Raw genomic sequence first — 72,089 nt, forward strand, 5'->3', positions numbered from 1 at the left:
GCTATCCTGAGACGCCGCATGTACGAAAGAGGGTGAGCGGTGGTGATGAGGCCATACAAATGAGCAACGAGATCAGGACGACTGGGCACGAAGAGCGGGAGAAGCAGCTAAAGGGTGATTTCGTCTTCAATACCAAGTTATGACTTATGAAACGGTAAATAAATCCAGGACTTTTTTAACCAAACAATTCCATCTTAGCATCCGAATGTGAAGATTGCTTCCGAGAAGAACTCAAGAGTCAGGATGGCTGGGAGAAGATTGAAAACATGTGAGGGTACATTAACCAATAATACATGCACACAAACAACTGTGTACAATGCACTTACGATGTATTTAATTTAATTTAGAGAGCTTGGTGGGGATAAGTGACCTTCCAAATTTGTAACATTGATCACCCCAATTAACAGTTCAATGTATTGCAATTCTTATATTTCAAGGTTGAACTATATAGCAGGTTGAGCCTTATTAGTTATTGCAGTCTATAATTAGTAACTATTCTAGAACATTCTGACAGGTTAACTATGTGTATAATTGTTTTTGTGTCAGTCTTCCATTAAACATAAACTTTGAACAGGTTATGGACAGGTTATGGGCCCAGTCAACGCGAGGACTGTAGGAGACAAGACTCAGAAGTAAAAAAAGAACTAAGTCTTCAGGCAATTGCAGAACTAGATCTAGCTACACGTTTGAGTAGCTACACGTTTGAGGGTAGCTACACGTTTGAGAAAGTCTAGTATGGAAAAATTGGATAACTTGGAAGTTTCAGATGAACTATGGAGAAATGCTGCAGCGGTACGGACTAATTTTCAGCAAAAGACGCTTTTTCTTTTTCGTCATGGCAGTCCAAGGACAGCACTCAATTTAGGAATAGCAGTACTTCAGAATGGAAATGAGGAAATGACTACACACCTTGAAAGAACTTACCGACAGATTGATGCGCCAGGTGGTTACGCTCTTAGACCCAAACCATATGCTACCGTTGTCACAGCTCACAGTTGGAGAGACTAACTCCTAACTCTACAACAGTTGATACTTCATGAGGAGAGAGACACAAAACGAAGCGACAAATACCAGCAGAGGAGACTTGGAGCTGCAACCACGCCTGACAAGAGCTCAGGACTGTCCAAATTAAAATGACGTGGAATTTTGTTATAATGATATTCATGCGTGCGACGTCATCGCTTTGGAATGTTTATCACGTGCGTGGGTGGCAAATGTCTGTAATTACTAGGAGGGCGGAGCTTGGGTCACATGACACTGTATTAAAGTTGACCGTAGCCTGAAAGCATTTGTTGTAGGCTACCTGCCTTAACCCTTTCCCGGCTTTAGCCGTCATATGACGCGAGCTATGCGCAGTACCAGCACATGCGCATTGGGCTGCTCTTTCACGTGGTATCTACGCTTCATGCAGTACTGTCGAAAGAAAAGTGACCGTTTGCTACAAGATCTTCGTAGTACAACCTTAGCGAGGTTCTAGGGCAGCTAGACAGTGCCTTGTTGAGTAAGAGGACAGTGACTGGGATCATACCAAGAGAGGAAACTACTTTTCAGAGGTCAAGCTATAAATATAGAGCCTGAAGAACCGGAGGAAGAAGCATGAACCAAAGTCCTGGAGCTTGTAAGTAACTATGGAGTATCATAATGTAGTCTTCAGTATGGTATGCTTAGTCTAGTTAGTACACAAGTGGACATCATGAGCCACCATTGAACTTGTAAACCTGTGTGTAGGTGAAGAAAACGTTTCCCGATATGACCTCGCAGACTGCTGATTGAACCATGTCACCGTGAGAACATTGAGAACACTTCAATATTCATAATTGTGAAATGTGTAAAAAAAATTGTTAATTATTGGGGGTGGTCAGTTGCTAGGTAACGATGATGATGTCATGGTACCCCCAGGATATGGGGTACCTGTAGGAAATAGTTGCAAGTGATTACAATGCATGGTTCATGAGATATGTATTTTTAAAGAATTTATTCTGTATTTTGTTTTTTTAATTAAAGCCGGGAAGGGTTAAACTAAGACTTGCCTTAACCGTCACGGGCCACAATCGGGCCACAATCGTGGCCCGCAATAGTGAATTTTTTTGCGAAATTCTAATTCTGCGATACTTAGGAAGAAGTAGCTCGAACTATGCACATCCCTGTATAGAGGAAGAGCTGTAGAATCACGTGCAATTTAGTCTAGAATTTTCCAAGCCACGTTGCTATGTTAAAATTTCATTAGCATCTTAGATGTGCCGATATGCTTGAACAGCTTGAGGACAGCAATGGCGATGTCTCCTCTGGTGATGACAGTGCTTATGAAGGAGAGGGGATAGTAGGATACCTCCCAAAGGCTACCAGCTTTATGCACGCTGATGAACTGTCTGGGACTGAGGACATGCATGACATGGACCTAGACGCTAGAGCTATGGACCAGGACGGTGAAAGACCAGGAGAGGGCTCACTGTGTGTCTCTGGCAAGTAGTAGCTAGAATATCAGTAGTAAGTATAGTATAGCTAAAATAGAATTAGCAGTAATATAGAATTAGCAGTAATGAACAGTCTTTATGTGAGCTTGTAAATTTCATAGATCGTTCACCGATATAGTAGATATAGTAATACATGTACGTAACATGTACTTCAAATTGATATATCTTAGCACTGTTACATTCATATGATGTGAAAATTCATATGATGTGAAAATCAAGCTTAGTCAAGCTTGGGATTTTATCTCACCGCTGGCCGAGCATAATAACCGTGGTGGTTGTTATGGCAACACATGTTGCACCATTTTATTCCTTGTTGTATGGGCATTCTAATGGTATATGGTTCTAGGCATTTTATTGCTCTGGAAACCCGATAGAGAATTTACAGACCTCATTGTTAATTAAGAATCCGACGGTTAAAGGAAGACTATTAGATAGTCTCTGGGTAGCCATCCAAAATGAAGCTCAATTTCCAAAAAACTAATTAGCTTAATTCAATTATGCTAATTAGTCCCATAAAATGGTGATGACGTCATGGCAGTTTTGTAAGAAGAACTACAAATGCGGACATGAAGAAGCTAAGATCAAGCTTCAAGCTGCTTCAAAAACAAGGCTAGATGAACATCTCATAGCTAATCAAGCTGGGGAAGAGTAAGAGTTACTGCATTCTTGAGATACACCAGAGCTAAAGAAGCCAGCATAGCTAAGGCAGTTTTGCACATATCCAGCTAGAAACATACTCCTAACCAAGTACCACCGCATTTGTTGCTAAAGATATTGGAGAATAGTTCCAGCAGCTAGCTAAGCAAGTACCTAGGACACATGACTTCACTTGCAATGAAAAACATTATGAATCTCATTAACACATTAACACATTAACACTACATCATCTACATTAAATGTTGGCAATGAATAAAATTAATGTTATCAGTGCCTGACCCAGGCCTTAAGTACCCAGACCTGCTGCGCAACTTGCAACTCAAGAAGCTACATCTGTGAATCTGGAGAAGTAATCTGTTTGAAGACAACCAAGGAACAATTGCTATGGTAAAGATCGCACCAAACATATTGATATCAAGTACCACTATGTGCGAGAAATCCAAGTGACTTATTGCCCAACTGTTAACCAAGTCATTCGTCTTTGGGAATTTTGGAACCTTTCATTAATGGGAGTGTTGTTAATGGGAGTGTTGAGGAGTGTTGAACATATAATTTTGATTATGACTTATTTATATTTAGTATAACTATTCTAAAACATTCTGACAGGTTCTTATTTAACCATGTGTAGTGTATAATTGTTTTTGTCCATTAAACATAAACTTTGAACAATTCTGACACCTTGCATTCCGCAAGTATTGATTGCGATTGATTGCGAGCCAGATGCAAAGACAAAAGAGAAGAAAGTGAAGCAGTAAGCACTGTATGTAGTCTGTATGTACATTATCCATAGTAAATGTATGGTTTACATTGATCATCAGAGCTCCATGTACTAACTGGATATCTTGAGCTAGGAAGTAGTCATGGTTGCTTGAGAGTGAGAGTGATCAGAGTGTAGGGGGAGTCAGAGTGTAGAGGGAGCATTGAAATATGCAGTAGCTGTTTAATGTAGTGTGAAAACAAGGATTCAAAAGTAACTTGTTTTGCGGGGGAGCTACTGGTTAACAATAAATTGTACATCATGTTTAGTTCTACATGTTGCTTAATGATCGTTTATCGTTTTGGAATTATCGTTTTTATCATTTTTTTCCCAGGGGTACTCAGAAAATCAGAAAATCTGCCAAGACCCTTTTGTATCCTTTTGTATGCCAACAGCAGAGGGGATACACCATTGCCCGCGAATTGTGTGTGTTATGAGGCAGTCTAACTGGCAGTCTGCCCCGTTTACATGACGATTCAATCCGGATGAATTGTGTGTGTTATGAGGCAGTCTAACACTAGAGCCCCGTTTACACGACGGACACGACGATTCAATCCGGATCAAATCCGGATTGAATCCGGGTCAGTTCTTGTCCAAACGAGCAAATTGTATCCGGGTTAGTGCGCATGTGTGTAAACGATAGGCGTGCCAGTAAAGCGAGTTGAAACGCCCCTAGTGCTAAAAAGAACAAGACTTGCACAAGATAAAGAACCTGAGACGGCTTGATCGTCGTTTGCGATGACTTTGGCGGTGCCCTGGATGCTTTTCGAAGGTAGTATGTAAGTAATATAAAAGATGCCTTAGGCCATAGGATACAAGTATTGCCTAGGAAGTATGGCGAGGATGATGGAGTTTGTTGCAATTGTCGGCTTTTTAAGAGTTTGTAGAAGGAGTGCTGAAAGGAGAGAGAAGCTTAGGAGAATGGAAAGGAAGCAACAGTTGTTGGATTTCAGGAGGAGGAAAGAAAATCTGAACGTACTGTTTTTGCTGTTTTTGTGCAGTGTAAATCTTGGTGCTACAGCAAGACTGATATGGGAGAAACCTCGAAGCTGTGACTGGTGGGATAGGGTAGTTCTCTCTGCATTTACTGCATAAGATTGGATAACAAACTTTCGAATGTCAAAGGTCACATTTGACTACCTGTGTGACAAGTTGTCGTCAAGTATCGCCAGGATAGACACTGTCATGAGAAGGCAATGACACTTTGGTTTCTGGCGACTGGTGCTGACTATCGGACTGTTGGGCATTTGTTTGGGGTCGTCTGTATGTCTGATCAGTAAGGAGGTTTGTGCTAAGATAGTTTCTGTTTTGTTGCCCCAATATGTAAAGTTTCACACTGGCTCAGCTCTCTCTGTTGTTGTCGGAACCAACTCGGGTTTCCACAATGCGTCGGAGCAGTGGATGGTAGTCACATACCGATTGTGTCCCATGTTTGCCCTGCCGATTATTATAACCGAAAGGGTTGGCATTCTATTGTTTTACAGGGAACGGTGGATTTTCGAGTGTTTATCGATTTGTATGTTGGTTGGCCTGGTCGTGTACACGACGCCCGAGTCTTTTCAAACTCAAGTTTGTGCAGTAAGGGACAAAGTAAGACCAACAAACCAGTAACGCTCGGTGGTACTGATGTTCCACTTGTGAGACTTATTGACAATGGTCGCCTGACTTCCCAGCAGAGGAAATTTAACTATAGGCTGAGCAAGGCACGTGTGATGGTCGAGCACGCATATGGGAGGCTGAAAGGCTGAAAGGTCGATGGAGATGCTTATGGAGATGCTTAATGAAAAGATTAGATGAATGTGGATGATGCGTCAGAGTTGATTGTGTTGCATAACATATGTGAAGTGAAGGGAGAGTTTTTTTAATGACAATTGGACTGATGGTGTCGAAGAGGTTGATAGTACAAACAGCTCATCTTCTAATACATTACAGCCGTCTAATGACTCTATTTCTATTCGAAACGCCTTCATGCAACATTTTAGATTTTAGTCAACAGTGATGTAGTTGTATAACAGTAAGTGGTTGTAAGATACATAATAACACACTCAGGCTGGTTAAGGCCGTTTCACAAATACAGGCCATAAATGAGGGTGCATTGCAGTCTATTGTGTAATGGTTTCATTGTGTACCTTTTTATTCGGGATTCATATTAGATACGTAAAATGGATCAGGATGATAACACCGTTGCCATGGTTACGGCCTTGTTGTGTACATTAACTTGCTATTTACTTGGCGCTGTCTCCAATAATCAATTTCATGGTTCAATCTCTTAGTATCAAAACAAAGCTCTTACTACAGTACAATAGAAACCAAATGGATATTTAGGGCTGCTATCACATTTTTTGTACAATAAGCATACAAAAGCATTTTTTTAAAGCTATAATCAGAGCTAAAATGAGCTCACACCAAATATCCACTTTGTTTCTCACTAAAAGCTTTCTTTTGATACCAATATTGCTTTCTACAACTTGGTATTGGAGGCAGCATTTTCAAAACAATTGTTAAGGCAAGTCATACTTGGTCACAGTTAACGCACATACCAAGATAGTAACCATGGTAGTAATGTTATCAGATAAAAGGTATTCCTGTTCACAATACATTTTGTGAAAAATAATGTGTAATTGACAAAATTTTTTACAAAAAATGGTAGTTCTTTATAGTGCACTTTTTCTTCAATTTCAAGAAAAAACGGCCTTAACCTACCTGAGCAGGAAGTAAATACCACAGCTAATAAGGATACAGGATAATAGTCATTATAGTCCTTGGCCCTGAGTATGGTGGTGGTGGTCTAAGATGGTGGTGGTCTAAGATACATAATAACACAATAACACAGTAAGTAAATACCACAGCTAATATCGATACAGCTAATCAGGATAATAGTCATTAATAGTCCTGCCTTGGCCGGTGGCGATGGTGGTGGTGGTGGTCTAAACATGTTTGCCACCATCCTCATATCATATTCCCTCTCCTCCATTTCTTGTTCTTTTTCCCACCTTTCGTCTCCGTGTTTCGCAAATCTTGCCTCCTGGTACTTTAAAAACTTGTCCATGGTTCGCTTTTGAAGCCTTCTCCGTCTTCGTCTTCCTCTGTAGTTGTGGCATTAATTTTAAGTTTTTATCAGTGTTTAATTATTTTACCTGTTTCATCTGCAGGGGGTCTGATTCTGAAGTCACCTGCAGAGAGGGGGCTCCATCAACGGCATTGTGAGCCTCAAGTTCATCTGCATCTGGGAAACAAACGAGTTTACCACTTGTCAGAATTATTGCATCCTGGCTGCCTAGCAGCGAGGGTGGAACTGTTGCTGGCCGATGACCCAGGATGGCATCGAGTTGGTGGTAGAATTTGCAACTCTTTCTACCCTTCCTGTTTCTTTGTTATTGTCTTTAATTTCTCTATATATCCTTTTCAAACATATATCCTTTTCAAACTTTTAATCTTATTTCTACATTCTCGTGTGTGTCCTTCTTTTAATTTTTGTGATATTTCAGTGAAAACAACCTTGGCCCCATCCAATTCCTCTTGAATATCACTCTCTCCCCAGACAGCAATGAGAGCTCTCACCTCTACATCACTCCATGCAGTGCCACGGGACTTTTGTATCATAACAGAAGCCATTGACATACTATCACTTGAACCACAAAAATTCTAACTAGCTTTTGATCCAGTGCAGCTGTTTACACGGCGCCTAACCCGGATTGTATCCGGGTCGAAACCACATCCTGATGTGGTTTCGCTAATCCAGATTAGAACCCGGATTAGGCCGTTTACACGAACACGGATTACTTTTATGAACCCGGAATAAAGGCAAACGGGGCTTTAGACTGTGCTGAGTTCCTAGATTTAATTTTATTGTAAATGCATGCCTGTTGAGAATTATTTGCAAAGAGAAAGTCATTCGGAGCAACTACAGTAGCTAAGTAGTTGATCAGCATCTGCAGCTTTTCCCCCAATCTCCTCCCATTAAATTAACTTCCTGTGAATTTCCGGTGCGACATGCATGGGACGCGTGAAATCCCTGTGTTTCCAATCCCTCTCCTCTACTTGTGCCTTCTGTGTGTTTGAAGCTCCAGACAATGTCACGAACCTCAAGATTGCTCTGCAGATGGGACAGTCTTCACAACAAGTACTTATGAGTAAAAGCATAAAATAATAAAATAATAAATTACTAAGGGTGTTCTTTAGTGGCGCTGCAAACATATAGCAATGTTATAGCAATGTAAAAATAATTGAATAGGTCGCTTATGGTGTGTCTTATGGTGTGCTTTAATTAAAACAAAATAAATACATATTTTTCTTTAAAAATCAGAACCATATCTTAAGAACCATATCTTAAGAACCATACTATTTCCTACAGGTACAAGGCCATAAGCATCGATATTCTCACTGTCTAGCAGGTTATACACTACGAAGTCATAATCAAACAGTCATTCGACGGTACTGCACAAAGTGTACCTCGAAGCAAAATGTTGAAAATACCACGTGAAAGAGCAGCTCAATGCGCATGTGCTGGTACCTACAGCGTGCTCCAACACAGTGTGCACAGTTGAAAAATCTCGGTCCGCTGGACGACATATGTCCGAGAAAAGGTTAATCGCAGCTGCGTGCCAAAGTTCAAACAGGTCAATGTTCATCGATATAACTGTTTGTGATGATTACATAACATAATATTCAAATACTAAATATAGAACATTGCATTTCCCTTGTACTTCGGATGATAAATAAAATAAGAAATCATACGATGCTTAAGAATAACAAAAGATGATAATTATAACAACAAAATTATAACAACAAAATAATTGACATAACAATAGAATATAAAATCAAAGAAAACTCACAAAACCAAGTCTAATGATTAACAGCTTTTAAGTTCCAAGGTATACAAATTGTCTATACAAATTGTCCATATCTTTGTGGTACACTCACCGTTCGTGACGATAGTCTCAATGTAACTGGAACTTCATCTTCACCTTCAGCAGACGGAGGTGTTGTGTCTGGCTCCTTGCTAGCACGAACCATTTTTCCCTCTGAATCAAGTAAAGTTTACACCCACCCAATAATTGGCAATGCAGCTTAGGGATTTTCTACCGCCCTTTCTTATTGATGGAAGATGAGTGCCACCAGCTGGACACGCACACGCACACGCACACGCACACACACACACAAACCTAAAGACGTCTTGACAGGTTGTTGCCTAAAGACGACACATCTTGACAACCAAGGCTCGCACAAGTACACACGCACACACACACGCACACCCACACCCACACCCCCACACCCACACAAACGTACATATACAAGCCCCCCTGCCTAAAGACGAAACATCTTGACAGGTTGTTGCCTAAAACAGAGGAGTAGGAAGATGTTTTTGTAAGGGGGTGCTTTGCAAATCTGGGGGTCCGGGGGCTTGCCCCAGGAAAATTTTGGCACTCTACATTCCCAGAGATTAATTCTGAGCAAATTTGGTATAAAATTATCAGTATCAAAATTTAAATTAATTCTAGATCTATACGTGCATGAGTTTACCTGGATTAATTGTTCTGCTATATACTTTAAATGTATATAGAATCTGTTAAGTGGGTATGAATATACAATAAAAAACTGATTGCATTGTGTCATTGTACTTCGGAGGAATGTTTCAATCTTCGCAGTGAAAAAACGAACGTTCTAACTACAGCATGTCTATTTTAGGATCCAATTACACTTGATCTATAGTCTAGCTACCCTCTTTAGTAGCTGTTCATGGAAACTTACTACCATTGATGTCAAAAATGAGAGGAGACTACGTACTTGCTTGTTGGTACTTGCTTGTTGCAGGTGCTTGCTCTTTATAAGAGATATCTACGATTAGTCTCATGGATCAGCCCCTCCTTCTCAGGAGGGGCTGATACGATGTGGTTCATCTAGCTGACCTTTCTACTGTGTACGTAACTATGCTAGTATAGCTTAGCTACTAGCTTGACTTCTAGCTGTTCTGAACTTCATGGAGCAAATAGGTAAGGTAGCTTGAGATAAGGGGGTGCTCCAGCACCCTGAGCACCCGTGCTTCCTACGCCACTGTAAAAGACGACACATCTTGACTCGCACAAGAGCACACACACACACACACACACACACCCACACCCCACACACCCACCCACACACACACACCCACACACACAAACGTACACATACAAGCCCCCCTTCCTAAAGACGAAACATCTTAACACCTAAAGATGACACATCTTGACAACCAAGGCTCGCACAAGAGCACACACACACACACACAAGCCCACCACCTGTTTACTATGTTACAGGTTTTTGCAGGCGAAACGTACACATAAAACCAAAGCTCACATATAAATAGGTCCACCACTGTAAGTATAGCAAAGTGTAGCATTGTAAGCTTACCTAGATGTATCACAGTGAATCCCATTAGGCGTGTTGCTACACGTACATATCTGCAGGACGGTGCAGCAGCTCAGCAGGTGGTGGCATCAATGGTGGGTCCGCAGCTAGATCATTACAAATGCGCCATACAAAACATATGTAAATAGCATTTGGGACAAGAGCTATACCTATAGGGTTAGAGCTAGATCTATAGTTCAGTTGCTCCTGTTGCTAGCACCTGTATGAGTGCCCCGTTGAGGAGTTGTGTCAAGAGCATCGATGCGTCTCAACAACACTCCAGAAGGGTGCTTCCTTCGGTTGAAGTTTTGTTGATGGGATTGATAGCATTCGCTTCTTCTTTGCATACCTTCCAGGTTCACCAGTACCATGCTTTCTAATTAAGCTGTTGAGCTCGGCACAAATGCAACACCAGTGTGAGGAAAATATTGAGCTAACCTTGAGACCGCCATTGTAGTTTGTGCTCGTGCTCTCATCATCGTGCTCTATCTTTAACATCTTCGCTCTTTGTGAATAGAGCTATTTCACATGCACAAGAAATTATTAACACAATTAAGCTACAATTTTGTGCCTTACTCTTTTCTGGAATCCGCTTATTGAGCACCACAGACTCTCTTCTTCCTGGTTGACTATCGTTATAGGTTCATCGACGAGATTCATAGTACCGATGAATCGCACCTATATAAATTCACATGAATAACTATTATAATAACTATTAACACTAACGTTTAAGGAGACGATCTTCACAATGAGCACCATTTCATTTGAGAGAACAAGAACTCAAACACTTTTTGATTGTGTTCAGATTGATATCTACAGCAAGTTCAGAAAACCAATGGTATATATGTACGACTGATAATAATAATAAATTAATACTTACAACTGATCTCCAGCAAAATTTTCCGAAGCATTGTCGTGCAATTTTAATGCAATTTTTTATGTAATATATATGTAAGTGTTTGTAAGATCTAGTATAATCATTTCTCGTAATACATCACGTACCGAGAGTTCTGAAGGAATTTTCATCCGATTCTTGCCGCCACTGTCAGGAGTATTTATACTTGACCTATACATTTGCCTGGTTTCTTCCAAATCCTTACTGAGCTGACCCACCTTCTCTTCAAGTATGGCATGGGCAGACAACACCTAAAATGAATACAACGTGGTAATTATGCTAGTCTCTCTAAATGCTCAGGTTTACAATCATCAGTTGGTTTGGTTTTGCTGTCCTAGTTATACATTCAGTGTGGGATATTTCATTGCTGGACCTACCTTAAACAAGCATGCGCCGTATAAAAGGGGCGTAGCAGGCCAGATGGCGCATAAGAAAAAAATGGCAACTGTTTGCGAGTCTTTACAAAACCATCTGACAAACCCTTACTTATGCAGAAATACGCCCCTTTTTGGGCCTGCAGAGCCACGTGGGCATTACGCAACAGCTAGGACAAGACTTGGTTTCTAAAAATGGCTAATCGTAGAAAACGACCGCGCCACAGTTTTGACTGCTATCTTGGCTCTCCTGAAGAGAAACAAGCTCTACAGGCAAGGATAGAGAGAGTGAGGAAGAAGCTATCGCCTGCTGGACGTACCATTGACAACCTTTCTCTCATAAACGCCATGCTAGACGCTGTAGAAGAGAAACTAGCTAGTGCTGATGAAGGTACGCCCACAAGTGATCAAGGGTCTGTTAGGCCCTTCTTGAGAGACAATAGTGAGTGTAATAGCCTTCTTTTTACCTAGTTATACAGTCCTGTTCTATCAGGGATGTACACTGGTGATAACAGTCCTGATGATCAGACCTTGTTCATCACTGAGAAGCGCTGCTTTGATGATTTGATGACAGGGCTGGCGTCATCGTGCTCGGAGTGTTTGGTTCGAAGTTGTTGGCGACTGGACTCTGTGATTCAGGTAGTTTGTTTTAGCTTGTTTACACTATATGCGTGATTGTTTTATTAGAAAGGGCACGTCATCAGAGTTTTGTACTCTTGTCGTCACTGCCGGCACCAGAAGAGATCATGGTCTAGCTCTCGCGTGTTTGGAGGACACTTCCTCGTCAATCAAAAGTAATTATTTGGCCGCACCATCACTATACTGATTAATTTACTCTTATAGGATGGTACACTCTTTCACTTGTGCTGGGATCATTCCATCCCAGTACATACATCTCTCTATGTTCGCTGGACTGGGCACAGTTGGTCATGCTTACATCCGGAGAGGTATATTATGGTACAAAGACATGTACTTCACTAACTTTCTCTTTCACAGTATACAATAACAACAGCTACCTAGAGATTGTGGCCGCGGCAGCTGAACACTCCATGCAGTCGGCTGTAGAGGAAGTCAAGGCTCTGCCACACTACAGCACTAAGGGAGAAGTACGTTGTTGAATTTGTTGAATAATTTGTATTTATTTTATTGATTATTCTATTTCAGTGGGTGATAACCGACGCTAGGCATGATTCCACGGCCAATGCGTATCATACGACGAAGGTATGTTAGTTAGTGTTTAGTACATACATGTACTAAGTGTTGTAATTTTTAGCACTCATAAGATCCTTGGCATCTCCACCATCTCTCGGACAGAGCACTCGGTAGCTCAGACCAGAGAATTGCAGTGTACCAAGGTTGTTCTTCCCCAAGTCATTGCTAGAGGTAAATGTAACTAACTAACTACGTAATATTTCATTGTATACTAATGATTGTCTCAGGTCTGAATGTTACTGAGGTTGGGCATGACATGCAAGCTCAGGTTGCTAAGTACGTGACACACACCCTCAATCTCATCAACTCCTATGACACATGGCACGGTATGCTGCATATTATTGGATACATGTAAACCACTATCAGGTACTAAGAACGTAGCCCGGGAGCTCAAGAAGGTCACAGAGGGTCGGGTCAGAGATCGGAACATAACGTGGTTCCCCTGAACTCTCTGATAAAAACTCTCTGATAAACGTAAGTGAAGATGATGTTGAGGTACGTATACGTCACTGATAAATGTCTATTGATTTAGGGCGCAGTGTAACTGGGCCATGAAGAACTGTGGTGAGGACCCTAACGTTCTACAGCAGATGGCTCTCAACATCCCCAACCACTACAAGGTAAATGTCATCGCCCATTACTGTACTGACTCCAAACTGCTCGTACAGGGTGATCATTCTAACTGCCATGCCTCGTCTCCCTGTCGTATGGCTCAGATTACCAACAAGAAGGCAGAAGAGGAGCTCCTTAGGTGCATCAAGGCTACCTACGTCTTCAAGAATGCGGATGCTTTCTGTCGGGTAATGATAGTAATTTTATTACCGAAAAAAAACTTCCTGTCATGTAGTGTCGGGACACGTTCTGGGTAGAGTCATTCAACCACCAGCTGCTGATGTACTTGTCCAAACGTATCCACTATTCTGACAAGACTTTTCTCATGAGAATGAACCTGGCCGTACTTGACTGGGTAAGATGATTACAAAATTTATTTTAAAATGAATTTGTGTGTTGTCATTAGAACGAGAATGTGAATCGTGCCCACACCAGTAAGAGAAAGGTTAAAGACCTTCGCCGTCCTGACAGGCGTACTGACATGAAAGCTCTCGTGAGTAAGTCTTATCATTTTGCTGGTATGCTTTGGACAGAGTATGTCGCAAGGAACGGCGTCGATTTGAGGTATGTGTACGTGTGGGTATGTGTACGTGTGGAAAAGTTGTGTGTGTGTTCCTAAGCAATCGGGTCACTGGCTCTCATATTCTCCCCTCAGCTCAGCAATGGTGGAATTTTTAGTAGTGAGCATCTTTTTCAACTTACGTTATTACAGTGAGTTTGAGGATATTGAGCCAGATGGTGACAACGATGAAGACTGGCATGTTACCCCCCCTTCTGCCTAGTGATGATATGGAGTCAGATTCAGATAGCGACGACAGAGAATAGGTATTATAATTAATTACAAAACACAACATTCTAAAGTTCCATATTCTCTGCATCGAATGTCGACAAATAGTCCCTGTAGGTCCCATCGACACTAGGGTATCGCCTTCTTATTTCCTGTGTAATGATAACTGTAAGCAATTTCCGCAGTAACTAAAATTATACTTACTACAATCACACATTTGGGCATTATGTCCCTTTTGTCATGCCTGACAGTCTGCCTCTCCTTCCTCCTCAGGTACTCCTCATCTCCCCACAGACCCACGTCCTGGAGCAACCTCCAAAACTTCCGATACAACCGGTGCCTCTTTTCATCATTTGCTGGATGAGGTCCACAGGCACCGGTTAGGAAGTCTGGAGGAAGAGCAATCACACACGGCCCACAGAGGCAGTGTGGACAGCAGTCCTGCAGTCCCTGTAAGACAGGGACGAGGGCAGAGTCTCTGTAACCCCGTGGATGACTTGGAGAGAGAGCTGCGGACAAATAAGTTTTAATAAAATATCATTGATTATCATGTTTATTAACCTCGATTATCCGGCCCTCGATTATCCGGAACCTCGATTATCCGGCTTGGCAGTTTTCTTTTTAATCAGATTACATAATTCAGAAAATGGGCGTGTCCCTCAAATGCGCATGCGCGTTGCAGCTGTTACCATGGAGACATGCCTGCTTTTCTTTTGCGCATGCGCAGACAACATGTGGCACTGCTGTTCATCAATAAAGTGGGTGGATCAAGGCGTGGTTTATCTATTCGATTATCCGGCATATTCACTTATCCGGCCTGCTTCTGGAACCAAGGTGTCCGGATAATCGAGGTTCTACTGTAATAGGTGGCATTGGCTGATCTGGGATGGCGTCTGGGACAGCCTCCCACCTAAGCTTCACCGTCTTCCTGAGTCCTGCCTCCCGGAGCTCTTTAACTACTTTATTTATTTTACTAACGACCACTTGTGGTGGAGTGTCTTTATATTTAACTGTTACCTGTACATGGTATAATTATGACCTCGATCTCTTCTTTGGAAGCCATTGTTATTATAACTTATGGCCATGTGGATATTGCACGTGGCCTGGAATGAGCATGTTTTGTTGGTTTATGTGCGTGTACAAGAGCTGAGTTCTTATCATTTTCAAACTAGGCGCCATTTTGTTCGCAATGATTTTACTTCCGGCCTGCTACTTTCCTTTTATACCGCAGCGGAGGCTGCATGATCGCGATTGCTTGCAACGAACGCGTACTGTTTATAAACGCGACATTCTCGTTTAAGGTGACATATTTTCACAGGTAGATTTGTTTGCGTTTTTACAGTTTTGTACATTTTGCGGTATAATTTTTTGCGAAATGTCGATCTGGATACAAGAGGGCAGGGCGGCCAATTATATGCGAGTACTAATTTTTGCGATTTTACTCTCATTCGCAGAAATAGCAGAAATTAATACACGCGAAAATATGTCACCTTAAGGTATACAAAATGGTAATGGGGACACCAAATCTAGAGCTCAGAGCGACCAATTGGCGCAAGCTATAATTTTTGCGATCTATATACCAGCAGAGTACGCATCGATATGCTTAGTGTGCACATATCGCCTGAGTTATGCGCGTTGGAAACTCGAAGTTGTAAAACAGCAGTATTGAGAAACGCCCACTCAAAGATTGCTAAATTTGGGAAAAGTTAGACAAAGCGCTTTGGTGGAAAGAGTTGGATTCAGTTTACAGAGAGGTAGTAGAAAGACCAAGAAAAAAATTTATGACTGTAGTGCTCAATACCAATATCTGCTCCAATTGGTCTGTTTGCCTTGCTGGGCTTATCAAGCTCATCAATGAACCAAACCTAAATCACCTGTAGTGCAGTCACAGTTGATGACTGCTACATTACTTGTCAAGGGAGCAATGAAAATGAAGGAGAAGATGAAGGAGAAGCGGGCAAGCAACAAGATGATATTTGTGAGTCTATTCTTGGTCTCAATGACTACCTTACCACCACCGCAATACCAATACCACCGCAATAACCAACCTTCATCAAATGTCACGCTCAAACCTTGTGCAAGTTAAGAGGCAGCAGTAATACATTTTGGCAATGAAGCAGAGACACCAAGTTAAGCGAACGTACACTGATGAGCAGACAGCCAGAATGGAACATTAAACACCAAACACAAGCAATGATTCAAGACCATGCTTAAAGAGGGAGCAAAAAAAAAGCTGAGCTCAGGAGATGGATTTTAAAGACTCAGGTACGAATTAGAAAGGGTCAGAGCGTAAGCAGCGCCCTGTGGCTGATATTACACGAGAATTCATCAGCGAAATTGTGTTGAGGATACCCTCTGAGTTCGCCCTTTTCTTGGAGCAACCTACTGCTCTTGTTGGAAAAAGAATCAGAATCAAACAGAAGTTTCAACAACTTAACGAAACGATTGACTTTTTTAGTGGAGATGTATTATAAATAGCCAGGACGCAATCTATTACTGAAACATCGTCTCTTAAATTCACTTAGAGAAACACTCCTCGATCGTCTTCTTCAATGAGAGGTACTACCTGGCATTGCTTCTTGGGTTTTAGAAACAGAACTCAGTAGACAATTATCCCTAAGGGCGTACCCAAAACGACGAAGAGTTTGTCTGTCCCCAGTGTGACGATCGAATAGGCCTATGGTGACTGGTCCAGCCTAGCAGGTTCTCTGAGACTTCTTTACTGTGACCCTAGTCCACAGTGCATATATCTGTTCTCAAATTTAGTTCTGAGTGCTAGCCCGAATCCCCATATCTTTTGCATGTGTAATTAATCATATAGGCGTGGCCACGTATTATCTACTGCTATATATAGTGTATAGTGTTGTCGAGAAGCTAGTCTGAAACCAGAAGAGGCCGTCGGGATGTTTTGAACTCTGTTTCTGTACAGCTTCTTCTGGCTTCAGACTAGTGTGCAAGCCTTCTCGACAACACACAGCTCGACAACACACAGCTAGCCATCTCGACGAGAGCATAAGCCACAGCTTCACAGGAAACAAATATTTGTTAAAATTAATACGGAAAGAAACTTAGTAAACAAACAATTTTACAGTATAAGTTTAACGAGTTACCCAGATGGGTAACTCAGTTCGTAACTCAGTTCGCGCATGTGCACTAGCAATAGACAACACCAGGCCGTATTTTAATCGGCCTGGTCTCGAGGCTAGTGCTGTGCTAGTCAGTATACCTAGTTCTTCTGGTACCTAGTTTCTTTGTAGCTCTGTAATGAGTATGACAAAAAATGCGACAACAGTATCTTGCTTTAAATAGTGGAAGATATGGATGTTAAAAGTAGAATGCTGCCCATTGAGTTTGCCCTGCGGTCTGCTGTAATCTTCGCCATGTTTTTCACGAAGAGCATCTCGTTGTTGCACACTCATCAGCTTTCCTAGCTTTCCTCTTTTTAACGCACGTCTGGTACACAGTATCCATATTCAGGCTGCAATTAGTTCCTGCAATTAGTTCCTGTTTCAATTCTTGAGCTGACCTGAACTTTGACCTGAACTTTGTATTAATAACGTTGATGAAGAGCGAACCAAATACTTGTAAAAGTCTTGTGGACAGACAATTATAACGCCATGCGTATGCTAGAATTTTGATGGTCAACGTAGGTGCTATAGTACTAGGCCTGATTGTAGTCAGGCTGCAGCCCAGCAGACTGTTATGGACTTGGCGCCACTGTACATCAAAATTACTTAGTACTGAGACATAGTTGCTGGTAAGCTAGCTACACGTGCACCTGACAGCTACTTTGACCTTCATTGAGTAGGTGGGACAGAAACAGACAGGTAATTACTACATTGTGGCATTGTGGTTGCTACGGAAAACCACTTCACTGGATCACTGCAGCTGAAAATACGATCCCGTACCTAGAGCAAAGTTTAGCTTTTGCTCGCTTTTATTCGAGAAAGGAGATACTGTAAACGCAGTGCTTGTGGCGGCATCCAGGTGAGTAGAAAATCCTTTAGTTTACAAGTTCAATGGTGGCTCATGATTTCCACTAACTAAGCCTAAATACAAAGCTACTCACCAGATCCAAGATCCAAGAAGTGTTTGCTTACTAAACAGGCGCTCAGTCAATTGTATGCATTGCCGCCAGCACTCAAATTCCCCATTCACAATATCACGGAGTGCAATAATCAAGAAGTATAATATCCAATTTTTCCATTGGTCTTGGTCTGTTGATTCCAGAAGGAATTATGAATGAACTAACTCTTTCCTGTATTTTGTTCAACTGAGCAGCAGTAATGTAGTCCTTAGCAATCAAGATATTATCTTTAAAATTTAAAAAATACTTTTGCAGAACCTAAAAACAGATGAGTCAACATATTCGGAGCATCAAAGTACACAAAGTGCCGATTTCAAACGCATGTTCCAATTTTTCCAATTTGTGACGGCCACAGATCCAGGAAATTCTTTTAAGCACGAGCAGAAAACCACATATTTTACGACCAGCGGGAAGATCACGCACTTATTTTCATACCATACCATCCCAAAGTTTGAGGACCTTCAATTATGCTGAATCATGCTGAATCTGCAAATGAATCTGCAAATGCCCACACGGTCGCCATGGTTTCCGCCCACGCGTTCATTACTTCAACATTCATTGTGCAGTGAATCAAAGTGATGCTTCAAACTAAAGCTTGTGAGGCAATAGTGAGGCAATAGATAACTTATAAGCCACATCAAACAACTTTCTGTTATTTCTCTGTTGCAAAGACCAGTAGCAAGGGTGAGTTGTTAGCTTAGATAGAACTACGTAAGCCAATAGCTAGTAGATAGAAAAGTGAAAGACCACTTAATTAGTGGGCGGGTGTTGTATCTGTTAATTGTCTTCACTTTACAGATAAATATTCTTGATTGCAGCAAGGGTAGAATAGAACACAGAACCTTCTTATATACAAAGTTTCCACTAAGTACAAAGTACAGTTCCAATTCTAGCTAGATTGTTCTAGATCATTACAGAACTACTACAGCGGGGATACTACTCACTGGTGTTAAGGATGGCTCAGCCACATGGCATCATATCTTAGTGATTGTGATATATTAATGGAGTAGGAATGTAGTTTTGTACAAAATGTACACGCTTAAAATGTTTGGAGGTCATGTGATCTTCAGCGATGGCGTTACAGTGTGATTAAGAAGATAAACCAAATTTTTTTATAAAGTACAACTCAGTTTTACTATTTTGGTGGTGCATATGGTGCATATCATTTACAGGTGTCGCATTTTCTATTTAATGCCCTCTAATTAAATATGCGTATGATGTACATCACGTATGATGTACATCATATCTGGGCGCCATAAAAATGGTAAATGCTAAAATGCACTTCATAAAAAAAATTGTTGGGGGTGTGGCTGAACTTGTATGTATTTCGGAAATTGTAAAGTTGTATATTTCATCGTAGCTTCACCCCTGAAAATCACATGACTTTAAAGTTTCTTCATCATAAGACTACATTATTGCAAAGTTTCATCAGTTCATAATTGTCACATATACAAGAAATCCACAATAATTATATCCCAATAATTAATTGAGCCATCCTTAACAACACTGAGTACAGCGGGGCTTCATTTAAAGAAGCTAGTGTTAGTGTTAGTGTTTCATTTCATCATAAAAGATTGATACAACAGCAGGCCTCTTAATGCACCTGAGAAGGTAGGAATGTATTCAGAAATAGACATATATAATTATGGCTCCAAGAGAGTATGTTAACCCTTTAACCGTCGGATTCTTAATTAACAGTGAAGTGAAATGTCTGTAAATTCTCTATCGGGTTTCCAGAGCAATAAAATGCCTAGCAACCATATACCAATAGAATGCCCATACAACAAGGAATAAAATGGTGCAACATGTGTTGCCATAACGACCACGGTTATTACGCTCACCCGTTTTTATCATTTTAAATGCTCGGCCAGTGGTGAGATAAAATCCAAAAAATTTCTTTTATGGATCAGCCTATCATATGGTATAAAGGCTTGACTAAGCTTGATTTTCACATCATATGAATGTAACAGTGCTAAGATATATCAATTTGAAGTACAATACGTACATGTAATACTATATCGGTGAACGATCTATGAAATTTACAAGCTCACATAAAGACTGTTCATTACTGCTAATTCTATTTTAGCTATACTATACTTACTACTGATATTCTAGCTATACTATACTACTTGCCAGAGTCACACAGTGAGCCCTCTCCTGGTCTTTCACCGTCCTGGTCCATAGCTCTAGCGTCTAGGTCCATGTCATGCATGTCCTCAGTCCCAGACAGTTCATCAGCGTCTGGCATAAAGCTGGTAGCCTTTGGGAGGTATCCTACTATCCTCTCTCCTTCATAGGCACTGTCATCACCAGAGGAGACATCGCCATTGCTGTCCTCAAGCTGTTCAAGCACATCGGCACAAGTAAACAACCTAGCCATAGCTATAAACTTCGTGCGGTAAGATGCTAATCAAATTTTAATATAGCAACGTGGCTTGGAAAATTCTAGACTAAATTGCACGTGATTCTACAGCTCTTCCTGTATACAGGGATGTGCGTAGTTCGAGCTACTTCCTAAGTATCGCAGAATTAGAATTTCGCAAAAAAAGTCACTATTGCGGGCCACGATCGTGGCCCGTGACGGTTAAAGGGTTAAATAATAACCCATCATGCTTCTCACAATCATGAAAAAAAAAAGGCCTATCAAATAACAGATAGAGAAAACAATAGGATAAAAATTGCTAATTCGACAGTTTTTAATAATTGAGCTTGGTAGCAAGATCATGGGTCGGGTTGGAATGGTCACTCCCACACTTCAGTTTCTTCACATCAGGTTCTACATGTACATGCAAGTACATGCAAAGTCAAAGAAAACATGCGTACCTTGTAGTCAAATTATACCCTTTAGTAGCAGTACTGCATGCACACTGTTTTAGTCAGCTTACCGTCTCGGATCCACTGTTCCAGATGCCGTAGTAACAAAAATATATATACAACAGGTATGTTACACGTAATAATATACATATCGCAACATCAGCTAATCAAATGCACGACAGGTCCTACATTATATGTACTTACGTACGTACGTGCACGAAATAAATAAAAATTCACCTTTGCTCTTTGTTGGATATCTGGGCCTATAAAAAAACATCGTTATTAAATTAGTTAAATTAATGCACGTGTAGTACAAATTCAGGCATCCAAATATAACATGCAGGAAGTTAATTCGAGAGTCTCATGGGCAGCTAGTATTGCTTAGCTACATGTACGTACGTATTTAGCTAGCAAAAGCGACGAAACCGATTACTAATAACTAATCTATGATCTAACTAATTCTTACCTTTCTTACCTTTCCATTGTTCTTTGTTTCATATGCCAGCCAGGCAACTCTATAGTACATTCACACAGCACGGAACAGTACATGCAGTGCAGCAGGAGCAATCACAAAATTAAAATAAGCTACATCACGTGAGTCATAACTAGACACATCTAGACACATCCCCGGGGCTGCAATTAAGAACACCAATTAAGAACACTTCCTAAGTGCCGAATGCCTTGACTACATTGACTCTCTGATTAATTTACTCGGCTACGACAATGAGCGGCTACGACAATGAGGTAATAATTCTTGGTGACATCAATGCGGACCCTGGCATCTTCCTTCGTCAATACCTCTGTCCACTTGTACCTTGGCTCCTCTACTCACTCCCACAGCCACAGTCACAGCCACAGCCACAGGGAGGCTCATAACAGCGAGTCAACCATTGACCATATCCTATGCCACTCCCGCTTATGCCACTCCCGCTTCTTAGATGCTTTTCTTAGATGCTTTCACCTCCGGATGAGTGCCCCTTGAATAACCTTCCAATCTCGGCTACCATCAAAATCACCCTTGCTGCAGCTCCCTCTCTCATAACCTCCCTCTCTCATAACCTCAACTGTCTCAACTGTCTCATAACCTCAACTGCTCGTGTGAATTGCCTGCAGTCAATAGTTGGTCATTCCCTCTTGCTCCTGGCTGCTCCTCTCACATTGACTCTTCGATCTCTAACCTGATTCGCTTAATGACATTAAAGGGCATTATTCCAGGTTGGTATATGTCTGAGTCGAAATCAGCATTTCGTCACTGGAAATCTGCTGGTAAACCAATGGCCCTGGCAAACTCAGGTGAATTAAGGACTGGGTCCTTTAATTATTGCTGATTCAGCTAAAACGAAGCTCCGCCCACGCTTTTTACCAGCAATTGTGCATAAAAATGGATCTCAAACTGCTTAAATCTTTAGCTCTAATTCCGGAGTCCTAAATGCTCCTTGAAGCACTTACTTAGTACACACAGTAATATTCAGAAGGAGCTGTTCCTTCAACTAAAGGTGAGATATTCTATAAAACATACTTTTCTAGCTTAATTTTTTACATGTAAAAGCTAATAACTTACTCTACGTAGTGCAGACGGCTCCTTCCGAATATTACTGTGTGTACTAGCCTTAGAACTAACTACTAAAATGCCGCCAACATCGTCACTCGCTCAAAGAGCAATGTTTACTCAACTTAGACCTGGCCGCTCTTCAGAGAAATCTGGCACCATTGTATATAATGATGTCTCATACTCTGGTGACACCCTCTTAGAAGGGGCCAATTACTTTGAAACACTTGGTACCCCCAGTCATAGCCCACTATTTGACTCCGACAACCTGCAAAGTGTTTCGTGACCTCCTTGATTCCACCCAGGGTGGAGATATCTTACTCACCCAATCTGACATTGCCAACGCTATAGATTCTCTCAAACGTGAGAAAGCACCTGGTCCTGATGGCATTGAAACAGAACACTTGTGCTTCTCTGGCCCGATAGTTCAGCTTCAGTTGTGCAGAATCTTTAATGCTATGCTCCTGCTACATCCCTGATCTGCTTACCCTTGGTCTAGTCACCGCTATTCCAAAAGGTGCTGACAAGGACCCCTCAAATTATAGAGGAATCTGGGAAACTTTTTGAGAAACTTCTTTTAGAGAAGATACTGCACCAAGGAGTATCTCTCAGCCCTGGAGGTTTCAGACCTGGTTACAGCACGTCTTTCATATTTCAAGAAACGGTTCAATCTCTCCGGGACGTTAAGAAGGCCTTTGACACGAAAGGCCTTTGACACGGTATGGCCTTTTCGTGAAACTTCAAGAAAACCCTAGAATCTGGCACATTCTGGTCCACTGGTACTCAATGGGTCTCGCTCAAGAATCTTCCCTATCTCCCAAGGAGTTCGTCAAGGTGCTATTCTATTCTGTCTCCGCTTCTCTACTCAGTTTTTGTTGATGATCTGCTTGCCCAGCTACATAACTGTGGCCTAGGTGCAATGGTTGGCTCAGTCCCCCCAATGTATGCAGACGTTGGGTTCCATTTTTTCGAAAAACTGTTTAAGGTCCTTTTACAATGTTTGTCAAAGTGGGTTTCCCCTTTGCTGTCTACCATATAAACAAATCATCTGGGAGACTAAATTGTTTTTCGAATTCACTCACCACATTCACACAACGTGCATGTGTCCCTCTCTCCCGTACAGCAGTTCTTGCATACCATTGTTGGACAATGGCGTAAACATGTCGCTGTGTGGGAAGGATTACGAGAGATTAGGGAGCTCACCCTGAAGTGTTCACATTCAATTAAAAATTAATGTCAAGCTGCTCTTACTGCTACATTTTTTAGAAGAGTATGCTAGCAAAGAGATGAAAAATTGTTCCATATAATTATTATCAATGTTCTGTTTCTGTTATTAATAAACTTTCTTACCTATTTATAGAATCTTTAGCTCTGAACAATAGTATTCTGCAAGAGTATTCTGCAAGCTGCACATAATCCGCCTGCGCAAGTGCAGTAATTTTCGAGGTAAAGTACTCAGAATCACATGACAGTTGCCACTCCCCCCACAACTTCTCTGCAGAATTTGGCTGATACTATACAATTATGAAAGCAGCGGTTTAAAACACCATTTAGTAACAGTACAACCTTGCGACGGTAGTACTGTGTCTTGTTCGCAGAAGGCTTGATGGCTGAATGGCTGACCCGGTTTGTATTGCTTCTAGGATCTAAGATCTGGAACAAAATTAATGCTTTTATTTATAATTAGAAATTACTGGTGATCACATGATCTTTATTTTTGATTATGAGAAAACAAAATGTCAAATTGATATGTGACGTTGGTCTTTTCTTGATTGCATCTGAGTAGTAGATGGGAGTGTGCCAATCAGATTAGTCACACAGCAGGTCTTTTGATGTTAATACACACTGTTTTCATTTGTGTCGAGTGGAGATGTTTCTCTGTGCTTTGGAACGTTGTACTATCCACGATTCGTACTATCCACGATTCGAGCCCTCCTCAATGGCCACCTGCATGTTGATACGTCTGGTTGAGTGGTCTTTCCATCCAGCGCACAATGTCATCGCATCCTCCTTCAGAAGCTGGAGATCCTTGCCACCAAGTTAGCAGAATGATCCTGGTACGAAAAAATAATTGTACATAATTGGGTTGTGGCATGTACTCCATCCCTATTCGGTCTGCAGATGGAGCTGTGAGGGGAGCTGTGAGGACCTCACAAAAGCACAGGTTCTGATGCCCGGGGAAGCCAAGCAGGTCCAACTTAGCCTGGAGCCACGCCCACGATTTACTAAAAACGGTGTTCCTAAAAACGGTGTTCCTTAATTCTTGGTAGTAGCATCATGTTCTATTTAGAGTAGCCTATAAAAACTTAACCGTCATGGGCCATGCCCGTAGAATCACGTGCAATCACATGCAATCACATGCAATTTAGTCTAGAATTTTCCAAGCCATGTTGCTATGTTAAAATTTCATCTTACCGCACGAAGCTATGGCTAGATTGTTTACTTGTGCCGATGTGCTTGAGGACAGCAATGGCTCTGGTGATGACAGTGCCTATGAAGGAGAGGGATACCTCCCAAAGGCTACCAGCTTTATGCCAGACGCTGATGAACTGTCTGGGACTGAGGACATGCATGACATGGACCTAGACGCTAGTGCTATGGACCAGGACGGTGAAAGACCAGGAGAGGGCTCACTGTGTGACTCTGGCAAGTAGTATAGTATAGCTAGAATATCAGTAGTGTAAGTATAGTATAGCTAAAATAGCAGTCTTTATGTGAGCTTGTAAATTTCATAGATCGAGTAATACATGTACTTCAAATTGATATATCTTAGAGGCTGATCCATAAAAAAAAAATTTTTGTCACCGCTGGCCGAGCATTTAAACGGGTGAGTGTAGTAACCGTGGCAACATGTGTTGCACCATTTGTTGTATGGGCATTCTATTGGTATATGGTTGCTAGGCCCGATAGAGACATTCAGACATACTGTTAATTAAGAATCCGACGGTTAAAGGGTTAATTGTTCACTTATCTCACCTTTGGCCAAAGAAGTGGCTTGGAAATGTCTACCTACTACACTCTAAAAAAGATAAGTAGCTGCACTGAATTTTTACACACATAACATATTAAAAATTGTGGTTTTAGCTGATTTCCCACAGTCCTTAACCCTTTAACCGTCGGATTCTTAATTAACAGTGAAGTGTAATTAAGTGTAATTCTCTATCGGGTTTCCAGCAATAATTACGCCCACCCGTTTTAAATGCCTGGCGATAAATTTTTTTATTGATCAGCCTATCATATCATTATTAAGGCCGGGTCTAGCCCATACTGCGATCCAATGTTTTCTTTTTCCAAAAAACTAATTAGCTTAATTCCATAATTAGTATGCGGACCTAAGATCAAGCTTCAAAAACAAGAACATCTCATAGCTAAGTACTAGGATCCAGCTGGGGAAGAGTAACTAGAGTGGCTAAAGCATATTAATTTCCCCAGCTGGAAACATAATCATGACAACCCTATCTTTTAAGGGCCTAAACAAGTACTCTTACCCCCTAGTCCAGCAGCTAACTAAGCAAGTAGTCATCTACAGCAATGAATAAAATTAATGTTATCAGTTCCTGACCCAGGCCTGAAGTACCCAGAGAAGATAATAATGACGACTAGTGCACTGCCTTGAAAGGAGTATCTAGAGAGGTGCTAACAGGTAAGGCCAGCGTTGCACTTTGTTAGTGCATCGTTCATCTTTGATTCTAAATAATTGACATCTCAATCTTGGCCATTTCGATAAGGGAAATATTTTGGGCCGAATGTAAGACGCTGTGCCCATGGTTAAGGCTAGTCGAAGAATCATGAATATTCATGATTCAATCCCGTCAACTTCGGGTGCAGCATGACGACTTTTCCATCACACCCAGTGTAATATTGCTCTGTGACATCCATTGAGGAATAAGATGGTAACCAGAAGTCACCTATGTACACAGATGGTGGTCCTGACCACAACAACACTTTTCTTAGTGCTGTTGTTCCTGTTGTTCTTGTTCTGGCAATAGCCGGTCTGCAGATGCAGTGTCTACTTCATTCCGTCTTCTCACGCTTGAAACCTATCAGCTCGATGCTAACGAAGACAAGATGCAAGAATTGTACACTTTGTTAGAGCCTGCGATAACGAAGAAGTCTCTCCAGCAGACCTAAATAAATCACTGTTGATGTTTGCAGTGAAGAAATGTGGAAAACTTATAAACCAATTAGGATGCCTATCGAACTTTTCGAACTTTTTAACAGCATCTTCCTGACCAGCATTATAAATCGTTCTCGAGTGTGTATGGAACTCTGACAACTGTGACAACTGTTAACGGTGCTGGCCCATAGTAACAATAGTAACATACATAGTAATAATAGTAACAACAAATTGATAACACCTTAACCACTGATTCCACTGATTGCAAACGCAATGTTCATTATTCAGCAGCTTCGTCTAACACACTAAGCTGTGTACAACAGCTCGCATGTACATTGTACTACCGTACTTACCAAGCAACTACGGATGACAAGAGTATCCAGTTCCCTGAGTCATAATAGATGCTGTCTCACGTCTTTCTGAAGAGAACAGTATTCTCTTGATACTGAGAGCCTATCATCTAACGGGAATGTGTCACTTCAATCGGTGGGTACATACTCTAGTTATTTGCACGCGGATTACGTGTGGTTCTTTGGGTCCTCAGTTGCGGCACAGAATATTACTAAACTTGAAGTTCGTGCCACTTCCCAGAAGGAACAATCACGTACTGTTCGAACCACTGCGCCAAAACACTGCACCAAAAAAGAGAAAGTGTGAGGTTCATTACCCTATGTTTACAAGTATACAAGTGTCCTTAATTTGTTGCAGTTGGGTGAGGCTCTGGTCAACTTCCATCATCACTACTGCACGATAAGGTAAAATCAAATATTTCCTATTAATGATCACTGCATCTTACAGCTGATGGAGGAGAGGTGGAGATGGAGGAGAGGTGGAGGGTGGCTGCATATCCCCAGGACTGAAGTTGACAACCAACACAGTGGTAAGGGTTGGATATGTACACTATACTTGTACTTGTACACTATACATCCTGCCGCATACCACCAGCTGGTAAAAAACACGGTTGCATATCTATTACAGGCATCACCACCACTATGCTTCGAGGCAGGTAGGAAAAATACCTATACTTTCAGGATAGTACAAAAGACTTGAATCTTACACATGTCCTGAACTTGGAAACTATATACAGGGTTGCCAGGAAATGTGCAGATTTTATGGGCCGAAAAACTGTACTATTATCTGATAACATTATTACCATGGTTACTATCTTGATATGTGTGACTTACCTTAACAATTGTTTTGAAAATGCTTGTAGAAAGTTTACTAGAAACAAAGTCATGTGATTTGTATTCTCCTTTGCTAACGACATGTAAGATCACACACATACAATTGTAGATTACAGATGAGACTCACCTTGCTCTTGAAGGTAATTTTATTCTTTCATGACATGAGTAACTGTTATGACTCAGTCTCACGAAGATCAGCCAAAAAACAGCTGGGCTCACAGAAGCAGTCTCAGTCTCATCTTCGGTGTGATGCCAATAGCATCACTGTAGCCCAGGCAATCAACTTGGCCTGAGTCAACTTGGCCTGAGACCGAAGGGAGTGAACAGCAAGCTGTGCACTGCTAGGTACCTGCTCCCCAAGTCACACCAACTGTCATTTCTTAACAAACCGATCCTTTCTCAACAGAATTCCTCACGACAAACGCAAGTCATTGAGGGTAAGCGCTTCGGATCTGGAGTTCCACGTGCAGGAGAGGGCCTATATAGTTTTGATCCATATATGGTCTAGATTTTTCTAAACTGGGGAGCAGCTCACATGCCTGAGGGCATAATCATGCTGAGGCATTGACGTCTTACAGGACAACGGAAACAATATTTTTTCTGACAAAGTTCAGCTGTCGATATCTAGCTCATTGTGTCATGTTAATTCTTATGTTAATTCTGTTATAGACCAATTGCCTCCTGACAACAAACATTGAAAGTCAGTTTCAAGAGCCGGAGCATCTCGGAGCAGCATCCACAACAGCAGCATCCACAACTGACTGTTTTTCATTGAGACTGTGACCCGTTTTTTTATTACACCAGCTTGCAGCCCCCTGATATTTTGCCACCCCTGCAATATGCCTGTCGATCATCCAGACCACAACTACTTGTATAATTGTCATCATCCCCTCGTATTTATAACGTCTTCATTATTAATTATTAATCATTATTAATAATTATAACTTTTTTTGCAAAATTAATTTCAACAATAATAGTATGGGTGAGTATGATCAGATGAGTGATCAGATGAGTGACCAATTATCTCGTACTTTCGACTTGGCGTTTACATACGGTTCAGTTCCGCGACACCAGAGAAAGCTGCGTGTCCACAATTCAGACTCTTCGTGGAGATGACGAGATGACAAACAGTAAACTGTTACTCCCATCATACTGTCACGCATGTATATAAAGTTTACCCGTTTTATTTAAAACAACAACTTTCTCATTATATCAGAACCCAGAGGTATCTTGACACCATCTTCGTTACCTAGCAACTGACCACCCCCACTAATTAGCAATTAGGGCACAGAGTCACCATGGTTGATCTGGTTTCATTCAATGGTGGCTATCACATGCGTGGGTGGAAAACGTCTGCAATTACTCTGCAATTACTAGTGGTGGTGGCCGTAGCTATGTAGCTACTTAGCAGCAGAGGCGAGTAGAAAAAGATGAAGTGAGTCGAAGCAGAAGCAGCATGCTGCTAGCTAGTGCGAGACTTGTTTTTAAAGAACTACGCACAACAGTTTGTTACTTGACATTGATCTATGTCACATTATTATTATAAACACACTCGTTCGTTCACTCACACAGGTGGAAGTTGTTAGAGTGACAATTCGACTACTTTCCTTTGGTTGCTTTAATTAAAATACAGAAGAAAAACCATACATTTCCACTCGTAACTATTTCCTACAGGTAGCCCAGACCCCGGGGGTATCTTGACACCATTCTTGACACCATCATCGTTACCTAGCAACTGCCTAGCAACTGCCAACTAATTGTTTACAAATTTGTTCTCAATGTTTTGACATGGTTCAATCAGTCTATGAGGTCGTATCGGCAGACGCTCTTTTCCCGGGAAATATTTCACCTACACACAGGTTTACAAGTTCAATGGTTTACAAGTGCTCATGATGTCCACTGCTACAGACCAGCTTTATTTTCTAGAGCTTCCTATATCCCCTCTGACTCCATAGGCATCGATATCCTCACTGTCTAGCTGCACTAGCATTAAGATGTTGTAGCGATTAGTAATTGGTCACTTTTCTTTCGACAATTCTGTACAAAGCACAAAGCATACAGCACAATGAAAATACCGAAAGAGCAGCATTGTGCTGGTATCTACAGCGTGTGCATAGCGCCTGAATAATCATTTTTTGAAAATTAGCAGTAGCCATGCCGGCGCAATTGATGATTGTGAAACTAGTTGCAAACACATGGATTAACGATATTAGGCCACACCATGACAAACCACAAACATAAAACAGTGATTGCTTTTTGTAACTTCCATGCATAACTGCTGCGATTTTTTTTTATGTCGCGCGTGTTTTTGTCCCTTTCGTCCTTTCGTTAATGGTAAGCTCGTCGTACACTACTGTGCTTTTCCAAATATTTGCGGAACCTATTCTGAGCGATAGCACTTTAGTGGGAACGCTTTGGAACACCGGTGCACCGTTAACGGGTGGTAGCTGGAGGATGTCGCGCATTGTTTTACCCCCAAACCATTCGGCCCCCCCGTAGATCTCATCAAGTCTCAAATGTAGATTGAGACTTGACACCATGGACACCTCGTCAATTATGAACACCTTTACGTTCATTAGTTGTTGCCTGAGGTTTGGGCACTTCCCAGTACGATGCATTGTCGTGCTCTATCGGCAGCGGCTGAATTGGGTAAATCCGGCCACGTGGCTTTGACAAATGCTCTAAGCGCCTGAATGAGGAAGGACTTGCCCGTTCCCCTAACGAACATTTGCAACGGTTTGATGTCTGTGCATTTACAGGCTCCTTTTTCGTGGTCTAATTCGTGCAACAGATGCCCAGTGATTTTTTTGTACACACGGCTTTGGTCGACGTTTAGCATGGACAGTCTCCGGTCTTCGAGATGGCGATCCAAGTGTGATTTAGCCATGCCCTGGAGCAGGAGGTTGACGTCGTCTTCGTCGTCTTCTCTTTTTTCTGACGTTTCGACCTTCTGGATATCCCGCGATCTCTTATTGACGTCCAACGTTCGAGCGCCATTTTAGGTGACTCTCCGTCGAGGAGGAGGTCACCCTCGTCAACGAACGGGACAAAGAGCAGAATGAGGCAGTAGTAGTACTCTTGCTCCTGTTCTTAGTACTCTTGCTCCTGTTCTTTGTTCTTTTCTGTTGGTGTCGTACGTGGGGTGACTGATAACGGGTGACTGATAACGCGAGGTTTGACGAGCCTCCTGTACGAGCCTCCTGTACGTTTTCTCACCCTGGCGGTCCCTAGCGTACCAGTCAATGTGTGCGACGAGGCACATGGAGGACGGCCTGTTTACGGCGTAGGGGCGTACATGTCAGGGTTCATTTTTAAGAGCTGAGCGTAGTTTTTGAGCGTTTGTACGGTAGCGAAGCATTCACGTGTAGTGAACATCGTTTGATTTCTCATGAAAGTGGTCACCTGTAACTTCCTGCCCTACTTCTCCTTCCTGCCCTACTTCTCGGGTTTTAAAGGCTATTAAAGCAAACCTCCACAACTTCTTGTAGCTGGTACCGTGCATAGCTGTGTTGGAGTGTTGGAGCGTGGACAACAATTTTTTGAAAATAGTCAGTAGTGCGGCCGGAAAAAGACGGCTTCAGCGGGGAAAGGGTTAAACAAGGTTCGTAAGAGTAGCTGTTTAGGCCCTCAAAAGATAGTGATTATGTTTCCTTGATGGGAAGTAAAAATGTCCAAAATATACATAATTTGACACTAACATATCCTGGAGTAGCTGATGAGAACAAGTAGCTGATGAGAACACAGCTGATGAGAACATCCTAGAACTTAACAAGCAAGTTGCATAGTACTAGTACATATTGCGATTTACATTGTAACTTACATTGTAACTTAGTGATGTTGTGACTGCACAAAAAGGTTCTCTTGAAGGCAATTCTCAAATAAGGTTGGGAATCAAATAAGGTTGGGATAAGGTTGGGAAAGTCTTGATTGCTGAAATGACATCTCCTTTTATCTTCAAAAATTGCTACACATTTTACTACTATTACTTCTTCAGCAGGTGCAATTCTGCGGACTTCACTGTCCTCCGAAGCAACTGCAAATGTATACAATACAAAAATTGGATGGTCTGCACATTTGCATTTGCATATGGAATCTCATCAATGGTAGGTGAAATTATGGTAGGTGAAATTATACAAGAGACATGCCAACAACTTTCTGGAAGTCTCCATTCTGAATAATTTAACCCTTTCCCTGCTTTAATTAAAAGTGAATATTTGCATATTTTGTTTAAAAATTTATAACTCATGAACCGTATATAAAAAACACTTGTAACAAAGTTCCACCTGTCGCATCCATGGACTCATCATTGTTGCCTAGCAACCAACCACCACCCCACAAATAACAATTGTTAAAAAAAATGCACAATTATGTACACAAACAATGATGTGACTGAACACATGATATTATAAGTGTTCTCACGGTGACATGGTGACATGGTGACATGGCTCCCTGATCTGCAGAAACTTGTATTTGAGGTTCTATCGGTAGACGCCCTTTTCCCGGGAAATATTTTCTTCACCTGGCTCATGATGTCCACTGTTGTACTAACTAGACCTATAGTGAGGTCTAGTGAAGCTATCAAGACAACAAATGCTAATGCTACTCTATAGTGGATGGTCCGCTGGTAGATGGATCTGGAACACAGAAGTAGCTAACTAATTTTTTACACACACACAAAACATAAACATATTAAAAATCGTGGGCGTGGCTGCGTTTTAGCTGATTCAGTCCTACAGTTATAGAACATTTTAGGGAAAATGTTGATTTAAATCAAATTTTAATATGTATCCCATAATCTTAATTTATAGAAGCCGTACAACATACCATACGTTGATATTAGTAATATCTGATCATAAGTTATTTAAGCAAGGTGGCCATACCTCAGAAGCCATACAATAAATAATTCTTATGTGTGTTATTACCTCACCATACTCTATCTACGTATGAAATTTCGGAGAAGTCACCCGTTTAGGTTCATGTCAATAACTGCACCAACTTGTTTCACAATCTTATAGTTTCCAAGCAGTTTCCAAGAGTTTGTACACATCTTGTTTCCAATGTTGTATCAAATTGGACACGTGATGTTTACAAGGAATCAAGTGCCTGTCCACAAAGAATCCAAGACATGTTCAAGGTTAAGCCGGCTACATGCAACAAATGCATGAGAATGTATAGTCATTGAATCACAATCAGGTGCAATGCACACTACATTAATTTTAAGTCATGAAGACAGTGAAGAAGATGCATATAAAACGTCGCACAAGACTCTCTTTGCACATATACCATATAATTATAATTATGCTGTTGCGTTCAAATGACTGTTGCAACGAATGCAGTAAACAGCATTGTCGGCATTGCATGTTTGGTAAACATACATGAGCCAGTATGTATTATTATAGCCCAGTATTGATATTACTAGTCGCTATATAGTTGCATGGGCGGGCCACGATAACAGGAAACCACACCTACATTATTATAGAATATGGTAGTGTTGTTATTCATAAGTGTTGTTATTCATAATCACACTGGAAATCATTCCTGTATATAAATTACAGCTTAGAAGTAGGGTCCATGCATGAACAATTCAGCTGCTGAGCTATACAAAAGCTAAGGTAAATAATTATTATGCTGACGTATTATGGCATGCGCATGCACCCTAATTACGTATGCCTAAAAACCACACACAGACTCAAAGACCGGAGCTGTTTTGGTAATCGTATGTTGGCCATACACTAGTTCAGAGACACTATTGAAAATTAAAAAGTAATATCCAAACTTGGCCAAATTTATACATCCATGATAATATTAAGGCATACCAAAACTAAAAGTAATATCCAATGGCCAAATTTAACATTATAACAACATTATCAGGGGGCATACAAAAACTCATATGATGAGTACAGCTCAGAAGCTGATGGACTGTGTTCAAAGCTGTGATAATGATTGAATAGCTGGATGCTTTAAATTAATTTTTTGCAATAATCAATAATCTACCAACAGAAATAAATGTCACTAGCAAAACTTTGTTTTGTGTGGCCTTCACGGACTTCAGGGGAAATCTGAGGGTGTTCTCGAGCATACTTTAGTCGATTTTCCAGAGATAACCTATAAAGTACGCCTTCACTCGACAAACACGCCTTCAGATTTTGCTTTTATGTTGTCAGGTAACATCTCAAGCAGAACGTTATCGCTTGATACCATACATCACCTGTTTCCAATTGTCTGTTGTCAATTCATATATTTCGTGATGAGAAAGTGCTTCATTTCCTCCGCGAAATGGATGAAAGCTCAAAACTAATGCTGTATACTTTAAACTGTCGCACACAGCATACTACCACGGTAAGTTAGGATGTGTAATAATCTTCGCCTCCACCTCCATATAAAATAAGCGCTTAAATCAGTACGATGCAACACTTTCAGACAAATTTTATCGATCGTTCCAACTTTGGCGAGATAGCAATAACCGAAAGCACCTTTTCCAATACATTGAGAGATTTATCGACAGAAATTTCATTCCATTGAAGCTTCCCTGCAGCTTAGAGGAAAGGCTTTACAAAAGCTTTTAGTTGTGGATACTTTACCACTACCATCCAATGTTGCTTTGGTACAAGTAGCATTATGCGATAACAAAGCTGCCTTTTCTTTCAGATGAGTACAATCCCTACACAAACAAAACTATGCTAGAGGTAGTCCATACAAACATACCAAAGGACGATGGTCACCACTATATCTAGCACGCTTCTTATAATTATTAAAGCTTTGACGCTTTGACGCCGTTTCTTTCCAAGCAGATAGTTCTTGTTTGAGGTTAGCCTTGTCTGTAGTTAACCTTTCCTATGCTCCTTTCTGTACTTTTTAGCTCTGTCCGTCATGGTATAATAATTATAGCCATGTGGGTGTTTTGAATAAAGCGCATTATAAGTACAAAGGTACGGTCTTAATTGATTAATTACATGACTGTGCGGTTGTCAATTTATAATTATTATAACAACCATAAATTAGCGGTCATGAATATCAGCACTTTGAAGTGGAATAACAATATTAACAATATAAACTAGATCGTCTCTAATGCTAGTACCGAAGTCCATCTTACATTTGGTATAAACCAGTCGTGCAGCTATGTCTTTTACAGGAATCAAATGATCGCCTGGAGATTTCATAGTTGTCCACACCTGAACAGGTTGTCCGAACCAGAGTTCACACGGGTGCTAAAAAAAAAAGTCAACGGAAGCCATCCAAACATCGATCTTTGCGTTGCATTTCAAAAAGTACTGTATTTCAGCTAAAACCTGCCTACCGTTGGATCTTTTCGTAAGCACCAATGAAGACATAGAATTTCGACCCAAAGTCACCTATGCGTAATTACTTAATTTTTGCATATAGTATGAACACGTCATAAGATCCAGCAGAGCAGGTGAATTCCTCTCAAGATATTCTTCCAACTGAGATAATGTTAGGATAATGTTAGTGCTGACTCCGTACAGGAGGCAGAGCCGTATAATTTTCTGAATTCATTTCAGTTTCCAGGCTTGATTGCATTAAAGAGCCTTTATTGAAAAATCAAGAAATTCATCCCGAAACTCACTTGGCCAATTTTTTGGTGAATACTCTGTACTTGTTAAAAATCTTCTCATGTACTGAACAGACACGTGCCGATTGTTTGTATGATAATTTCCCAATATACCATTCATTCTATTCTCTCAAATGCAATACACCAAAAAGCATACACCGGTCCAAAATCTCTTATACATGCCGTTAAATGTCCATGGAGATGCATATTTGGTGTGCACGCCTCTTTTTGGTACAGCTCCGTGAAAGACTTCCAAAAATCATTTAGATGGACGTCTGCTTGAACTAGCTGCTCTTCACTAATCGTCCTATGACAGAGGATGAAACAAACTTTGACAAAATGGTGCCAACATTGATAATCACGCCATGGTAGGATGTCTTTGAGACAGAACAATGAGTACAAAATAACCCAGTTTTTCCACTGGTCGGCTGTGAAACCAGACAATCTAGACGAAATTTTGAGAGGAATACGGAGGAATACGACCGACAGCCGTTCACCTTTTCTTGAATGAGCAAAAAATCTTTGCTTGTCAGAATTGAACGCTCTTTCCAGATTTCAGTCACATGTTTAGCAGTACCTAGCAACAGATTATGCATTGGGTCTACTACACACATTTGTATACTGTCAAAGTAGGGGAGTTCAAGTAGGCAAGTATATCGAATTCCACTTTCTCTTTCAATTTTAATTTGAGCGGATCGGGTTGTAGCACACTTCCAATCTTCTGCTTTAACTCGGTGTTCCCGTACTGTTCAGAGTTTTATCAAAATTAGAATAATCAATCAGCTCACCAAAGGCTGCTGTAGGAAATGATAACAAACACTTTGAACAGCCATGCAGAGCTGTGTGGCCCACAACCTTCCGACCAGCAGGTATATCACAACAGCAGCATATAAAGGCACCTCTAACAATGATTGATTGTTTGTTATGATCTTTTAAGATTACACCACTCCACAGAAGCTTCAGCTCTTCTACCAACGGTTTAAGATACGAATTCATTAGCTCTTTGGGCCCAGGCATAACACCAACTAACACGATATTGTCTTGCAAATAACGAAGCTTCCGTGGCAAGTTCAGCACACTGATATATATAGCTCCCTCGGTGTGCTTAAAGGGATTAAACCAATCTACATTAATTTGAAAAGCAAAATTGTGTGGCACAGACAAAAATGGCAGCCCGTCATAGTCTCACATCACGGTATGTTCCTTGTCTAGATCTCCATTCTTCGCAGCTTTGTACAAACTCAGGATGGTACAGTAGAGACTCAATATGCTCCTGTAGCAATAAACAAGCTTAGGAGAAAAGCATATTTTTCCAGACCTAGTTTTAACTTTTTTGATCAGTTGCGTTCCACATTCCTTGCGTCGCCAATGTTGAGGGTGTAAGGGAAATTGAATAAATGTACAGACCTTTGTCTCCGATGTTCCATCATGCGTTTTACGGACTCCATTTATACAATGAGTGGCATTTAGGATATTTAGTGAAAGTGTCTCTACAGTTTCCAAGCATTTTGTGGGCAGATCCAATGCAGAATATCAGTGAATATGCCAGGTATAGGAATCTTCTTTTGGAGAGTTTTAAAGAATGCAGCTAAGAACTTCAAAACGCTCGATCTGACAATCTGAAGACTGCTTGAAACAACAGCAAAAAGAATAAACCATTGCTGTGTACTCAGTTTCGTTTGTCGGATCCTGCTCCGGTACCTCATGATTAGAGGCTGTAAAGAGCTGCAAATCTTCGTCAGGATCATCCAGGAATGGATTGAAGGAAGAGTTCGATTGAAGGTTTCTAGCCCATCGGATAGCTATGTTAACAAAAGACTCACAGCCTGCAATAGTGTGGATGACGATCGTCTGAAAGGAGTGACGGCTGATAAGAGCCTATATGGACCCATTTAACACTAAAGTCTACTATACTACTGCTACTGATTCTATCAGAAGAAAATAGCAGTACAACAAACCTACACAGCTCTGTTTCTAGCTAGCTAGCTGTGTATGACTTTTAGGATATTTTCTCTGAATATTTACGGGAAAAAAATCCAATATTAGGGCGCATGCGCAAGCAGCAGGCCTTCTTTCAAAGGCCAGTGACCAAGTAGGCTAGCTAAGTTGACTGTTCGTGGCAGCTAGGTCTATTATGGGACTTCCCCTGGTTGAGTATGATGAGTATGGGATTTTCCCTAGTTGGCGTAACCCAAAAAATTCGCGCTGCGCGCTCGTTTAGGAAACCCCCTTTTGGATCCGCCCGCTATAGTGGGTCCGTGTTCTTGATGGAGTAGCGGAGCGGATCGACATCGACATTACTCAGTGTTGTTAAGGATGGCTCAATTAATTATTGGGATTTATTGTGGATTTCTTGTATATGTGATACATCAGATATTGCGTCTCGTGCAGACCCCTTCAGTAGGGAACGAAGGTAGTTAAACTTGTCGATTTCGTTTGGACCTGCATTTCGGTGTATTGCTGAGTCAAATGAATCCCAAAATGAAGTCCAGTTCGTGACATCACCGTCGAATGGCTGCATCGTGATCTTGGGTAGACGAACTCCAAGCGTGGGAATGACTGCTGGAGTGGAGATTGGAGTCGTCCCTGTCCCTGTCGTCACTGTCCTGGTAGTTGATGTCCCGGTAGCCAGGGCTGTGATTGCTGTACTGACTGGTGGGTCAGTAGTAACAGTAGTAGTGGGAGCAGCAGGAACAGCACTCTGCGCACTTAAGGCCCGGGTCCAGATTTCAACACCAAAATTTACACTATGTTCATACTGCTGTATTATTTGCAATATACAGTGTATGCTGCATCAAAATGATCCAAAATGAAGCTCAATGTTTTCTTTTTCCAAAATACTAATTAGCTTAATTCAATTATGCTAATTAGTCCCATAAATGGTGATGACGTCATGGCACTTTCAGAAAGAGAAGTGCAAATACGGCGTTGAAGATGCCAAGATCAAGCTTCAAAAACAAGGCTAGATGAACATCTCATAGCTAGGTACTAGTATCCTTGATGGGAAGAGTAAGAGTTATTGTATTCTTGAGATACACAAAATAGCCTACCTCTAGAGTGGCTGTCAGAGCTAAAGCTAGCATAGCTAAAAAAGTTTTGGACATTTTTACTTCCCATCAAGGAAACATAATCATAACAACATACTCTATCTTTTGAGGGCCTAAACAGCTACTCTTACCTTGTTTAAGTCCGCCGTATTTGTTGCCAAAGATAATCTATAATAGTTCTAGCAGCTAGCTAAGCAAATACATTGACCATATGACGTCACATGCAATGAATAACATTAATAAACATTATGAATCTCATTAACACTACATGATCTACATGATCTACATAAAATGTTGGCAATGAATAAAATTAATCTTATCAGTGCCTGACCCAGGCCTTAACTGCGCAGAGCAGGAACCGTAGTGGGAACAGCAGTAACAGTAGTGGGAACAGCAGGAACAGTAGTGGGAACAACAGGAACAGTAGTGGGAATAATAATAGGAGCTGCAGCCCTACTTGTGGCTGCACGGTCAAGTTGCACAATTGCTCTATACACTCCGTCCTTGAATTCGTCAGACTCCAGAATCTCGCCTTCTAAGTGTTCATTTTCAGTGAGGTCCAATATTTCCGAGTCCAATCGTGTCAGGGTGCTGAGTTTTTCCTCAAGGCTCAACTTGAGTTGTGCTGGGTCAGAGTTGTGCTGGGTCAGGTTCTTCTTCAGCCAGCAGAGCTTCAACTGTGTTCATTGACCTTGTAGCAGAGCCTCTGTGACCTCCTCTTATCCTCCGTTTTCTTGCCAAGTTTTCTGAATCAGTACTTTCTTCCGGCGAATTCCGCACTATTAGAGATTATCCGTTGAGTAAACTTGCTTCTATTCGTACAATTAGAGTTAATCCGTTAAGTTTACTTCTGTTCGTACAATTAGAGTTAATCCGTTGAGTAATTTTCTTTTCGCCTATCACTAAGTTTTAGAAGGATCCGGTTCGAAGGACCATGTTAGTAGGCGATCTTAAGTATACACACACTAGCGTATTCGCTTATTCTACTCAGTTAGATTAACAACTATCAACTTGACTGATTATCATAAGTTCACTTCATGGCACATGGTACAACTGTCCACATGCGCGTACAAACAAAAATAATGATCACAACCAGATAAATAACTCTAACACTCACCTCTCAACTGTAAAAGAACATGTTCACAGGCCAACAACCACTTATATATTATCTTCAACAAGATTACAGGACGATGACAAATTAATCAACATCTTATCATTAATGTACTACTGTATTGAAATAAAAAACATTTGCAATGTGAACGTTGCTAGGATTGCCAGGAAAAGAAAAGCGCGAAAAAGCAAAGAAACAAGAAATTCGGCGAGTGCATAACTCCAATCCGCCAATCCGTTACAATGTCATGAACATGTACAGCTGAGTGGTCAAAATACAGGTTGGTTAAAATGCGCAACACAATAAGAAATAAGACATAAAAGTGAATAAAAGACTTTGGACAGTGAGACTTTGGACAGTGACAATGGTTCAAATCTATACACATTTGTACAGTACAGTGGATTGCAGTGCACTTGCAACAGTGAATTGCCAAACAGCTAAACCACAATTACATTACCAACTGTGAATATCATTATCTTCAGCTATTTGAAATGGCAACCGGTTATTCAGCTGAGTCTTATAGAACCACTGCTTATTCTTGTGATATGCGCTGGAGGATGATTTTCCAACGTATAGGCATGGGCTTACCCATCAGAACAATTGCTAAAAACCTGAATATTGATCGATCTACAGTTAGTCGAATTGTTACAAGATTTGAAACTATAGGTGATGTTGAACCTATAAAAAAGAAAGGAGCTCAGTCAAAGATTAGTGTGTATGATGAATTTTGTATCATTGATAGCATTGTTGAAAAGCCTAGCATGTATCTACATGAAATACAGCAGAAGGTGTTGGAAACAACTGGGGCACAAATTGATGCATCAACTGTCTGTAGATTCTTGAAGAAGCAGCTTGAAGAAGAACAATTTCTCTAGAAAAAAACTTAGTCTTGTGGCACTTCAACAGAATGCTGCCAGTAGGGCTCAGTTCCTGTCTGATATCTCTGTGTATGAGCCAGAAATGCTTTTGTTCATTGACGAAACTGGAAGTGACAGAAGGAACAGTATCCGGCGTTACGGGTACTCGATTGTTGGAAAGCCAGCTCCTCTGTTGGTGCGAGGCAAGAGATTTTCAGCAATTGGAATTTTGTCTGTTAATGGTCTTTTAGATACATACATTACAACCGAAAATGTGAATGCTGACATATTTGAAGATTTCATTGATAAATCCCTCATTCGGCATGTAATGCCTTTTAATGGTTCCAATCCTCACAGTGTTGTCATTCTTGATAATGCGTCTATCCACCACACAGATGGGGTTGTTAAGCAACTCCAAAGCATTGGGGCGTTATTACATTTTCTGCCACCGTATTGCCTTCTCTAAAGTTAAGTATCACTTGAAGGCAAACGAAGCTGCCATTCAAGCTGTTGCGGATGATGACTTCATTCTGTCTGCTTTTCTGAGTATTACGCCTCATGATTGTTGTCAGTGGATCAAACATTCAGGATATTTATTTTGATCTATTATAATAGTTAAGTAATAAATTATACATGTATAGCTACATGCTTCTAATTGTAACATGAATTTGTGACACAAAAATGAATTAATTATTTTTTTGCATTTGCATTTAGACCTTTAATGTTTCTCAAAAGCATGCTCTTTTGTTCCTGAAATTCTTCCTCTGTCAAAGTAGCATCTTCTCTAAGCTGTTGCAGTGTACGTAATTGCTGTAAATACTGTCCACTTAAGTTGGCTTTACTGAACGGTGATATCCCATCCGTAAACTTCTTCTTAGGAGGGACTAACATCTTGGTAACAGCTGTTGCTGCTCCTGCCAGAGCTTCAGCAAGTGATCGGTTTGATTCTTTGCGCTTGACAACATGACCAGTTATAGCCGCCAGTTATAGCCGGCACATCCGGTGGAGTCTCAAGATCGGCGTGTATTCCATTTACATACATACGAGCCCACAGCCTTAGTTGAGGGTCACTATACTGCTCACTGTGCTTTTCCTGAAGATTCTTTAACGCATCTTCAATATCCTTCTCTTTCTTTGATCGCTTATTTCTTGGTTCTCCGCTGCTATCATCACTGTGATCTCGTTTCTTTGAATGCTCCACCTCTACACGCCAGAGGTTAATGGTGTCATCCATCACATTGCATCTTGAGAGCGTTTTGAGTTATTGGGTTTTTCATAGTAGCCCACACTAAAAGCATCGCTCTCGGGCACTTCCTGGGAAAAAGTTGCCATAATCTTCTGCTTAAGCACACCACAAGAGGAAAATCTTTCGTAAACATTATGCCAAGTTCGAGTGATGTCGTTTAGGGTTGATTATACGCATAATATAGCGAAATGATTCAAGCATTAATATACACCAGGAAATACAGTATGCTTAATTACCTTGGTGTGATTGAAGAAACTGACAGGAGTTGATATGGGCAGGTAAACCTTGACCACTGTAGCTGTACATGCCCAAAGTGATTCTGCTGTACTACTTTAGAGGGTATTCCAGAGTCTCCATCCATGGCAGCTGTTAGTTAGCTATATAGAGTCTAGAAAGAAAGTATCAATATTCAGATCTAGTAACCACGTGGCATTACCCATTATGTAATACAATTTCATATTAACAACATTCATATTTTGTGGTTTTGCTGTTTTGGGTGCAAGTGCACTGCAATCCACTGTATACACAGTACTCATTGTGGTAGAATAGTTAGCTTCTTGAAAGTGGGTCTGGTTATGAATAAACTTGAAATACTTCCACCCACACATCCAACACTTGCATGTTTTCTCAACACTGTAAGGGACAACATCATTACTATGGCCTGAAAAAAATGCAGTTAGAAAAACAGATGAGCACAAAAATTGGTAAGCTTTATGGGTTGCCCGTGTAAATGCCCTGGAGGTGTCTTTGATCTTTTTCCTGCAGTTGTTGAAACATTTTCAATCATTAGTTCGAGTGGCGAGTCTTGTCGTGCAGCAGAGAGTCTTCTAATTTGCATCACAAGATACCAGTTCATTATCTCTTTTGTGGTTGCAAAAGAATGCCTCCAGTACACAAAGGGCCTCACAGTGTCCCTACAGAATAATGATATTTGCCAAGCATAAATTATTCTGATGTCAAAACTGTGATTGCTACTGTTCAAGATGTGCGGTTAGCAAGCATAGGACCTGGCATGAAACAGCAATTACTAAAGCTGCTCAGTACAAACCTGCCCGAGGTGTACTACCGCCTTTCTTGACGAGCTGCTTTCTCATTTAGACTACAGATTTTCTGAAATTCAGGAAAAAGCTTGCTTGTGATTCCTCCATTCCAGCAAGGTGATGGAGCAGCTATCAATATCCATGTTGGCCTGCACAAGAAAATCTTTTTACCTACTGTGCACAGTGTGCAAAATAAAATACATAGGCTAGCTAGAACAGCTAGCTAGCATGGCTGTAAACATACTTTGTGGTATTTGTAAGTAAAAAGTGCAACTTCCTTGGTCACACTTGATACCAGAACCTGGGTGCAGTTCCAACTTGTCGTATACGTTAATTTTACTGCGTGGCATTGTTGATTTGGACAAACATACATGGTTGGGTTTGTTGCAAGTTTTTCCGATTGCAGGGCACGGACCTTCGGCCATGTGAGTCCACATTGGGTGTCAGTTTGCTTCATCGGGAATTTACGTGGAGGTCTCTTGGAGTTGGTTCACAGACGCAGAGAGTTGTTCCATCCCAAATGTTCATGGACTACTCTCCAACTCCAACTTTACACTCTCAACTCTCCGTTGAATGATGAAAGTGCACCGTGGGTGAGAGGAGTGAACGTATCCAATAGCCGATGATTGATGATTTGCACTGTCATGCAATTATCTTTTCTTGTCAACTGCTGACTAGCCGACTCGGCACAGTAGTTGAACGTGGCCTCACCATTTCTTCCTGACTTTCCTGGAAGTATGGATAGTGGTTATAAAAAATCTACAGGAGGGCTAGGTCGACGGTCGACAACATAAAAATACAACAATTATTGACTATCACTTAACACCCATCGATTTAAACAAGTGTATACAGTAGTTGAACGTGGCCTCACCATTTCTTCCTGACTTTCCTGGAAGTATGGATAGTGGTAATAAAAAATCTACAGGAGGGCTAGGTCGACAGTCGACAAACTCATAAACACAACAATTATTGACTATCACTTAACACCCACCGATTTAAACAAGTGTATATCATCACCATCACCTTTTTTAATAGCTACCTTATGTCACTACCATAGTGGCTTTCACCCAATCTGTTGGTCCCACAGGAGTACCAGTATCAGATTCCTTGTTGAGACAAATTGGGCATAGTTCGGCTACCGTCTACAGGGTTTTGCAGAATCTTTGCAATACTCAACAAAAAAGCATTGAACGTTCCGTATCTCTAGCACGTCAGGTATTTGTGATTACTGTACAAGTACACACGTGGTGATATTCAGAACAAGCACACACAGTACAGTATAGGTAGTGCTAGTGCCACTCCAAATACCAATACCTATGGACAAAACAGTGACTTGGGTCAAAGCTGAATCATTTCCTGACGACGTTTCTCATGACTTATGTGGATATTATCATGGACGAGGGCGAGATTTAATGGATATGTACAAGAAGACAATATTAATTTGTGGTGTGAAGGGTGTGAAGGTATAAGGTATAATTATGTGCAACGGACCCCCGGCTCTACCTGCCAAGCATCCCTTACCCAAAGCTTTGACTTGGCACAACTAAGCCACCACTAGGACTATGATACACCTCAAAACATGATACACCTCCACATCACCAGCTAAAAGGAAAAAAGAAAGTATGTCCGATGCTTTTGCTAGTGCTGCTATAAAGTCTCCTTCACGTGCACCAACATCTTCCCGTGCCCAGTTAAGACGCAGCTGTTTAGAAGACCTTAAGCAAATGTATTGTCACAAGAAGAACATAGCTCTAAATCTCACTCTATGACTATGTGTAACCAGCATGTATTATCCATGTATTATCCATGTATTATCCATCACAGCTGTGTATTGCTTCTTCATTTGCGTGACTTCACTTTTGAAAAGCATGGGATTGGCAACATGGAGGAAGAAAATGACCCTGCAATTGCATTATCAGATTGTCCAATACAATTACACTAGAGATATACCAGTCTCATCCACAAAAACAAACATTTCTGGATGGCCATTGTATACTGTCATAATTATCGCTTAGGTACTGTGCTCGCAAGATAGCACTGAGTCTTGTGAATCCCGAATTATATAGAAATCTCGTCAAGTGAGACAGCATTATCTTAAACTTCTCGCAAATAATTATTATCGCAAATAATAATATTCCAGGCTTTTTGTAAGACAATTTGTAAGACTTCTACCAAACAATTGCACTATTCTGCAGGACATCACAAGAAAAAGCATTTTGCTTACTAGGCCGCCGTGTGTGAGGGGGGGTGTGCACGCCGTGAGTGTGTGGTGTGTGTGTGTGTGTGTGTGTGAGGGGTGTGCATGCTGTGTGTGTGTGGTGGGGCCATGTTGTGTGGGGCCGTGTGTGTGTGGGGAGGGGGTGTGCAGGCCGTGTGGTGTTTGGGTGGTGTGTGCATGTCGTGTTGGGGTGGGGGTGAGCCGTGTGCGTGTGTGGGAGGCCGTGTGTGGGGAGGGGTGTGTGTGTGTTGTGTGGTGTGTGTGTGGTGTGTGTGTGCAGGCCGTGTGGTGTTTGGATGGTGTGTGCACGCCGTGTTGGGGTGGGGGTGTGCACGTGTGTGTGTGGGGCCGTGTGCGTGTGTGGGGAGGGGTGTGTGTGTGGTGTGTGTGCATGCCATGTGTTGTGTGGGGGTGTGATGTGCATGGGAGGGGTGTGTGCATGCCGTGTGTGTGTGTGGGTGTGATTGTGTGGGGCCGTGTGTGTGTGTGCCGTGTGTGTGTGTGTGTGTGGGGTGTGTGTTGTGTGGGGGTGTGATGTGCATGCCGTGTGTGTGTGTGCATGCCGTGTGTGTGTGGGGTGTGTGTGGCCGTGTGTGTGTGGTGGAGCCATGTGTGTGTGTGTGCATGCCGTGTGTGTGTTGTGTGGGGGTGTGAACGCCGTGTGGTGTGCATGCCGTGTGTGTGTGTGGGGAGGGTGTGTGCAGGCCGTGTGGTGTGTGCACGCCGTTGTGGGGGGGGGCCGTGTGTGTGTGTGTGGGGCCGTGTGCGTGTGTGGGAGGCCGTGTGTGTGTGTGGAGGGGTGTGTGTGTGTGTGTGTGTGTGTGTGTGTGGAAGGTGTGTGTGTGTGGAAGTGTGAACGCCGTGTGGTGTGTGTGTGCAGGCGGTGTGTGTGTGGGGTGTGTGGGGCCGTGTGCGTGTGTTGCATGCCGTGTGTGGGGAGGGGTGTGGGTGTGTGTGTGTGGTGTGTGTGCATGCCGTGTGTGTGTTGTGTGGGGGTGTGAACGCCGTGTGTGTGTGGAGAGGGGGTGTGCAGGCCGTTTGGTGTTTGCGTGTGTGTAGTGTGTGCATGTGTGTAGTGTGTGCAGGCCGTGTGTGTGTGGCAACTAACCAATGCTACATGGACAAATTAATTAACCCTTAACAGTGAAGTGAAATGTCTGTAAATTCTCTATCAGGTAGAATGCCCATACAACAAGGAAATAAAATGGTGCAACATGTGTTGCCATAACAACCACGGTTATTACGCTCACCGTTTTTATCATTTTAAATGCTGTGAGATAAAATCCAAATCTTTTTATTTTATGGATCAGCCTATATAAAGGCTTGACTAAGCTTGATTTTCACATCATAATGAATGTAACAGTGCTAAGATATATCAGTGCTAAGATATAATTATCAGTACAATACGTACAAGTATTACTATATCGGTGAACGATCTATGAAATTTACATTCATTACTATTTTAGCTATACTATACTCACTAGTGATATTCTAGCTATACTATACTACTCGCCAGAGTCACACGTACAGTGAGCCCTCTCCTGGTCTTTCACCGTCTTGGTCCATAGCGCTAGCGTCTAGGTCCATGTCATGCATGTCCTCAGTCCCAGACAGTTCATCAGCGTCTGGCATAAAGCTGGTAGCCTTTGGGAGGTACCCCTCTCCTTTGTCATCACCAGAGGCCATTGCTCGTGCGGTAAGATGCTAATGAAATTTTAACATAGCAACGTGGCTTGGAAATTTCTAGACTAAATTGCACGTGATTCTACGGGTAGTTCAAGCTATACTCCTAAGTATCGCAGAATTAGAATTTCGCAAAAAAAGTCACTATTGCATCGTGGCCCGTGGCGTTAACCACGTCAATTTCAATTAGGAGTCATCATCAATGCATACATGTAGCTTTAAAGTATATATAATTATAGTTTTACCTGTGCTTCCTATGTTTCAGTCCTCACGCTCCTCAGAGTCTATCGAAAACATTCGAGAGATTCCGGACTTGAAATTGATGTCGGTTTTTCTTTTGGGTCTTTGACTGGATCTCGATAACTTTTTCTTGAATGAAAGTACAAAATTCTCCTGTCTTCTCGTGATAGGAAAGATTGAAGATGTAGCAGAGGCCATGTGTTGCCATGTGTTGTTTAACGACAATGAACAGCGACGTCATGCTCTTCCAGGTCCCTGGCTCTGTAGCTTCTTTCATCGGAGTTCCTTTCTGCGTACTTGTATGCATAATATTATTATTAGTATGCAGCATAACTTACTGACACAACTTTCAAATGAAGGTATCCGAAACCTGAGAACAAAATGAAGAGACACGTACAAGAAGAGACGTACAAGAAGAGACACGTACAAAAAAATATTTTTAAGAAGTATTATTGGTGTTTAATTACACAGAGACGACGACACACTAATTCTTTGCAGTGTGCTGTAGACATGTGTTGGTGTAAGCTGTATCCACAGACTCTGCAGTCAAACTCTGCAGCATGCTAGAGCGTACTTGAGTTTTTCTGCAGTACATAGAAATAGAAGTCGTCTTCAAAGACGTTTCTTAAGTTGTCTTGAGATGTGACCAAACAGAAATCCACTGTAGCAACAAACGAAATTGGTGTATGCAAGAATTCACATAAATGAGCCCCATGAGCAGCTTGGGGTAGGTTTGACTCTTCTGTTCAAGGTTTTGGTTTTCCCATCTCTGAAGTCAAAAGAGTGACATTTCTCTCGTATGAAATGTGGTCCTCTGCGGAGGAGCATAGAAGTGTGAAGCACTTTCGTTTTTTCTTGCCGCCTTGATGCCACGGTTGAGGTTTTGTGTCCGATAGTAAACAAACCACTTCCATGAGTAATACCTCTCCATCATCACCACCATTAACACTCAGGATAGGTTAACACTCAGGATAGGCAGATTATCAAGGGTCGGTTTCGTCATTAAGCACGACATACTTTCGATCCCCAGAATTTCATTGTCAAAATTTGCTCAATCGACAAATTGGTTATTCACAACATAACATGCATCAATATCCTTATTGGAGTAGTACGAGGGTTGTAGGTGCTCGCACTTGCCATTGGTTCATTTTTGCATTAATTTATACTTTAACTTGTTATAATTATTAACTTGTTATAATTATAATGAATTTTATATTAAAGTTAGCTTATCTATTCACTGAGAAGAAAAGTACATGCATCGTTACTTATTGTATTAAAGATGTATATGTATAAAATCTAAAAAGAAAAGACTTGTGTATATGCATATTGTTATTTATTGTTATAATATTATGGTAGGCCCTCAAGAAAAAGATGATTCAGTTACGGGGGGTCACCCGGCCGCCAACTAATACCGCGAGCGGTAAACCATTTACCGCCCGCGGCTAACACTATTATCGCGAGGTCACCGCCTCATTTTACCGGTCGAGCGGTAAACGAGGAAATGCCGCCAGCGGGTAAAGGGTCACCGCCTCATTTAGCCGTCATTTAGCTGCCAGCGGTAAAACCTTTACCTGCCTGAAAATACCGCGAGCCTTACCGCCCTAAAATGGCGACATCGCTGTTTATAATTAAAGCGCACCTTGGTTTATCCAGATGCTCAGCCAGTACGTATGGTTCTTACTGTCCCTAGAAAACTAAGCAAGGTGAGAGTTGACCCCAATCTCCGTTAAACTAGTTTATAGATAAGGTCTGGAAGGTCCTATATTGGCACGGCTATGGACTGTAGATGGATTCAAAAGGTTTGTTTTATTCACTTCACCACACGTACACTTGCTTGTAGCTGGTTAAAGGGGTGATGCCCCAGATGAAAGCACTCTCATCAGTATGATAGACACACAACACACCACACAACACACCACACACACACACACGCACACACCACATGGCATATGGCGTGCTACACACAGACACACACACACACACACACACAATACACCACACACACACGGCCACACGGCCTGCACAACCCCTCCCCATCCCCACACACACACACACACAAACACGGCGTGCAAACCACGCAAACCACACACACACACACACACACATAGCAGCGACTATCCTCTATTTTGTCAGACAAACAATTTTGGGACTGTTGAGTGGGTGAACAAGACTAGCCACAAACTTCATTTGTTGTCCCTGTTATCCAACACATTCCTGCAGAAAAATAAAAAAAATAATGTTAATAATTATTATTGCAATTTTACTGGTCAAACAACTTTTTGTTGTTGAAATAACAGATGAACTTTTGCAGTGTATATTAGGTTATACACACCAGTGTAGTCAACAAACGTAATACGTATCCTGGCTCACCTCGCTGCTACTGCCACTGTTCTGTACATATGCGGCCCTGCTGCTTAGCACTAGATACAACTACCTACAACTACTTACTTCTAGCGATTCTACATCTGATTGGTTACTTGGAGTCGACCTCTCAGTTGATGCATTTAATATTTTTTACATGATACATACAAGCAACATCTATTTTATACATGCAAGTACACACAGGTGATGCAGTGCGATGCAGTGCAACAGGTGCATCATTAAAAACTAATTTTTAAAAGTCTCTTTGTAGCAGCTAGTGCGAATAGCAACTTTCTATTAACGAGACGGAAACTGCCTTCAATGTGAGTTTTTTTATATAGACTAGCCAGAGCAAAGCTTTAATGTTGCTTGAGGTTTGTAGAACTGAGGTCAGTTTTGAGACCCCTCGCTACGCTCGAGATGCTACAGCCTCGGGCCCATAGAGCACAGAAAAAACGCTTCTCAGCACTACAAACTCGACAGCTACAAACTCTACAGCTACGTCTACTACAGTATGTATGAAGCAGTATTATACGTAACTACTAAACCGCTTGACAGAAGCAGATCACAGCCAAACCGTCGAGATAGTAGAACCTTCGAGATAGTAGGATAGTAGGGCATCTTCTCTTTCTTCCTAGTCTCTTTCTTCCTAGTCTCTTTCTTCCTAGTCTAACTTGCACAATCAAAAGTCGAAGCACTTTCAAGCAGTTTTCTAAGAACTCATTAATTTGTGCATTTAAAAAATGGCAAGTCATGGCGTATAATCGCCTGCACTAGGTAATGAAGTACATCTTAAAATAACCAACGTACACATAATTATTCTAGCAGCCAATGATAATGTCATATGATGTCATATGATGTAACAGGTGGTGGTCCACTGGAAGCTGAACTTTCAGTACATGCACTCAAGATATACATGCACTCAAGATATACACAAAAACGTAAAAAAAACAAAAGTTCTACTGTCTGCTCCTTACTGCTCCTTACTGCTAAAATATTCGCATATTTTGTTTAAAAAATTTATAACTCATGAACCGTATACTTGTAACTTGTAACAAAGTTCCACAGGTAGAACTGGACCTGTCACATTCATGGAATCATCATTGTTGCCTAGCAACCAACCACCACCCCACAACTAACAATTGTTAACAAAAATTCACAATTATGTACACAAACAATATTGTATGATGTTACGAAGTGACTGAACACATGATATAAGTGTTCAGAATGTTCTCACGGTCACTCAGGGGATCTGCAGAAACTTGTATTTGAGGTTCTATCGGCAGACGCCCTTTTCCCGCGAAATATTTTCTTCACCTACACACAGGTTTACGTGGCTCATGATTGTACTAACTAGCCTAAACAAACCAAGCTACTCTATAGTGACTTACCTGGTTCAGGAAGATGGTCCACCTCAAGTGCGTCTTCCTCAGGATTCTCAGGCTTAGCTTGACCTCTGAAAGGAAGCTTCCTACCTAGCCCTCTCACTCTACAAGGCATCGATATTCTCACTCTCTAGCTTCCCTAGAACCTCCCTGAGGTTGTACTACGAAGACCTTGTAGCAATTATAAAACAGTCACTTTTCTTTCGACAATTCTGATCGAACCGTACCTCGAAGCAAAATATTAAAAATACCATGTGGAAGAGCAGCTCAATGCCCATGTGCTGGTACTTGCAGTGTGTGCATAGCTCCAACACAGAGTGCACAAAGATTTTTTGAAATTTATCAGTAGCTATGCCGACTATAGTCGGCTAAAGTGGGGAAAGGGTTAATATGTAGCATAATATGTAGCAAATGGCAATATAGATATCAAGAAAAGCATGAGTTCTGGCCAAACTATGTTTGTACACTATGTTTGTACTATGTTCGTATTATTTGCATAATAATGCCACGGTAGATATACGGTAGTGTGTCTGCGGTAGTGTGTCTGTGGGACACTGCACACCTCGTTTGCGCACCGAGGCATAATAACTTGTATGCATCAATGGCGGATCCAGGAAATAGGTTCCAAACTACGAGCGCGCAGCGCGAGTAGTGAAAGTCGCGCATAGCTCGAAATTTTTTTGGGGTTACGCCCACTTCCGGTCACACGTAAATAGGTAAAATCCCAGGGGAAGTCCCATAATAAACTTGCGTAGAGCTAGCTAGCTCTGCCACGAACAGTGCTAACCTAGGCTAACCTGAACACAGTAGGTACAATCATTGAATCAAGCTACAATACTGGCTAACACAGTAGGTACAATCATTGAATCAAGCTACAATACTGGCTACAATACTGATAAATAGCTAGCTGGTAGCTGTTTAGTCTGAAAGGGGGGATCCATGGCTCCCCCCTGGATCCGCCACTGTGCAACCAAAATCTTGAAAGTGAAAAAGAAACACCAAAAGTACATCTACACAGACACTGCACCTGGTTATACCTCCTTTCCTGGCCATACGTCGTCCTTGCTACCGAGATTTTTCAAAATTTCGTTGTGTTGGAGCTATGCGCACGCTTTGGACGACGTCCTTGCTACCGAGAGCTATGCGCACGCTGTAGGTACCAGCACATGCGCATTGAGCTGCTCTTTCACGGGGCTGTGTGTGTGTGTGGAGCACGCCGTGTGTGTGTGTGTGTGGTGTGCACGCCGTGTTTGTGTGGGGGTGTGTGCACGCGTGTGGGGTGTGTTGTGGGTGTGTGTAGAGTGTGCACGCCATGGCCATGTGTTTGTGTGGGGGGTGTGTGCCGTGTGTGTGTGGGGGGGGTGTGCACGCCGTGTCTGTGTGTGTTGTGTGTGTGTGTGTATGTGGGGGGGTTGGGAGTGTACACGCTGTGAGTGTGTTGGGTGTGTGTGTGTTGTGTGTTGGGTGTGTGCATGCCGTGTGTGTGTGTGTGTGTTGTGGGGGTGTGCACGCCGTGTGTGTATTGCCCCTGTGTGTGCGTGTTGTGTGCGTGTGTGTGGGGGGTGTGCACGCCGTGTGCCGTGTGTGTGTGTGGGGGGCCGTGTCTATGTGTGTTTGTGTGTGTGTATGTGGGGAGTGGGAGTGTGCAATATGTGTGTTGTGTGTGTGTTGTGTGTTTGTGTGGGGGTGTGCATGCCGTGTCTGTGTGTGTTGTGTCTGTGTGTGTTGTGTGTGTGTATGTGGGGAGTGGGAGTGTGCAATGTGTGTGTTGTGTGTGTTTGTGTGGGGGGGTGTGCATGCCGTTGCCGTGTCTGTGTGTGTTGTGTGTGTTGTGTGTGTGTGTGCATGTGTGTGTGTGTGTTGTGACCGCCGTGTGTGTGTGTGTGTATGCCGTGTCTGCCGTGTCTGTGTGTGTGTGTGAGGGGGTGGGTGTGTGTGTGTGTGTTGTGACCGCCGTGTGTGTATGTGTGTGTGTATGCCGTGTCTGTGTGTGTGTGTCTGGTGGGGTGTGCACGCCGTGTTGTGTAGGGGTGTGAACGCCATGTGTGTGTGTGGGGGTGTGGGGGTGTGAACGCCGTGTGTGTGTGGGGGGGTGTGGTGTGTGTGTGCCGTATGGTTTTTGGGTGGTGTGTGCACGCCGTGATTTGTGTGTGGGGGGGTGGGGGTGTGCACGCCGTGTTTGTGTGTTTTGTGTGGGGGTGTGAACGCCGTGTGTGGTGTGCGTGTGTATGCCCTGTCTGTGTGTGTGTGTTGTGTGGGGGTGTGAACGCCGTGTGTGTGTGGGGGTGTGTGGTGTGTGTGCCGTGTGGTGGTGTGTGCGGTGGTGTGTGCACGCCATGATTTGTGTGGGGGGGGTGGGGGTGTGCACACCGTGTTTGTGTGTTTTGTGTGGGGGTGTGAACGCCGTGTGTGGTGTGTGGGGGGTGTGCGTGTGTATGCCGTGTCAGTGTGTGTGTGTGTGTGTGCACGCCGTGTTTTGTGGGGTGTGAATGCCGTGTGTGTGTGGGGGGGTGTGTGTGTGTGGTGTGTGTGTGTGTGCCGTGTGGTTTTTGGGTAGTGTGTGCACGCCGTGATTTGTGTGTGGGGGGTGGGTGTGCACACCGTGTTTGTGTGTTTTGTGTGGGGGTGTGAACGCCGTGTGTGGTGTGTGGGGAGTGTGTGTGTGCGTGTGTATGCCGTGTCTGTGTGTGTGTGTGTGTGCACGCCGTGTTTTGTGGGGGTGTGAATGCCGTGTGTGTGTGGGGGGGTGTGTGTGTGTGGTGTGTGTGTGCCGTGTGGTTTTTGGGTGGTGTGTGCACGCCGTGATTTGTGTGTGGGGGTGGGGGTGTGCACACCATGTTTGTGTGTTTTGTGTGGGGGTGTGAACGCCGTGTGCGTGTGTGGTGTGGGGGGTGTGTGTGTGCGTGTGAACGCCTGTGTGGTGTGTGGGAGGCCGTGTGTGTGTGTGGGGAGGGGTGTGTTGTGTGTTGTATGTGGGTGTGAACGCCGTGTGTGTGTGTGGTGTGTGTGTGCAGGCCGTGTGTGTGTGGGAGCCGTGTGTGTGTGGGAGTGTGTGTATTGTGTGGGGCCGTGTGTGTTTGGTGTGTGGGGGGCCGTGTGTGTGTGTGTGGGGAGGGGGTGTGCAGGCCGTGTGGGTGTGTAGTGTGTGCAGACCATGTGTGTGTGTGTGTGGGGGGGTGTGGGGGGGTGTGCATGTGTGTGTGTGTGTGGTGTGCACGCCGTGTTTGTGTGTGTGTGGTGTGTGCGTGTGTGTGGTGTGTGGGAGGCCGTGTGTGTGTGTGTTGTGTGTGGGTGTGAACGCCGTGTGTGTGTGTGGTGTGTGTGCATGCCGTGTGTGTGTGCAGGCCGTGTGTGTGTGGTGTGTGTGTGTGGGGAGGGTGTGTGTGTGGGGAGGGGGTGTGCAGGCCGTGTAGTGTGTGCAGGCCGTGTGTGTGGGGGGGTGTGCATGTGTGTGTGTGTGTGGTGTGCACGCCGTGTTTGTGTGTGTGTGTGGGGGTGTGTGTGGTGTGTGGACGTGTGGTGTGTGCGTGTGTGTGGTGTGTGCAATCCGAGTGTGTGTGGTGTGTGTGGTGTGTGTGTGTATGTGTGTTTGTGTGTGTGTGTGTGTGGTGTGCACGCCGTGTTCGTGTGTGTGTGTGTGGAGGGGGTGTGCACGCCGTGTGTGTGTGGGGAGGGGTGTGTGTGGGGAGGGAGTGTGTAGGCCACGTGGTGTGTGCGTGTGTGTGGTGTGTGCAAGCCGAGTGTGTGTGGTGTGTTGTGTGTGTACATTCACCTGCTTTCATCTGGGGCATCACCTAGCAAGTTGAAAAATACGGCCTGGTATTGATTGTATCTGGGCGTGGCAGGAACCGGAAACTAAAGCAGAGATTCTTCACATTTTGTTTCCTGCTTTTTTTCTGTAATACTAAAGGTGTACGTAGAGGCATTTTACTCCCGTAAAATTTACAGTAATGTAGCTCCGTGTCATGTTCTCAATTTATAGCTAGCTAGCTATGGCATGCAACGTGTTGTCTTGTTTGAAGCAAGATGGCCTCACTCTCATGGCAAAACAGGCACAGGCTCTCAAGCTCCTGTTTGAGGGAAGGGACGTGGTTCCCAACAGGGTACGGGTATGGCAAGTCTCTCTGCTATATCAGTTGCTACCCTTTTTAATACTACAAGCTAGGTAGGACCAAGGCTCCTCCTGTTGACAAAAGTGTTGTTCTTGTTATTGTCTCTCCCCTTGTATCTCTCATCATGAGACTCATGATTGACCAGGTCAGGAGTCTAAACAATAGCCTGAATAGAGGTGTTTCTGCTGCCATCCTCAGTAGCAATAAAGGAATCGACAAAGATTTGGTTGCCACTGCCAAAGAAGTGTCTTCTGGGAAATATTTCCTGCTGTATACTGCCCCAGAGGCTGTTGTTTAAGACCACTGTTGGAGGATTCATTTTTTGTTGTGTACCTATACCGCAGAGTCAATTTGTATTAAAAAACCACGCCCAGATCACGCCCAAATACAATCAATACCAGGCCTAGTAGGCGATCTAGCATTCAATTGGAGACGGATCGGCCTGGGGTCGAGGCTAGGGCATCACCAAGTCACCCCATTTTTCGAAACTTTCACTTTAACCAGCTACAAGCAAACAAACATTTATTCCTGTGTACGTGTGGTGAAGTGAATAAAACAAACCTTCTTTTGAATCGTCCATAGCCGTGCCAAAATACATTTATAGGACCTTCCAGTTTAACAGAGATAGGGAGGATCTAGGAAGCACAGGTCAACTCTCACTCACCTCACTGCCTCTGAGGCTCACGTTGCTCACGTTCACTAATAGTAAGAACCATACGTAAACCAAGGTGCAGGCGGTCAGGGCGGTATTTTCAGGCGGGTAAAGGTTTTACCGCTGACGGCTAAATGAGGCGGTGACCCTTTACCCGCTGGCGGCATTTTCTCGTTTACCGCTCGACCGGCAAAATGAGGCGGTGACCCTTTACCGCTCGCGGTAATAGTGTTAGCCGCGGGTGGAGGCAGGCGGAGGCTCATGGGCAAAAAGTGGAATAGCAGAATTCCCTCTACTCAAGAAAATGATTTATGTGAGTATTATCACTTCTTGTGCATACACCAATTTCGTGTTAGATTTGACTTGTTATTATAGGCTACAGTGGATTTGTGTTTGGTCACATCTCAAGACAACTTAGGAGAAGACGACTTCCCTAAATGGGTTATGGCTATGTGCAGAAAAACTCAAGTACGCTGATACGTCACCCAGCTTACACCAATTAGTGTGTCATTAGTGTGTCGTGTCGTCGTCTCTGTGTAATTAAACACCAATAATACCACTACGGCTTGTAATTTGTCTTAAAAATATGTTTTCGTACGTGTCTCTTCATTTTGTTCTCACCTGGGCGCTCCAAGAAGGTTTCGGATACCCATATACCCTTCATTTTGAAAGTTGTGTCAGTAAGTTATTTGTAAAGCTAACATGTGCATAATCTTATACTTATGCATACAAGTACGTTTGCATGCAGAAAGGAACTCCGATGAAAGAAGCCAGGAACCTATGGTTTAAAGGGGACCTGGAAGAGCATGACGTCAGCCAGCAGCTCGTTGAACAACACATGATGCTGGAAACGAACAGCCTCTGCTCATTACATCTTTAATCTTTCCTATCATGAGAAGACAGGAGAATTTTAATTTTGGACTTTCATTCAAGAAAAGGTTATCGAGATCCCGTCAAAAGAAAAACCGACCCAAAAGAAAAACCCATCAATTTCAAGTCCGGAATCTCTCGAAAGTTTTCGATAGACACTTCTCATTCTGAGGAGCGCGAGAGCGATCGGGACTGTAACATCAGGAAGCACAGGTCATTCATCTAACTATAATTATATATACTTTAAAGCTACGTGTATGCAGAACTCTACATGTATGCATTCGTTATTATATTATTTTCTTCGTGATGATGACAGTATTTCACGTGCTTCTAATTGAAATTGATTAATCAAACAAAATGATTTGTCCATGTAACAATTGCATTGGTTAGTTGATTTAGCATAAGCTTCTGCCTTGCGACATAATAAGCTACATGAACACAACAGACATTGCTAATAGAATGCAGTGACTATCCTCTATTTTGTCAGACAAACAATTTTGGGACTGTTGAGTGAACAAGACTAGCCACAAACTTCATCTGTTGTCCTTGCTACAAAAATAACAAATGTTAATTGTTAAAAAGAACAATTTTATTGGTCATACGATGAGCATAGATTCATTGTCCACGCACACTTTTTGTTGTTGAAATAACAGATCAACTTTTGCAGTGTATATTACGTAATAGGTTATTATACACACCAGTTCTAAACTAGTCAACAAACGTAATACGTATCCTGGCTCACCTCGCGCTGCCACTGCCACTGTTTTGTACATACGCGGCTCCACCACCTCTGCTAATCAATGCTGCCTAGCACTACAAACTACTATCTACCTACAACTACTTAGCTTCTAGCGATTCTACAAACGCATGCAACAAGTACGAACAAGTACTTGCAACCGGTTGTATTTGTATTTTAAATATATGCCTGATTTTATAACCCTAAAGTAGACTCTAAATATTCATGCTTGTCACAAATGGTGCAATCTGATTGGTTACTTGGAGTTGACCTCTCAGTTCTATGGAGGTCCATTATATGTTCACTACATGCATTTAATATTTTTTACATGATACATACACATGCAAACACACACAGTTGATGTGATGCAGTGCATCATTAAAAACTAATTTTTAAAAGTCTGCAGTGCCGCTTTGTAGCAGCTAGTGCGAATAGCAACTTTCTATTAACGAGACGGAAACTGCCTTCAATGTGAGTTTTTTTAATATAGACTAGTTGCTTGAGGTGCTTGAGGTTTGTAAGAACAGGGTCTTCTTTGTGGCTTAGCACTATTCTAAATCAGTTATAGGAAACGTCCAACGGTCAGTTTTGAGACCTTAGTAGCACCCTCGCTACACTCGAGATGTTACAGCCTCGGGCCTTCGGGTCTCAAAACCCATAGAGACCTCAGACTCAGCCTATAACTATGAACATTATAACTATGAACATGCCACTGTTTTTCTTTACATCCAGTACCTGCACAGAAAAAACGCTTCTCAGCACTACAAACTCTACAGCTACAAACTCTACAGCTACGTCTACTACAGTAAGTATTAGGCTGTATGAAGCTTCTAAAAGCCAAAGCAGTATTATACGTAACTACTACTTAACCGCTTGACAGAAGCAGATCACAGCCAAACCTTCGAGATAGTCTTCCTAGTCTAACTTGCACAATCAAAAGTCGAAGCACTTCCAAGTTACGAACAGTTTTCTAAGAACTGATTAATTTGTGCATTTAAAAAAATCAATATGGCTGCGGGGGTATTTCCGCAAGTCAGGGCGTATAATCGGTTAACTCAAAAAATCACCTGCACTAGGTAACGAACGAAGTACTTGCACAAGAACTTAACTCAAATATAATAAGATAGTTACATATTTTCCAACGTACACATATTCTAGCAGCCATTTTGGAATGATAATGTCATATGACATCATATGATGTAACAGGTGTAACAGGTGGTGGTTCACTGGAAGCTGAGCTTTCAGTACATGCACTCAAGATGTAAAAAAAACAAAAGTTCTACTGTTTGCTCCTTATGACTCGAGTTCATTAGTTTATATGTCAAACAGGTCACAAGTCGCCAGAAACAATATAGATATCAAGAAAAGCATTCTCAGTAAGCAAACAATGGAGTCAAATGCCCAAGTCTACGCGGCCGGGTCTGGCCAAAATTTAACACTATGTTCGTACTATGTTCGTATTATTTGCATAATAATGCCAATATACGGTAGTGTGTCTGTGGGACACTGCACCTCGTATGCACCTTGTTTGCGCACCGAGGCATAATAACGGGATCTGGTAAGTGTACAGTAGCATCTGCCTTGCAGAGATCGAACCCAACCCACCATGTCACCGTGAGAACATTGAGAACACGTCTAGTCACTCATACAACAATCGCTAATCAGTTGGGGGTGGTCAGTTGCTGTTGCTAGGTAACGATGATGATGTCATGGTACCCCCGGTCTACCTGTAGGAATAGTTACGAGCCATTGAAACAATGTATGGTTCATGAGGTATGGATTTTTAAATGTCTGTAGAGTAGAGGGTATTAATTTTGGGTATTTGTTAGTATCCCATCAGCATCGCAATTGTATCCCAATTGTTTCTCAGGTATATAAGTACTTGCATGTTGTTAATTTTCTAGCACCCACACCTTGATTATTCAGTGAGGATCTGCCTTGGACGGTCCAGCTAGCGCTCGGTTGAAAAGGTTGGGCAGAAGTGGAGGTAGCGACGAATGATATTTTTGAGGCAATGGGTGCGTAGTTAGTGGTCTTCAATACAGGATTTTGTAGAATCTTTGAAATTGTGTGTGTGTAAGAGCGTTCCTTATATGTGATTGTATGTCCAGGGGGGAAACTATAGACTGTACTACTACTACGTGGATAGTCTAATGTGTGGTTTATTATCCCACACACACCCCACACACACACACAACACATACACACACCACACACACACACACACACACATGCAAACCCCTACTAACACACACACACACCCCACACACACACACACACACACATGCACAACCCCACCCCCAAATACACACAGCGTGCACACCCCCCACACACACTCACGGCATGCACACCCCCCCACACAAACACACACACAACACACACATTGCACACTCCTACCCCCCACATACACACAGCGTGCACACCCCCACACACAATCACGGTGTGCACACCCCCACACACAATCACGGCGTGCACACCCCCCACACACACACAACACACACACAATACGCACACACAGGGGCAACACACAACACACACGCACTGCAGACACGGCGTGCACATCCCCACACACACACAACACACACACACAATACGCACACACAGGGGCAACACACACACTGCAGACACGGCGTGCACACCACCCACATACGCAAACCCCCCCACACATACAACACACACACACACACACACCACACACACACACGGAACACACACACAACACCACACACCACACACAGCGTGTACACTCCCACCCTCCCACATACACACACACACAACACACACACACACGGCGTGCACACCCCCCACACACGCACACACACAACACAAACACCACACAAACACGGCATGCACACACCCCCACACAAACACACACATGGCATGCACACCCCCCCAACACACACACAACACACATACACTCTACACACACCCACAACACCCTCACACAAGACACACAGACACGGCGTGCACACTCCCTATACACACACGGCGTGCACCCATCACCATACACACCACACACACACACACACACACACACACCACACACAACACACCACACCCACACGGCTTACATACCACACACACACACACACACAACACACCACACACACGGCTCGCACATACACAACACACCACACACAACACACACAACACACCACACACACGGCTCGCACAGACACAACACACCACACACAACACACCACACACACTCGGCTCAAACACACGCACACACACACACACGGCGTGCAACACCCCCTCCACACACACACACCACACACCCCCCACACAAACACGGCGTGCACACCACACACACACACACACGGCGTGCACACCCCCTCCACACACACACACAACGTGCATACCCCCCCACACACACACACACACAACATACGACATGCACACACCCCCCATACAAACACACACATGGCGTTCACACCCCCCAACACACACACACACACTATACACACACACTCACACATCATACACCACACATACGGCGTGCACAATCCCACCCTCCTCATACACACACACACAACACACAGACACGGCGTGCACACCCCCCACCCACACACACACACAACACACACACACCACACACACACGACATGCACACACCCCCTGCACACACCCCCACACAAACACACACAACACACACACGGTGTGCACACCCCCCCTGCACACCCCCCCACACACACACACACACACACAACATACGACACACACACACACCACACACACACACGGAACACACACAACACAACACACTCACACACCACACACACAGCGTGTACACTCCCATCCCCCCACATACACACACACAACACACACACACACGGCGTGCACACCCCCCTCACACACACACTACACACATACGGCATGCACACACCCCCACACAAATACACACATGGCGTGCACACCCCCCACCACACACACACACTCTACACACACCCACATACACACACTCTACACACACCCACATACACACACACAACACACACACACACACACACACGGTGTGCACACCCCCCACACACATACACAATACACGACATGCACACACTCTACACACAAACACACACAACACACACACACTCTACACACACAAAAACCACACACACAAACACGGTATGCACACCCACCCCCCCCACACACGCACAGACACGGCGTGCACACCCCCCCTGGACACACACACACGGCGTGTACGCCCCTTCCCTACACACACACACACGCACGGCATGCACACCCCCCCATACAAACACACACAACACACACACAACACACACAACACACGACATGCACAAACCCCCCACACAAAGACACACATGGCGTGCACACCCCCCAACACACACACACACACACTCTACACTCACCCACAACACACTCACACACCACACACATACGGCGTGCACACCCCACATATACAAACACACATACTCTACACACACCCACAACACACTCACACACAACACACATACGGCATGCATACCCCACATACACAAACACCCCCCCACATACACACACACCCCACATACACACGCACACACGGAGTGCACACTACCCCCACACACACACAACACACACCACACACACAACATGCACACAAACACACACAACACACACATACTCTACACACACACACACACACACACACAAACACGGCGTGCACACCCCCAACACACACACACACATACACACACACACACAACACACGGCTGCACACCCCCCCTACACACACATCACACACACAAACACACACACAACACACTACACACACACACACACGGCTTACACACACAACACACCACACACACACACACGGCTTACACACACACAACACAACACACCACACACGGCTTGCACAAACCACACACATGCACACACACCACCCCCACACCCCACAACACACAACACACCACACACACACGGCTTGCACACACCACACACACACGCACACATACCACCCCTACACCCCACACACTCACACAAACACGGCGTGCACACCACACACACACACACACACACACACACACACTGCGTGCACACACAGCGTGCACACTCCCTCCACACACACACACACACACACAAACACGGCGTGCATACCCCCACACACACACACACACATACACACACACACACAACACACACACGGCTGCATACCCCCCCTACACACACATCATACACACAAACACACACACAACACACCACACACACACACGGCTTACACACACACAACACACAACACACAACACACCACACACACATGGCTTGCACAAACCACACACATGCACACACACCACCCCACACACACACACACACACACACACACACACAAAAACACACACACACACACACAACACACCACACACACGGCTCGAACACACACACACACACACTCCACAAACACTTGGCTTGCAAACACACGCACACACCACATGGCTTGCACACTCCCTCCCCACACACACAACACACACGGCGTGCTCACTCCCCCACACAAACACGGCGTGCACACCAAACACACACAACACTCACACTGCGTGCACACACAATGTGCACACCCCCTCCACACACACACACACACACACACACACACACACAACACACCACACACACGGCTCGCACACACACACACACACACACCACACACACTCGGCTTGCACACACACACACAACACGGCTTGCACACTCCCTCCCCACACACACAATATACACGGCGTGCTCACCCCCCCACACAAACGTGCTCACCCCCCCACACAAACACGGCGTGCACACCAAACACACACACACACACTCACACTGCGTGCACACACAACGTGCACACCCCCTCCACACACACACACACACACACACACACACACACACACACAACACACCACACACACGGCTCGCACACACACACACACACACACCACACACACTCGGCTTGCACACACACACACACAACACGGCTTGCACACTCCCTCCCCACACACACAATATACACGGCGTGCTCACCCCCCCACACAAACATGACGTGCTCACCCCCCTACACAAACACGGCGTGCACACCAAACACACACACACACACTCACACTGCGTGCACACACAACGTGCACACCCCCTCCACACACACACACACACACACACACACACACAACACACCACACACACGGCTCGCACACACACACACCACACACACTCGGCTTGCACACACACGCACACACAACACGGCTTGCACACTCCCTCCCCACACACACAACACACACGGCGTGCTCACCCCCCCACACAAACACGACGTGCACACCAAACACACACACTCACACGGCGTGCACCCCCTCCACACTCACACAGGATATGCACACCCATCCCACACAAACACATCCAATACACACCCCACACACACACAGCGTGCATACTCCCACCCCCCCCCACATACACACACACAACACACACAGACACTGCACGCACACCCCCCCACACACCCCCCCACACACCACCCCCACACACAACACACACCCCACACACACACAGCGTGCATACTCCCACCCCACCACACACACACACAACACACACACACACTCTACACACACACACCACACACACACACACAAACACACACACACACGGCATGCACACCCCCACTCCTTCCGCACACACACACACAACACGCACAGACACGGCGTGCACACGCCATACACACGGCGTGTTTACCCCCCACACACACACACACACACAACACACACGGCATGCACACCCCAAACACACACACACAACACACACAACACACACACTCACACACCACACACACGGCGTTCACACTCCCACCCCCCACATACATACTACACACATAACACACATAACACACACACACCCCCCCACACATACACACACAACACACACCACACACACACGACAAGCACACACCCCCCAAAACAAACACACACACACATGGCATACAAACACACACACACACACAACACACTCACACACTACACACATACACTGCGTGCAAACCACACACACACACACGGCGTGCACACCCCCTCCACACTCACAAACGATATGCACACCCCCCACACAACACACATCACACACACACTCTGCGCACTTAAGGCCCGGGTCCAGATTTCAACACCAAAATTTACACTATGTTCATACTGCTGTATTATTTGCAATATACAGTGTATGCTGAATCCAACACACACATACACACTCTACACACACCCACAACACACTCACACACCACACACATACGGCGTGCACACCCCACATACACAAACACCCCCCACATACACACACACCCCACATACACACGCAAACACAGCGTGCACACCCCCCACACACACACAACACACACCACACACACACAACATGCACACAAACACACAAACACACGCAACACACACATACTCTACACACACACACACACACACACAAAAACGGCGTGCACACCCCCCACACACACACACACACATACACACACACACACAACACACACACGGCTGCACACCCCCCAACACACCCACACACTCTACACACACCCACAACACACTCACACACCACACACATAAGGCGTGCACACCCCACATACACAAACACCCCCCCACACACACACACACACACCCACATACACACGCACACACGGCGTGCACACCCCACATACACAAACACCCCCCCATATACACACACACCCCACACACACACGCACACACGGCGTGCACACCCCCCCACACACACACAACACACACCACACACACACACAACATGCACACAAACACACACAAACACACAAAACACACACATACTCTACACACACACACACATACACACACACACACAACACACACGGCTGCACACCCCCCTACACACACATCACACACACAAACACACACACAACACACCACACACACACGGCTTACACACACACAACACACAACACACAACACACCACACACACACGGCTTGCACAAACCACACACATGCACACACACCACCCCCACACCCTACAACACACAACACACCACACACACACGGCTTGCACACACCACACACACGCACACATACCACCTACACCCCACACACACACACAAACACGGCGTGCACACCACACACACACACACACACACACACACACACAAACAAAAAAAAACACACACACACACACAACACACCACACACACGGCTCGCACACACACACACACACACCACAAACACTTGGCTTGCAAACACACGCACACACTACACGGCTTGCACACTCCCTCCCCACACACACAACACACACGGCGTGCTCACCCCCCCCACACAAACACGACGTGCACACCAAACACACACACACACACTCACATTGCGTGCACACAACAACGTGCACACCCCCTCCACACACACACACACACACACACACAACACACCACACACACACGGCTCGCACACACACACACACACACACCACACACACTCGGCTTGCACACACACACACACACAACACGGCTTGCACACTCCCTCCCCACACACAACACACACAATATGCTCACCCCCCACACAAACACGTCCAATACACACCCCACACACACACAGCGTGCATACTCCCACCCCCCCACATACACCCCCGACATACACACACACAACACACACAGACACTCCGCGCACACCCCCCCACACACCCCCCCACACACAACACACACACCCCACACACACACAGCGTGCATATTCCCACCCCACCACATACACACACACAACACACACACACTCTACACACACACACCACACACACACAAACACACACACACACGGCATGCACACCCCCACTCCTTCCCCACACACACACACAACACGCATAGACACGGCGTGTTTACCCCCCCACACACACACACACACACAACACACTCACACACTACACATACACTGCGTGCAAACCACACACACACACACGGGGTGCACACCCCCTCAACACTCACAAACGATATGCACACCCCCCCACACAAACACACACAACACACACATCACACACACAGCGTGCATACTCCCACCCCCCAACACACACACAACTCATATCACACACATGACATGCACAAACCCCACACAAACACACACAAAACACACGTGGCATGCACACCCCCCCAAAACACACACACACACTCTACACACACAAACCACACACACACACACATACAAACACACACGCCACACACACGGCGTGTACAACCCCCCCACACACGCACGGTATGCACACTCCCCCATAAACACACACACAAAACACACACACACAACACACACACACAACACACTCACACTACACACACGGCGTGCACACTTACACACACAACACACACAGACACGGCGTGCACACACCCCCCCACACATACACACACATACACACACATACACACACACACCACACAACACACACCACACACACACACACACACCCCCACACAAACACACACAACACAGCACACCCCCCCATCACACACACAACACACCACACATGGTTTATACACACACACACACACTCCACACACACAAATACCACACACACACACACACTCCACACACACAAAAACCACACACACACACAACACACCACACGGCCTACACACCCCCTCCCCACACACACCACACACACACACAAACACGGCGTGCACACCAAACACACACACACACGGCGTGAACACCCCCTCCACACTCACACACGATATGCACACCCCCCACACAAACACACACACACCACACACACAGCGTGCATACTCCCACCCCCCCACATACACACACACGGCGTGCACACCCCCTTCCACACACACAAACACACAACACACACCACACAAACTCGACATGCACACACCCCACACAAACACACACAAAACACACGTGGCATGTATGCACATCCCCCCCACATCACACACACACAACACACACAAACTCTACACACACACACCACACACACACACACACAAACACACACACACAAACACGGCATGCACACCCCCACTCCCTCCCCACACATACACAAAACATGCACAGACACGGCGTCCACACGCCACACACACGGCGTGTACACCCCCCACACACACACATACACATAACACACACGGCATGCACACCCCCCATACAAACACATTTAACACACACAACACACACACACACATCACACACACACGGCTTGCACACTCCCACCCCCCACATACATACTACACATAACACACACACACACAAAACACACATGACATGTGCACCCCCCCCCAACACACCCACCCCCAACACACACACACACACACTCTAAACACACACACACTCACACATACGGCGTGCACACTCCCACCCCCCACATAAACACACACAACACACAGACCCGGCGGCACACCCCCCTCCACACACACAACACACACACACAACACCACACACACCCACACAAACACACACAATACACACACACACCCCCAACACACACACATAACACACACACACACACTCTATACACACAAACACACACCACACACACACAAACACACACAAACACACACACACAACACGCACAGACACGGCGTGCACACCCCCCCCCCCCCCCCCCCCCCCGCACACAAAACACACATTACACACACGAAAGGCATACACACCCCCCCATACAAACACACACACAACACACAACACACACACAACACACTCACTCACTACACACACGACGTGCACACTTACACACACACCACACACACACGGCATGCACACCCCCACACAACACAATACACCCCCCCAACACACACACACAACACACCACGCACGGCTTACACACACACACACACTCCACACACAAATAAACCACACACACACACACAAACATGGCATGTATACCCACACACACACACACACACACCACATACACACACAAACACCCACACACACACACAACACACCACACACACACACAAACACCCACACACACACACACACAACACACCACACAAACACGGCTTGCACACACCACACAGCCTACACACCCCCTCCCCACACACACCACACAAACACGGCGTGCACACGAAACACACACACACATACATACACACACAAACACGGCGTGCACACCACACATACGCATACACGCGCGCGCGGCGTGCACACTCCCCTCCACACACCACACACACACTACACACAGACACACACACACACAACACAACACACACACACTCGGCTTGAACACACCACTCACACCACAGGTCCTGCACACCCTCTCCCCACACACACCACACACACACACACAAACACACGGCACACACACACACACACACAAATACACACACACAAACACGGCGTGCACACCCCCTTCACTCACACACACCACAAGACACACACACACAAGAACCACACAAACACGGCGTGCACACCCCCTTCACTCACACACACCACAAGACACACACACACAAGAACCACACACACACGGTTTGCACACACCACACGGGCCTGCACATCCCCTCCCCATACACACCACACATAATGCACACCCCGTCTACACACACACACACACACATACATACACACACACCACACTCACGGGGCTTGCACACACCACACACACGCACACACCACACAACCTGCACACCCCCTCCCCACACACACCACACACAAACACGGCGTGCACACCCCCTCCACACACAAACACACACACCACACTCAGACACACACACACACACACGGCTTGCACACATCACACACGAACACACCACACCACACAGCCTGCACACCCCCTCCTCCCAACATACACCACACGGCGGGCACACACCCCCCACACACAAATATGGAACATACACACACACACGCGTGCACACCCCCCACACACACACACACACACACACACAAACACGGCGTGTACACCAAACACACACACCCCCCTCCTCCCTCACACACACCACAAAAACGGCGTGCACACCACACACACACACACGGCGTGCACACCACACACACACACACGGCGTGCACACCACACACACACACACACTCACGGCGTGCACACCCCCTCCACACACACACCCCCACACACGCGTGCACAACCGCCCACACACACATACACAAACAAACACGGCGTACACACAACATACACACACTGCACACCCCATCCTCACACACACTCACACACACTACAAACACACACACGGCATGCACACCCCCACATACCCCACAAACACGGCTTGCACACCACACTACACACACACACACACACACATACTCACGGCGTGACACGCCCTCCTAACACACACACACACACCCCCACACACGCGTGCACAACCCCCTACACACACACACACAAACAAACACGGCGTTCACACCACACACACACACTGCACACCCCATCCTCACACACACTCACACACACTGCACACACACCCGGCATGCACACCCCCCGACATACCCCACAAACACGGCTTGCACACCACACCACACACACACACACACGGCGTGCACAACCTCCACCCACATACCCACACACACACCACCACACACACACCAACACACACACACACTGCACACCCCATCCTCACACACACTCACACACACTACACACACACACACGGCAAGCACACCCCCTCACATACCCCACAAACACGGCTTGCACACCACACCACACACACACACACACGGCGTGTACAACCCCCTCCACCCACATATCCACATACACATGGCCTGCACACACCACCACACACACACCAACACACCACACGTGTGCATACCGCCCTCCACACACACACACAGCGTGCATACCCCCCAGCACAACCCACCACACAAACACGGCACACGCAAAAACAACACACAGCCTGCACACCCCCTCCACATACATACACGGCGTGCACACACATACCCCCCACGCACACCACATAAACACATGCACACCCCCCCAACTAAACACACACACACGGCGTTCACATCCCCACACAACACACACACACACATGCACACCCCCCCAACTACACACATACACGGCGTTCACACCCCCACACAACACACACACACACACACACACAACACACACACACATACACACAAACACGGCTTCCCCCTACACACAACACACACGATGTGCACACACACACACCCCCTACACACATGCACGGTGTGCACACCCACACACACACGGCGTGCATCCCCACCACACACATACACAAAACCAACATGGCCTGCACACACCCCCACACACGCACACACACCACACGCGTGTAACACATACACACAACACACACACACATGACACACACATACACACAACACACACACACAGGACACACACACACACGGCGTGCAAACACCACGCCGTGTTTTTGTGTGTGGTGTGTTGTGTGTGTGCACGCCGTGTTTGTGTGTGTGTGTATGTGTGGGGAAGGGGTGTGTGTGGTGTGTGCAAGCCGTGGTGCACACCCCCCATACACACAACACACACACACACCCCCCACACACATACACCCCTACACACACACACACACCACATGCCCACCACGTGTGCACACACCCCTACACACACACACACACACACACACGCATGCACACGCCCCCACATACACACACACACCACACACACAACGTGCACACACCCCCCACAACGCGTGCACACCCCCCACACACAACACGCTCACACACAAACACACACACAACACACACACCACACACACAACACACCACACACACACGGCTTGCAAACACACACACACAACACACACCACACACACACGGCTTGCACACACACACAAACACGTGTGTGTGTGTGTGTGTGTGTGTGTGTGTGTATGTGCACGCCGTGTTTGTGTGTGTGGTGTGTTGTAGTGTGTTGTGTGTGTGTGCACGCCGTGTTTGTGTGTGTGGTGTGTTGTAGTGTGTTGTGTGTGTGTGCACGCCGTGTTTGTGTGTGTGTGTGGGGGTGTGCACGCCGTGTGTGTGTGTGTGTGTGTGTGGTATGTGTGGTGAGGGGGTGTGTAGGTCGTATGTGTCGTGTGTGCAAGCCGTGGTGCACACCCCCCCTACACACAACACACACACACACCACACACACATACACCCCTACACACACACACACACCACATGCCCACCACGTGTGCACACATCCCTACACACACACACACTACACGCATGCACACGTCCCCACACACAAACATACACCACACACACAACGTGCACACACCCCCCACACACAACACGCCCACACAAACACACACACGACATGCACACATCCCCCACAACGTGTGCACACCTCCCCCACACATAACACGCCCACACACAAACACACAACACACACACACACACACACATACCACACACACCACACACACACGGTTCCACACACACACAACACACACGGCTTGCTCACACACACACACACACACACACAAACACGTGTGTGTGTGTGTGTGTGCACGCCGTGTTTTTGTGTGTGTGTGTGTGCAAGCCATGTGTGTGGTGTGTTGTGTGTGGTGTGTTGTGTGTGTGTGTGTGTGCAAGCCGTGTGTGTGGTGTGTTGTGTTGTGTGTGTGTGTGGCGTGTGTGTGGTGTGTGTGTGTGTGGGTGTATTGAGGGGTGTGTTGTGTGTTGTGTTGTGTGGGGGGGGTGTGCACGCCGTGCGCCGTGTCTGTGTGTGTCTGTGTGTATTTTGTTTTGTCTTGTCTTGTGTGTTTGTGTGGTGGGGGTGTGTATGCAGTGTTTGTGTGTGGTGTGTGTGTGTGTGTTTGTGTGTGTGTGTGGGGGGGTGTGCACGCCGTGTGTTGTATGTGTGGGTGTGGGGTGATGGGGGTGTGCACGTTGTGTGTGTGTGTGTGTGGTGTGCACGCCGTGTTTGTGTGTGTGTGTGTGGGGGGGTGTGTGGTGTGTGTACGGAAGGAGTGTGCAAGGCCGTGTGGTGTGTGCATGTCTGTGGTGTGTGCAAGTATGTGGTGTGTTGTGTGTGTGTATGTGTGGTGTGTGTGTGTGTGTGGTGTGTGTGTGTGTATGTGTGAAGGGGGTGTGCACGCTGTGTTTGTGTGTGGTGTGTGTGGGGAGGGGGTGTGCAGGCCGTTTGGTGTGTGCGTGTGTGTGGAGTGTGCAAGCCGAGTGTGTGTGTGGTGTTAGGGGGGGTGTG

At 44.4% G+C, this 72,089-nt stretch overlaps 2 protein-coding genes and 4 long non-coding RNA genes across 12 annotated transcripts; 3 read left to right on the top strand and 3 right to left on the bottom strand.

Moving 5' to 3' along the window:
• Window positions 1–6,477: 6,477 nt before the first annotated feature.
• LOC135341849 (uncharacterized) lies at window positions 6,478–10,832 on the bottom strand. The gene is made up of 3 exons (XR_010396673.1): window positions 10,276–10,832; window positions 7,026–7,984; window positions 6,478–6,974 (listed from the first exon to the last, which is right to left on the bottom strand). It is a non-coding gene; the product is annotated as an uncharacterized LOC135341849 (long non-coding RNA).
• A 760-nt stretch (window positions 10,833–11,592) lies between these two features.
• Window positions 11,593–13,199, top strand: LOC135341213 (uncharacterized). Its single transcript, XM_064537725.1, has 8 exons — window positions 11,593–11,983; window positions 12,035–12,180; window positions 12,229–12,335; window positions 12,385–12,488; window positions 12,538–12,647; window positions 12,706–12,762; window positions 12,825–12,924; window positions 13,120–13,199. The coding sequence occupies exons 1-8, from the start codon at window positions 11,737–11,739 to the stop codon at window positions 13,197–13,199; spliced, it is 951 nt and encodes a 316-aa protein (XP_064393795.1). The 5' UTR covers window positions 11,593–11,736.
• LOC135341847 (uncharacterized) lies at window positions 12,773–14,985 on the top strand. 7 transcript variants are annotated; one of them, XR_010396668.1, is made up of 10 exons: window positions 12,773–12,924; window positions 12,981–13,079; window positions 13,120–13,227; window positions 13,286–13,373; window positions 13,422–13,553; window positions 13,601–13,720; window positions 13,772–13,929; window positions 14,078–14,190; window positions 14,261–14,320; window positions 14,426–14,985. XR_010396668.1 is itself a non-coding variant. In XM_064538519.1 (9 exons), the coding sequence occupies exons 4-8, from the start codon at window positions 13,305–13,307 to the stop codon at window positions 14,145–14,147; spliced, it is 606 nt and encodes a 201-aa protein (XP_064394589.1). In that variant the 5' UTR covers window positions 12,773–12,924; window positions 12,981–13,079; window positions 13,120–13,227; window positions 13,286–13,304; the 3' UTR covers window positions 14,148–14,190; window positions 14,426–14,985. The 7 variants fall into 7 exon arrangements, 3 of the variants coding, with proteins under 3 accessions (XP_064394589.1, XP_064394590.1, XP_064394591.1); XR_010396669.1 differs by having other exon boundaries at window positions 14,270–14,320; XR_010396670.1 differs by lacking the exon at window positions 14,261–14,320 and having other exon boundaries at window positions 13,772–13,858.
• A 5,212-nt stretch (window positions 14,986–20,197) lies between these two features.
• Window positions 20,198–24,507, bottom strand: LOC135341156 (uncharacterized). The gene is made up of 2 exons (XR_010396533.1): window positions 21,520–24,507; window positions 20,198–21,316 (listed from the first exon to the last, which is right to left on the bottom strand). It is a non-coding gene; the product is annotated as an uncharacterized LOC135341156 (long non-coding RNA).
• Window positions 24,302–28,872, top strand: LOC135341155 (uncharacterized). Its single transcript, XR_010396532.1, has 5 exons — window positions 24,302–27,205; window positions 27,264–27,372; window positions 27,428–27,474; window positions 27,518–28,248; window positions 28,310–28,872. It is a non-coding gene; the product is annotated as an uncharacterized LOC135341155 (long non-coding RNA).
• Window positions 28,873–40,828: 11,956 nt separating this feature from the next.
• On the bottom strand, window positions 40,829–45,052 carry LOC135341293 (uncharacterized). The gene is made up of 3 exons (XR_010396546.1): window positions 42,783–45,052; window positions 41,971–42,648; window positions 40,829–41,802 (listed from the first exon to the last, which is right to left on the bottom strand). It is a non-coding gene; the product is annotated as an uncharacterized LOC135341293 (long non-coding RNA).
• Between the last annotated feature and the right edge of the window lie 27,037 nt (window positions 45,053–72,089).

Source organism: Halichondria panicea, chromosome 9 (assembly GCF_963675165.1).
Source record: "Halichondria panicea chromosome 9, odHalPani1.1, whole genome shotgun sequence".
Taxonomy (NCBI): domain Eukaryota; kingdom Metazoa; phylum Porifera; class Demospongiae; order Suberitida; family Halichondriidae; genus Halichondria; species Halichondria panicea.

Excerpts from the sequence above, each read along its gene's own strand:
- LOC135341213 (XM_064537725.1), top strand. The coding sequence starts at position 11,737 with ATGGCTAATCGTAGAAAACGACCGCGCCACAGTTTTGACTGCTATCTT. Across the intron at positions 12,489-12,537 it reads TCATGCTTACATCCGGAGAG|TATACAATAACAACAGCTAC; the intron begins GTATATTATGGT and ends TCTCTTTCACAG. Across the intron at positions 12,925-13,119 it reads TCCCCAAGTCATTGCTAGAG|GTACTAAGAACGTAGCCCGG; the intron begins GTAAATGTAACT and ends AACCACTATCAG.
- LOC135341847 (XM_064538519.1), top strand. The coding sequence starts at position 13,305 with ATGAAGAACTGTGGTGAGGACCCTAACGTTCTACAGCAGATGGCTCTC. Across the intron at positions 13,721-13,771 it reads ACCTGGCCGTACTTGACTGG|AACGAGAATGTGAATCGTGC; the intron begins GTAAGATGATTA and ends TGTTGTCATTAG. Across the intron at positions 13,930-14,020 it reads AGGAACGGCGTCGATTTGAG|CTCAGCAATGGTGGAATTTT; the intron begins GTATGTGTACGT and ends TTCTCCCCTCAG.